The 72089-nt window shown below is 40.1% G+C and overlaps 1 long non-coding RNA gene across 2 annotated transcripts; it reads left to right on the forward strand.

Annotated features, from left to right (window-relative positions):
• The first annotated feature begins 885 nt into the window (after positions 1-885).
• On the forward strand, positions 886-34539 carry LOC137794701 (uncharacterized). 2 transcript variants are annotated; one of them, XR_011078328.1, is made up of 8 exons: positions 886-1041; positions 1136-1286; positions 1404-1501; positions 9759-9840; positions 9988-10164; positions 12967-13065; positions 27980-28093; positions 28181-28393. It is a non-coding gene; the product is annotated as an uncharacterized lncRNA (long non-coding RNA). The 2 variants fall into 2 exon arrangements; XR_011078329.1 differs by lacking the exons at positions 27980-28093; positions 28181-28393 and adding an exon at positions 34409-34539.
• The last annotated feature ends 37550 nt before the right edge of the window (positions 34540-72089 follow it).

Here is a 72089-nt window from a genome sequence, read left to right on the forward strand (position 1 = left end):
TCTCATTACCTTTTTATTTTTTTTTTAAACAGCAAAATGTTCAGCATTCCCACAACTGCAGGAGGTGTGGGACATACAGAGCAACAGCGAGGTTTATATAGGTTTATATCCGACAAATTATTCTGATGTTTACTAATAATATACCTTGTAAACCCATTCTCGCAGAGTTAAATGCCTTTTTGAAAATGCAGAGGGAAAGTAGAAAAAAAAAAACCCTCTCAACATTACACATTCAACACTGCAAGAACAAAGCCCAGCCATAAATACATCCATATGCTCTCTGTTTGTGGCTACGCATATTTCTATTCAAGGAAAAACATGCGGTTTTATGCTGAAAGACTTACTATTCAGAAAATAACCTTTGTAGATGAAAAGATTTGAAGCTCTTTTTTCCTCCCTTCCTCCCTGCTTCTCCCTTGTTCTATGCTTCCTCTGTCTCTCTTTCTCCCAGCATTATTTTACTGCTGTATCACTCCAGATAAAGATCTTCTGCCGTTGCTGCGTTCAAGACTTATCAGCCCCACCATTGTTGTGTTGTTAATATTAAGACGAAGCTCTGCCAACAACATGACAGGCATAATCACAGGGCCTGAGAAAGAGCGACGACGAATACAACCCCGATGACTACAAATACCAGCGTAAACACATGCTAATAAGCACAACACAGGCTGTTTGGAGTTGGTGATCTGGGAAGTGGGAGAGACAGACCTACTTAACCAAAGTCTCTAAAAACACATTTTAGTATTTATTTGTTGGAGTTGCTCATGTCGAGGAAATGTCACCTCCTGCGGCTGCTGTTGTCATGGCGTCCTCACCCCGTTAGAATTCGTACTGGCCGCTCTTTGTGTTGCTAAGCGCATTCTGTGAATGCTGCAAATGGCGCTAAAGCAACCGTACAAGTCTCACCGGGGAACTTTAAGGAATATAACGAGAGGTTACTCGTTGTGGGCAGAATGGACAGGCTTGCACCGCCTGACTTGCTTGATAAACATGCAAATCTTGCCCACAGTGTATTGGCTGCAGCTAGCTATTCCCAACAAGGTAATTACGTGAATGAAGACGTTCACCCTTCTCACTTTTTAGCTTTCCCAACCTGCTTTTTTGCATCACGATTGCAATGTTTTCTTTATCACAGCAAAAGCCAATGTTGTTTAGGGACAAACGGCTCTGCTTGCTGAGGTGAAACGAACACTTCCGACAAGATTTGGGTAAAGTGAGGACATTTTGCTCTGCCCTGCTCTGTTTGGGATTTTGGTACAAGCCCTCAAAAACATTCAGCGAAGATGGTAAGCAGCAAGCAGAGACAGCGTTTTTTCTCCTTTTGCATCCTATCTCTCCCTCCCTCATTTTCCCACTGATTTTTTTGTTCTCTCTTTTTACTTTATGCTCCTGTTGGAAATTAGCTGGAAGACAAAGAAGCCATGTGTTGCGACACGGCATGCTCACTGTACCGGTGGGGTTGGGATTTCCGGTGCATAACCTTCCAGGCATGGCTACACAGGTAATTAAAACTCATTTGGATTCTTTCTACATCTCTGCTGACAGGACTGTTAGGGGCGAGACTTTAGGGGACAAAGGTAGCTTGGCACATTTTTATGGGGTGCATGGCCAATGTGACTCCAACTGAGCATGTGTGGGAAAGAGAGAGAGGAAAGGAAGTGAGACAGAATATGGACGTTCAATGAGGTGTGTGTGTGTGTGTGTGTGTGTGTGTGTGTGTGTGTGTGTGTGTGTCTGTGTGTGTGTGTGTGTGTGTGTGTGTGTGTGTGTGTGTGTGTGTGTGTGTGAATAGAGTAGTCAGGAGAGTTTAGGGGGCAGTGTGTTTAAGCACAGATAGGCAGCAGCCTGTACAGGAGGCTTTGTGACCTACATTGAGGAGGGAAGGGGTGATAAACAGAGAAAAGGAGTAGTAGGAGACGGGGAAACGCAGAGGAGAAAGGGGAAGGCTGGGTTGTGGAATGAGAAACAGAGAAAGGAGTATGTGATAAAGAGGTGAGAGATATAGGTGGAAGAAAGAATGAAAGACAGAGGGAGGGAGGGGGAGAGGAGAAATCCTAAAGAAAGAAAAAGGAAACGGGCAAAAAAGCGTTGGGTTTCAAATCCAGCGCTCCCGACAGTGGCATGCCAGATGACCTTGGGCATGTCACGCTGCCATCTGTTCCCTCTGTCTGGCCTGTCAACATACCTCTAACTCCAGTTAAAACATGACATTCCAGCTTCCTTACACACCAAGGGGCAGCCCGTCACCACCCCGAGAGAGCGAGATAGAGAGACACAGACAGAAAGAGAGAGCGGGAGCGACGGAGGAATCATGAGACGGTGGGAGGAGAGAGCGAGAGATACAGTACGGGCAAGAAAGGGAGTGACCTTTTCTACAACAGCCCATCTTTATGAGCTGATATTGTTATCAATGTATTACTCCCTGGATGGCCACTAGAGCTACAATAACGCCATTGAACCGACAGTCCATCATCATAGGACAAAGAGGGGCGCTAACTCTGACATCCTATGGGGCATTGGGTTGCAACTGATTGCACTCATAAATGAGCATGGCTCTCATAAAATCATGTGGTAACTGCTTAGCGGTGCACAGGGTGATGGCTTTTGTTATCAACAGCTCGAGTGCCACGCAGGCTGCCTGTTTGTTGTAGCGTCCGGGTGGCCGGGTCGTGTTTTCAGATGTGAAGTTAATCATGCATCCATTGAAATGTGTTATTGCAGTACAGATGATGGGTGAAAGAGGGAGGCAGGCACTTAAATAATATTTTTTTCCCCCAATTTTATTTTGCATTTATTTCATTGCTTATTTTGATATGGGAAGTTTCCCCAACATAATTTGTTCCTCTTATTTTATTTGTTTAACTCTTCTGTGGGATTAGCTTTTTTCTTCTTCTTTTGAGTGGGCAGTGCTGTGGGCTTGAATTAAGATTTGTTCTGGCAGTTGGAAAGGACAGATCTCTGATGGGTTTTCGATCTTAGCGGACCACGTTACTATTCCCTTGATACATGTATATCGTTCTTTAAACTTGCTAATAAATAGTCCTTAACAGTTCATAATATGGGCTCGGCGTGTGCAAGGATAGAACCTTACGGTCGCCTCCAGAACATGAAACGCTCTGTAGCAAATTTAGAAAAATATCAAAAATAAATATCAAGGAATATCTAGGGAGACTTCAGGACTCTGATGTTTCTCTTCTGCCCTTGGATAACTTTCCTTGCATAAAAATGAGCAACTCCTATCCCCTATAGCTTGAGAGTGGTTCATATTCCCAAATATTGATGGCGTTGTCATGGGCCAGTGAATGATGCACTGCATTTCTTTTTTGAGATATTAAAAACTGGCACCAAACGTTTTTTTCAGTTCATAATACTTATCACTGGAGGGCCAAAGATTATTAGTCCGTTTTGATGAGCCAATATTGGCCAATTTCCAATGCCCTTAAGCGGACCTTTTGGGGCTGTGCAATGACAGACGGAGTCATATTTACCAAGAGATGGAGGGATTTAGAATTTCATGACGGTTAATCATCGCGGTGATCTACGGATATATGTGCCAAGCAGGAAGCTCCTCTACCCCAAATACATGTTGAATTTGTCAAGAGACAGAGAGGAACTCAGGGATCAAGCTGCTTAATGTATTGATGGTATTAGTCCTGAGTCTGTGAGATTAGACCTCTTACAGCACCGGTGCCTGGTTTGGTGTGAGCAGCACTGGCCCGTTAGCTTCACACAGGTGGTCGTTTTAGGGAGATGGAGGGTCTGTATTCAAAGCGACCTGCTAAATGACCACACTGCTATGAATATGTAGTGTGTTTGGCCTACTACCCTTCTTTGGGGATTCCAAAGCAAACCAGAGAGAGGAAGTGAGCAGAGAAGAGACGGAGAGAAACCTGGTATTTGGGTCAAGGAAAAACCTTTCAAAAAAAAAAAAGAAGCAAAAAGATCAGTGAAATAATCCCTTCTACCGCAAGCTACTTAAATCATTATTGAGCTCTTTTCGGGGCAACATTTTACTTCCACCCTTAATGTATTCACTTTCAGTTCCCTAGCAAAGTATCCCTGTTCACTTATTGCTGCCAAGTGAGGTGAGCTGATGTGCTGACGTTAAAGAACAACCTAGCGGGAAAGCATCGTGGGACAATGCCAATAACCAGAAAGATAATGACACCTGTGAGAAAAATCCCCACCAATTATGAATGGAATATTTGCATTTTAGGTTGCAAACTGAAAACTACAATCTTTGTAGCTTTCACATTTCCCCTCACGTAACCTCACGCCTTACCAAAACTACAGCATACTTTCCTCGCAGTCCTGACACTGTGGGGATTAGGGGAGGTAATTCTACAAAGACCATGTCTTGTGCTCTCCTCCTCATCCTTCAGTGACTGATACGTAAGGGAAGTGGGGCCTTGACCCACTCCTGACTTGGGGAAATTGCCGTGACCTCGCTACGCTTTTGGGAGGAAGCCAGACCTGGCACATCTACACGCCAGGGTGCTGTGGCGGCCTCGTATGACCCCAAGGACCTTTAGCTGGGCTACCCCCTTCGGCCCTTTATTCACAAACAGACACACGCACACGCAGTAGCGCCTGCTGGATGGATTGGGTTACCCCTTACAAACGATGGCTGCCTCTGTTTTGCATCCTCTCACCGTTTTCATCCTGGGAGCTGAAGAATGTCCCAGTCATTAACACCAGCAGTCTGCCTGTACCAGCAGCTAAAAGGTCTGCATTCATGAGCGTCATCCTGGAAACCAGATGTGCTTGTACTGTGAGAATGCGTGTGTATTTGCGTGCATGTGTTTATGCAGTGGCTGGAGTGAAATTCCAAGTGTTCAGCAGCAGCAGATCAGACCATGTGTATGTCTGAGCCCCCAGGGCCCGAGTGGTGCACAGGTCACCTCAGAAAAAGAGGAGGTGGAGTGGGAGGATCACACACACACACACACACACACACTTCTACATACTCTTGGGAAAACAGATATGTGCATTTAACTTTTCATCTGACCAATATGAACCTCCCGAAAAGGGTCGCAGACTGAATGACCTTGCTTTGTATTTTTTTTTCCAACATTTGCTTCAGATTTTTTAAATACAGAGAAAAACAAACAACAAAGATTTTTACGATTTTCCCAAAAGGTATCTCTTGCAGGTATCTTCAATTTTGAGATGCCCCTCATTAAGAAACCAACAATAAAAACACAACTTGTAAGAGCGTAATAACTAGTTAGTGAAAGACTCAGAGAAACACAAATATCCAACGAGGCAAAATCCTGGACGTTTTTGGAATCCCTGCCGGACGCATTTTTAGGTCTCGAAAAGAGGACATGTCCGGGAAAAAGAGGACATCTGGTCACCCAGGTAATTCTCATTACTCACAGAAGTCCAGTGATCCTGTCAGCGCCACATGATCCGTAGCAGCCAAGTCATTTTCCGTTTTGTTCTTTCCAGCTTTATACAGCGCGTGGATTTGTGTCATGATTGTGCGTCTTTGCGGTGCTTTGATGCTCGGGTCCCCCCTTGCCACTCGCAAAACTTTGGTGAACCCCTCATCCTCAACAATATTAATTCAACTGTGCTACTCAGCTTGTCACAGGCGGACTTAGTGAGGGGTCTTTGTTGTTCAGTGAGGCTGGTTTGACGCATTCCTCTTGAATTCCCCTCGCTGACTAACTCATGCTTCGCGTTGAGGTGTCACTTCAGGCTGGTTGTGCCACGGTGAAACGTCAATGTCTACCCGCAGAGTGTACATCTGACATCTACGTCTGACTGCATTGGAGCGGAAATAGTTGAATTTCCACTCTAATAAGCTCATTCTGCGCATGCGTTAAAAAAATGTACGCATTAATCCTGTAATTTAATCATAATGCGTTAACGCGTTATTTTTCACAGCTCTAATTATAACACTTTGGTCAGACTTTTTTTATTGGTCTCCCTGTTGGTTGCAGTTAAAAAAAACACACACTATGATTGCCCTTAATTTAGTCTGCTGAAGTCAACAGGGTAATCTTCACTAAATATTATACCTGGGAAATACAACTTAGCACACGTTATTAAATACACTATAGGACGTCTTGAAATACTGTTAACAGCTCTAATTAAAGAGTTTTAATGATTGTCTTTAATTCACTTTTCCCACACAGATCCAAGACAGAAGATACCAAATGCTGCCAACTAATCTTTGCCACCCACAGAAAAACAAAAACGCTGCCAAATCTAAAACAAAATAAAAATATATTTAATAAATTTCAGTCAATTATTTTCTTCCAGTGAGAGCCTTGCTAACACTGAGCAGAACAGTCCCATTTTGAAGTGGCAATCCATTTTGGCTAAGTGATGTCATGCAGCCTGTCACGTTAGTCCGTGTGAAGCAGTGGGCCTATTCCTCATCTCAGCGGCCGCTCGCTCATGGTTGGGACAAACGACATTTCTTCTCATTTGGAAGGAAATAACGGGGCCAGAAACTGCGCTGGCAGCCAAACAAAAAATGCGCCCAGAGCTACACTCAACCAAGGACACCAGCGAGCACTTGTTTGTTTTTTTTAATACTGAAAGAGCTGTGTGGATGTGTTGTGATATTACTGGGGTTATTTCACTTTTTGAGTTGCTATGAGTAGTTCCAAACTGCCGATGTATTCACAGCAAATGGGCAGCCATTTCTAATCGACGCCAGAAAAACAGTAGCGGTGACTTTGGTTGGGGAATAGCAAACCCCTTAGCCCATTTAGGTCGGCACGGTCACAAATCTATTCCCTCTATTCCAATTTTCCTGACCCGCTCACAGAAATCCTCACGCCAGAGACAGCTTCATTATTAGCCTGCATTGCATGGAGCTAAATGGCAGGATATTGCATAGAGAAGTATCACAGCTGAGCAATTTGAGGTGGGCAGCTGGGCATGCCGGTATTGTAGTTTAAATTCCCTTGTCAAATCCCACGTCCCTGTACAGTAGGCTGTGTTACTTCTCGAGTTTGAGGTAACCCTTCTTTGAAATCACTCTGCGTGCTGAAACTGTGAGGGGGGAGAAGGAGATGCTGCTGATGTGATTTTACATAACATTTTGCTAAAATTATAAACCACTTATGGCATTCCTGATTGCCACTCTGTAAACGTTCATGCATACCTTCTTTAAAAATGGCACATGTATCACACATAGATTGCGAGAAATAAATAAATAACACAACAAACACCAGCAGTGTTTTTCTGCTGTGGCATAGCTCACTTTAAAAATAATTACCTGGCAAGAAAGCCACTGCTGCTCGTTAGAATCTACCAAAATGCATGTTTCACCAATTTCTTTTTTTTTAAATGTTTTATTTTCATCTTGAGAATAATTCTAATACAATGAATACATGATAGCTTTTGCTTCCATCACCACATTTGTAAAATGTAAAATGCCTGTGTTATCCTACATCTAAATGGCCATTAGCTGCACTAACCCAATTAACGGAACAAGATCTAACACAGCCTCCCATTGTCCTTCCATCACAGGAAACAGTCGAGGTTTGCTGCATTCTGATCAAATGTACTGGATGGTGATTAATGACTGCGCTCCCACTATGTTGACAGGCTGTAACCGCTCTAAAATTCAGCCCCACAGCGGCGCTACACATATTTGTCTGTGTAACTGACACTAGAATGGATAAATTGGGCAATAGCTCCATCACCAACCTGACTACCTATACCCAAATTTTTTTCCCCCAAATGAACAATAGGAGTGAGATGCTGTCAGGCCCATGCTCCCTCCTTGACATGCCACATCTGTGCATCGGGAATAATGACCAGGCTAAAAATATTAGAAACCTAGCAGCAAATTGCTTAAAGGTCGATTTAATTATACGGATGGGCTGTCGAGCAGTCACGCTTGACAGAAAATAGAAACAAATGATGTAATGGCTGAATGAAGAAGTATTATTGCCCATAGCATGGCGCACACCACCACAGGAAACTCCTATGCGAGATGATAAAGTATTGAAAATCTATGAGAAATATATTCTCTCAAAAAATTCTGACCTACATCCCATGTGTGAGTTTTTCTCACACTTGCTCTGGGAAGAAAAAAAATAGAAAAGGCCAAAAGTTCTGAGAGAGTCGTTAAAATCTGAGGCAAGTGGGTGAAATGGATTAAATGCACAGCGGGAGAGAATGTCCATGTATGTGGGTCATTTTCTTGGCCTCAAACATGTTTTATTTACAGTTCTCTCTACTCAAAACCTTTGTGCGCCGCAGACGTAATGCGGCACGAGACATTTTTCCCATGAACGAACGAGAAAACGAGCTTATGAACATGACTTAGAAGCTTACATACATGAGCGAAAGAAACACACAAGTCATGGCATGTATTTGTTTTTCAAAGATTAAAATGTGTAGGGGAACAGTAAATCCTAATAAGAAAATGAAACCCAGACTGAAATAAAAGGAGACGAGCCAGGGACCAGAGCAACACAGCAAGACCGAGAGAAACAGATGAACAGAAAGAGCAGGAGGAAGAGAGAAAGAGAGATCTCTGCCCGTGAGGTGTATTTAAATTATCCCCATTTGAAAAAAAAGAAAAGTTTGAAGCACTTATCAAGCCATAAATCTCTGGCACAGGAATTAAAAAAAGTAAAAAAGAAATAACAAACACCAAACGTCATGCTGCTTTGAATGTCTGCCGTCTTTCCCCCACACCGCAGGAGTTCAAAAGAATAATAACTTTGCTCTCACTCATCACCACCCAGAGAAGCGTTAGGGCAGCTCATAATATTGTTTTTTTTTTTCGCCTTCTTCTTCTTCTTTTTTTAATTAGTAACTCTAATCTGATCATTAGGGACCACAGAAATCCGCATAGCTACAGTACAACTGTGAACCAGACTAGTAATTCAAGTGACGGTGGTGTTGTAGTGACACTTTCTGTCACCCCGACTAGATTTCCTGCTGTGACCGGAAAGCAAAAGGGATGTTAATTGAGAAACATTGTGTGGGATGGGAAAACGTGTGACAGAGTGCACAGATTTATTCAGGATATGTAACATCTTAAATAGGTGTTCTAGTTCAGCTAGCAAGAGGAAAAAGCTTGAAAACACAGGCTGATATTCCGGGTGAAAAGGTTATAACCCCTGCCCTCGCTGGATGCAATAAATCTTGCATCATTAGAAGTACTCTGTCGGAAAAGAAAATACCAGAAGTCTAAAAAAAGAGAGCCAGAGTCCACTTACAGCGGGTTGAGAGACAGTGAGAGCCAGAGTCAGAAGGGAAGAGGATGGAGGGTGGATAGTGGTGAAGCGGCGGAGTGGTACTGTACGGCCACTGATGGAGAACAGATGGAAGGCGCAGGGGGTTGTGATTAGTGCTACATGGGGACCGGGCCTCCGCAGTGCTTAGTGTCTAGTGGTGGTCGGCCCTTAGGCGGCGTCCTCACCACTCGTTTCTCTCTCATGGTACCACCGTTACTGGCCAGAGAATCCCAGCATGCCTGCCCGGTCTTCCATCCTCTCAGCGCTGTGCAACACCGAATCCATTTCTCGACATCCTCGTTCTGGCATAAACAAGACGTCCCGTTGGCATTAAAAGTGTCCCTTAAGGAATTACACGGTTGGTCTCATCGTTTTAAATCTCCTCCATGCTGGATGAGTGCAGAATTAACCCAGAGATTGTATTTATTATGATGTTGTGTGTTTGTCATGTTATTACCACTGATATTGCCTTTGTTTTGCATTTTTATGTAGCTATTTATTGTATTATTAATATTAGGATTATTTTTTCCACATCCGATCCAGTGCTGAACCCCCTTGCAGCTTCAATTCAACCATCACTCAGCGCAGAACAATTTCAGCCACAGCCTCAGCTGGCCGAATTAGGGTAACTTGAGCTGCTGCAGATTGTAATCAAAGTGAAAATAATGAGTGCAGGACAAAGACCGGCGCTATTACTCTAGCTGGCTTAACATTTCTCTCCCTTCGGTTTATTTTTTATTTTTCATGCTCTCTCTCTCTTTTCACCCCTTAGAGTGCAGAGAAACACAAACAAACAGCCGAACAGAGGAGATAAAAAGGCAAGGCTGGTGAGGACTAAACAGAGGGAGGTAGCGAGTGGGGCAGCGGGCCTGCACCGGCCTCCACAGCCGGGGACTTGCAAATGAACTAATCACCTGAGGGGATTCTTCTCAGCTTACTTAAACAACCAGTAAGTTAAACACACATGCTTCACAGCCATCTCAGAGTAGGTCTATGTGTTTGTGTGTGCGTGTGTGTGTCCATGTGGGTATGTGAACATTTGTGACCTGCTGCCCAACTGACTGAGGCAAGCAGCAGGCCGTCACAATAAGAAGGCATCTGTTCCAGTAAATCCTGGCATGGGCAGAGACAGTTAGTGAGATGAACTGGGAGGGAAGCCGGAGCCTGGGATGAGATCAGTGTACGGTGGTCTCCATTTGAGGTTTTCTGATTGTTTTTCTTTGCAATAATACAGAGAAACTAAATGATATGTGACTGCAATTTGTTAAGAAAACATGGGGCCTGCTGCAAATTAGGCATGCTGCAGTACTTCCACCTCTTTTGCCATGTGAACATAAGTGGCTTCGGGTTGTGACAAGGAGACCGAAAAGGAAAAACTAAATACAAAATAATTAAACCAGCCAACAGTTGCCACTGGAATCCCATGATATATATAAAAAAAAAATCAAAGGCGCCTATCAATTCTGCCATCTTCCCTGTATTGTATTTTGTAGAAAAGATGGCAAAACCACATCTGAATCGTCCCACTATCCTCTCTCAGAGCTACTGGTTGACAGTACTGTGAGGTGGGCACAGAGCTTGCTGCTCAACCATCATATAAGGAATTCTGTAAATTTCACACACTGCTGCCTGCCAAAAAAAACCCTGGGCCCAGATTCTGTGTTTTTGGCCTCTTGAGTCTCGTTCCAATCTCCCCCCCGCCTGCCACCAACAGAGGTCTTCGTCCCTGCTGCATGCCCGTTTGGACGGGAAAACATCTTGAGGTCACAGACTATGGGGTCACTTCATATACGACAGAACAAGCTCAGATCTGTGGCACTGTGCAATCTGCATTATGCTCAGAGAAACCACGAGGAAAGCAATTAGAAGACATGACTAAAAGACAAACAGCAGTAAAAAAAAATACAGAAAAGGGAACATTTAAAGCAATGTGAAATCTAAAGCCAATGTGAGGAAATATTCCTTTGTTCTTCTATCAGAAATGACATTTGTTACCATATCGTGTACATGTGGAGGGACTGGCTCTTATACAAGACTACTATTGCACAAGGCCTTATCCACTTGCACATATATGTCCCTGATGGGTTGTCATCTGCTGGACTGCCAAGCTACATTTTTCCCCCTTTTTGTTTTTGTCTCTTGTGATGACATCGCTCTAACAGAGAAATCATGAAAATGTTTTGCCAAGAGAAACACAGGACCTCCCCTTTAATTCTATCTGGCCAGCATTTACTTTAGAGATGAGCTGCAGGCTGCTGACACTATCAGGGATTGTTATGCATTTTGATGCTCCAATGCCGAGAGGGGCAGAGGAAATGTATTGATGGGAAATAGAGGTCCTGAGTCAAGCAATTTATAGGTCCTTCTCTTTCCCATATGGGAAAAAAAGTTAAGTGGATCTCAATAAGCAGTGGTGTGCAGAGTTTCCTTACCGCATGCTTCGTTACAAATGCCTACGTTGGATACATAGAATATATATTTACTGCATTAAATGTAATGAAAAATGCATAAAACAGCAACTTAATTGTTTTGGGATTCAATGCAATTGTGTGCAGTTAAATGGGTAAATAAAACAGGTTATAAAATAATTTGCGTGTCAATGAGTATGTGTTGTGTGAGAAAAAACAAGAAAGGAAGATACGAGTGGAAAAAAAAAGATGTCCAGCTTTTACACAATAAGGGTGTGTGCATTTGTGTGTGCAGTATATTTTGCATCCCCGTTTTTGTCTAAATTTAAATAAATAATAAGTCAGATTATTTGCCTTTTTACAGCATAAGCATTTTCCTACTGTACAATTTTCAAGCATAAGGAAACAACTAAACATTGCATCCCACAATTGAATTACTTCTCTATTTCCTAGTCATTGGGGAGTTAATCGCTGGGTACAGGTCACCGTTACATGTTATGTGACATATTTATCGTGCCACTGGCTGCGAAAAAAGACATCAGTGCTTAGAACCTGGAGGGTCGCCAAGCCACCAGTACAACACTGTAAATTGTAATTATTATGATTATTTTTACAAGCTAAAAAAGGGCACATTTTGCTAAATCTGAGCCACTTAAAAATATATTAGTATATTATATTTTACCAATCAAAAATAGATTGGAGATTTTTTTTTTTGTAAAATATGATCTATATACACACAATGTTGCCACACAGAGGGACAAATGATAATTGTTTCGATTTGTTGTTGGTCAATCCACAAACCTTCCTGGTTTCATTTGGATGACGGCAGCGTCTTGTAAGGGCAGCCAGTGGGCTCCAATCAGGAGCTGGATTTGTTTTGTGGCATCCCAGTAATTAACTGATTGATAATTTCTGGGTTGGTTTCCCTTAATTATGGGCCTGATTGTAAATGAACATGGTGATTCAGTGAATTGGAGGCGACCTACACAACGTGGAACACCTCTTCCAGATTTCTGCCATGTCTGGTCCCCGCCTACACTCGGTTGGCTGCCTGAATGACGAGGAAGAAATCTTCCCCTGCGTGGCCCCTTTCACCACACTTATATTATCCTCTTAGAGATACAAGGAAAGCTGGGATTTATTTTGCCGTGGAAACTTTATGTATAATTATACTGTTATAATTTAAATTCTTTTGATTCATATTTAATTTATGTATTTAGTAGCATTATCGACACACTGTAGACAATGTTTTGCAGACAGGCATTTGTATGAAAGCACAGCGAATAAAAAACAAAAGTGGAGAAAAAAAAAGATTATTTTTAACGCTGTAAATCTCTGTGCAGGCACAGCCTGAGATGGAGTGACATTGTTTCAACAGGGGGAGCCACCCTGCTGTCATGGACTGGTGCTTTAACAAGACAACATGACGTTCTGTCTAACAGGTAAACGCACAGACTGTGTGTGTGTGTGTGTGTGTGTGTGAGAGAGAGAGGGGGGGAGGTGGTTCGGTCTGTTTAGAGAGAGATCAGCTGGTTGGCTGTACAGAATCAGGCATAACCTTAAAGCCGCCTCGCCTTCGTGTGATTTAAGGGCAGAACTTTAGCACATTTTTGTCTAAACTATATCAAATGTATTTAGCAAAATAAATATTTCACAAGCCACAAACTATTACAAACTAATGTTGTATAAAATCAGTATAAATTAGTAAATCATCATTGGATGTTGGGTTTCCAGGAGATGAAATAACCAAAGCACTTCATGTGACAGCTCATAAAACTCTTACTCTGTCATGGGAGGAGATCTTTTTTTTTTTCATTAGAAGAGCTTTACATTATAGTTTCATTTGGCGTGTTTAAGGAGTAGTGGGACTGAGAGGGATGTACTGACAAAATGGTCTAAGGGGATGGCAGGTTGAATGTGAGCCCGACAGATGATTGAAGTTCAAGAGTCACGCTGCCATGTGGAGGAGTGTTCTGCAGCAGCTGCAATCAAGGCCTTTATGGCGGCCATTACTCCCAGCTGATGGGGAAAGCGGAACCTCCTCATTATGGCGGCCTGACAGGGATCAAGGCCAGTAAAACCTCTACAACCTCAGAGCTCACAGTGACCCAGTTGCTCACCTTCCAGTGACATCAACACCATGACAAGGGGCAAAGATTAGGGAGGAAAAACAAAAACAAAAATGGCCTCTCTAAATGTTATCTCTTAATTCCTGTAAATGTGAAGCAAATGTAGGGCAACATTGTTTGTAATAGCTGGTAATATCAATATCAATAATAGGACTTGGTATTTCTGAGCTTTGGGGCTTCTTTTTGTCTGAAGACTGCTACTTGGCAACGCACCGGTGAGCTATGCTTCACAGTGTCTTTATTTCAACATCTCCTGGAAAAGTATGTGGAAAATCTTTTGATAAACAGAGTTGATGGGGGCAAGGGGGAGGGGTGAAGAAAACTCAAATTCAGAACAGGATAGTGTACAGTGAAGCATATGTCTGCAATTCAGCTTTAAGTCCGGATGAAGTCACAATGGAGTTTTGTTTACGGTATCATCAACATTGAAGCATGCCTTGGCATCGATTGCACAATTGCAGAACGATCACATAATCTGTTTGCGTGCCAAAGTGGTTTTCTGTATCTGAACAATGGGAAATTTTCCAAATGACTCATTGTTTATTGTCTAAAATAATGATTCAAGAGGTAAGGGAGATTTCAGACAGCCTATATATAGATATAGTGTATCTTTTAAATGCTGAGTTGAATAGTTCAGCTCTCATGTTTGCATGAGAATTTGCCCAAATGCCCCAAATTTAAGACAATTCTGAAGTTGAAAAAACTTTTTCAACAACACAGCAGGTACAAAATCCATTTACCGTAAATCTGTATCTGTGTGAGCGGTTGCCTCAATCTAAAAAGTGAAAAAACAACAACTTCCACTGCCTCTCTATTCTATGAGAGACCAAGGAGGCATCCATCACTATTTTCCGCATTGCCTTACCACACAAACTGCTCTCTAAACATAGAAATGAGTGCAGAGAGTCTGGGCAGAGGTGTTTGGCCTGTACGCAGTATACTAAACATCTATTACTGCATTCAATCTTTAATGAATATCTATTAAATGTATCACGATTTATGTGGGATATATTTTATACTGACATATATAATTAATTTACAATAATCTATGCTAAAATGTATTTTTGTATCATTTCATTTTTACATAAATTACTGGTGACGTGAATTAGCAAACCAAAATGTATATGTCATATAAGGTCCCATTTTTCCACTGTCTTTATTTAAATACTTTATTTATATGACTAAACAGTGATGTGTAGTTCAAAATTATGGGATTCATTAAAAGCATGCCATGTTAAACAATATTTGATTTGAATAGTGAAAGAGCGCAAATAAAACAAAACCAACCCCTACTCCCAAAAAAAAAGAAAAAAAAAAAGTCCCTTAATTTTGTATTCATAACATTAAATCCGAGCAAACAGTCATAGGTTAAGTCTCGGGCAACATGCTCTCCTTTCAGCATTAACAAAATCAACAGTAAATTATACATGAGAAGCAAGCTTCAACCTAACCCATTAAAAAACACCCTAACCTGCAGGTCAGGCAGCACACGGCAATAACAGAATCTACCATCGCACCTTTCCTCTTCATGTCAACTGAGATAATAAGGGGCTCGGCTGGGGGCATGACATGAACACATTCTGATACTGCAGCGGAACAAAAGTGGGGCCACTGAGCGTCCCTGTCAAGTGCCGAAGAATAGAAATACAGTCGTTGAATAGCCATGCAGCCAAATCCAGCACCACTGTGCCCTCAGACAATAGGTGCAGTGCTAATCCCCCTTCATGGGGTCTGCATCCCCTGTCATGCCCAGTGGTGAACCATGCTGAGACGCTGCGTTGGCGACTGACACCTAGACAATGGCGGCGTCCCGGGCCGCCGTTGGGCCTGTGTGCTCTGCACTGCTGTGCATGGAATCTGCATTGGGGGGAATAAAAGAGATGAGCAATGTGTTAAACAATAAGCTGCCTGGGTGCCAAGACCCCCGTCAAGAGGCTCGGTGTGGCCACCCATCAAAAACCCTTGAGCCCGGCATTGGAGGCCGGCAAGCAGTCCAGCCCACGCCCACCTCCTCTGCCGTCCACCCTTATCAGTCTCGTGTCTAGGTTGGGCCTGCTCTTCTGTCCTCGGCTCTGCTCCGCTGGACCTGACAGCTGTTACCGGGGGAAGGTTATTCACTCAGCGCATCTCTTCATACGCACACAATGACCCCGTAGCCCCCGCCTGTCTAGCCAACCAACGCTTACGCTCTGCGACCAACAGACAAGGTGGAGAAAACGAGCTGACGGTGTCACTCGTCCGCCACTTGCATTTCACGCTACATATGCGCCGGGAGACGGCTCTTTTTTCGCCCCCCAAATAACTGAGCGGACTAAAATACACCCTTTGTGTTTTTTTTCTCTCTTTTCCTCTTACAAGTCGAAGGCAAGATGGCAGAAAAATAGGTCAAACACCACGCAGATGTGGTTCAACTGAAAATGGCTGCTGTCGAGGGCGTGTTCATCAGAATGGAGGGCTGCAGTAGCACCGAGCAGAGATGGGGGGCGCTCTTACTGTACTTACAATTCAGCTCATGAACACATAACACAAATTGGTTTGTGAATACGCAGACAATATGCTAACTGTTCCTTTACTCCTAAATGAAAAGCAATTATTAATGATCATTTAATATCTAAAGTCTTGATATAAAAAACCATCGTGGATATGCATTAAAAATAACAAAGAGGAACATGATTTTCAAATATATTTTTATAATTCCCAGGTTTTGCAGCTCAGCATTGGTATTTCTTTAAATCAAATTTCTTTCTTTTTTTTTGGCATCCATGCCATCGTTTGTATCTGAACATGCCTCCTTGTGAGGGGATGTTTGGTTCCATCCTTTAACACAGATCTTTGTTTATAAAATTCATTCCTTTGCTAACTGTGACAAGACAGCCTGTTGCCATTATAAAGATAAAAACATGCAAGCTCAGTTTTCTGTTTCCTTCTTGCTGATATTTATATTTGGTTTTATCAGTCACGCTGCAGGATTAATGCTACTAATTCAGATATTCTACTATTTTGTATTTGTATTCCTATCCTTGGATGGGCTACCATAGCCTTCATTATCTTTAATGCATTTTATCCGAGCTAACTGGAATTGTTTCACGTGCAGTGCACTCACAATGATCTATCCTTTGTGAAGTCTTTTAGTGCCTGGTATTGAGTTTCTTGGTATTTACAGATAAGAGAGGAGATGTGTTTATGGTATAGCGCAGTAGTTGATCTTTCTGTGCTGTGCTGATGTGGTGTACAGTTTGCTAATTGGAAAATAATGAGGGTAATAATGGCTAACCACTCATTAAAATTCATCTGTTGAGCCTGTTTATTTCAGTTTAGTACCAAGCGTTAATGAAATGACATGGAGGAAGAAGATATTAGAATATTATCTAATTATATTGACACACTTAAAAGCTGCTGTTGGTGTGCAACCTAAATATTTTTAGACTTAATGAGCATGTAACAATTTCCACATTGTGGCTTTACCATGATGGCTCAAGATACATTAGTATTCAACTGTTTACAATGCAAACTACATATAAACTAGTAAAAATCTGTTTACGGTTTCACACACACATACTTAATGTCATATATATGTAAATAAATATTGCATACAGGATATAATGGGAGTAATGCCTATTCTACATTTGCACTTTTCTCTCATTTACAGAAAGCACTGCATACATATGTTCACACATTCATGCAGTATGAACGTGCATGAACAGGTATTCAATATTAAATTCATAAAGTAACTCACGTTACAATACTGTAACAATATGCCGCCCATGATACATTGCTAGAAAATCCTTTTTCATCACAATATCTGTGTAACTGAAGGAACATTACCCCTAAAAAGGCGAAAGGCAAGAATTACATTTTTATTCCATTCATTGCATTATAGTAGTTTCATTTTCACAGAACGTACACTGTAACTTGTCCATGTCCGGCATTCCAATGAAAAAAGCCATAAACTGGCAAAAGGCCCAACAGCCAGAAAGCAGAACATTTCTGGGGTTAAAATGCTAAAAGAAAGGAGAGGACTGTGTCTCACTCAGCCAGTGTCGCGGTAGATTGAGTGAAAGCAATTCCCGCGAGCTACCCGCCTGCCGCCTGCTTAAAGCCGAATGATCGGCATTAATAAACACACGACAGGTTAGATTATTATACTAGGAGTAATGTTGAAAAAATAGTTTAAGAGTACTGCAAGTGACTCTCACTATCTGTTTAAAGACCGGAAAGACACTGTGATAAAGCCGGAGAACCGTCACTGTGAAAATACAAACAATAGTAAAATATTGTTTACGGATCTAGAGTCGACTCTCCTCGGCCTACAAGGTTGCTGAAGCAAACCAGTTTCTTTTCAAGCCGTTCTAACACCGTTTAAAGCTCCTGTGTATTTTAATCAAAATATCTCTGTTTGGCACCAGTGTATCATTAGCGCATCGCAAGCAGAAGTAGAACAACATATTCCTGCATCGATAATTTGCCTCGCCCCTAGGGAATATTTGCCACCATCATCACCCAGTGATAATCACTACCATCATCATCACTACCATCATCATCATCATCATCATATTTACTATTAGCCATGGTACGATCAAAACTTCTTTATTTTGGAGAAGCATCATTGCCACATTCAGTTTCTTTGCCTCAGCCAGCTGAACAAGAGCACACACACACACACACACACACAAACACACACACACACACACACACACACACACACACACACACACACACACACACACACACACACACACACAGCCTTCTTTCTCTCTTAAATGGCAGGGCCAGTCACACATTGCTCTCTCTGCCTCCATCCCTGGCGGCAAAGCTGTACTGTCAGTTTACCTTGCCCCAGGACATCGATAGGACAGCCTATCAGCCTTCTCCCCACTGCCAAAGACATGTAGACCTGTTTATCACCTAATTGACTCTCAGAGGAAGGCTAAGATTGACAGTGTCGGTCCCACATCACTTAAGTCCTTTTTAGCCAAGCAACCACTGCATGCCATCACCTGTTAATAATACATCACGGCAGACTTACTTTACTGATAAGTCAAATACAGCCCAGAGGAAAATCGTTAGAAGCCAATCGCGTCTTCTCATTTGAGGAGGTGACTTTCTCGGTCACTTTTTGCCAGTTCTATCTCACATCTATGATCCGAAGACTCAGAGGCGATGGCGTTTCGGAGAGGCTGGAGGGAGCAACATGTTCTGACAAACCAAGACAAGTCTGGGGCTTCACTTGTTTTGTATTCTCTCCAGTCGTGATCAAATGAAGCAGCGCTAATTTTGTCTCGCGTAGAAAGACAATTATAGAGGGCCGCTGCTGCCAACGGTTGACAGAAGTGTTGAGATAACATATATTGTACAGCGTATTTATTATGCGTTGACGGATGGGAAGACAGACTGGAGTTGTTATAACCACTCTAAACAGAAACGACGGGATTGATTGAGACTAATTGACAGCATGAGAGGTGAAAAAAAAACAAAAAAACTGGGTGATGCATTTAATTTCTCCTCCCCTGCCACTTACTTGTCATCACCTGACAGAAAGCAACTTTTCTTTTGGCGATACACGCTGTGCATTTGACATATCTGCAAAAGCCCAACCTGCCTCTCGAGATGGCAGAGGATGGGGTAAAAGGGCATCGGGGGTAGTACGAGCCAAGATGGCCCTTGTCCTCATCTGTCGGAGATTATTTCGTGGGTCGCGACTGCCGCACTGGCGGTTTGTCACGCGCCACTTGCTGTGATGTCACCAGGGCCACCCTGGCAGATCTTTAGCCAGCTGGGTGCCGTCACCGAGCCTCATCACGTCTCAACTAAGCAGTCCATGACTTTTTAAAACCCTGCAGGAGGAAATATATTTATAGAACTGCATAGTTACATGATCAGCGAGGATATTGGAAAATAGTTGCATGAGAGAATCTGCTCTGAAACAGGTAAACAAATTACTCTCGGCTCCCGGATAAAACTCCTGACGGTCAGGATGAGACGAAAAGAGGGCGAGTTGGCATTTAATCAAGGTTTTAATGAATAAGTAAGCTCCACACGCACAAGCGGGAATCATCTCCCCTTCATCACTTGTTTGATATCCCCAACTCTTTGTCTTTGCTCACAAGGGTCTTGGGTTGTTGTCCAACTTTGCAAAAAGCTTGAATCCATTCAGTATCACTTGATCCAAATCAAAGCATCCTTCTCTTCCCTATGATACTTGAGTTTTGTCAGTGCCTAACAAAGGAAAAACAGCGTTTTTAATCTTGAAATTATTGTCGGGGCTGAGAGTCTTTGTAGGTGCTGCTCTCACATGTCTGGAGCCTGGTGGACATGTAACTCAGATCTTCAGCATGCATCCTCATAATAGGAGCGATGTGCCGCAAAAGAGAACAATCAAGACCTGGAGACATGACTGTCAAGGTGCCAAAAGGCTTTATTAATTCTTTTAGCCAGCGTAGTTGAGCTGTACTTTACTTCAAACATGCACAGAGACACAGGACTCACCTGGGGAGAAGAAAGGTTGTCTGCAGCTGAGAGAATCGGATTTCCACCCTCTTGTATCCATCTCCTTAAGCCATCACTTATTGAGGAAATCCTGCTCACTGCCCAAAGTACTTCAGCTCATTATGTGCTAATGATCTGTCTGCTTTTTCAAAGTGTCCACTTTGATTACACAAGTACAGACACAAACTTCTTGCACAGAACACAGTTGAGGTATATACGAATGAGTTTTTACCTGTGGCAAACCACTAGTTTCTCAGTGGGAAGCAGAGCTGGAATATAGCCAAAGAACATTTTAACAAGATCTTCAAAAGAGCCACGACATTAACCCTTTTCCTGTGATGGAAGTAAAGTAAAATATGTAAAGGTAACCCGCTGAGTCATCCGCCGAAACACGCACACACACACACAGACGCACACTCACAGCTGAAAATACGAGCCTGGTCGAGTGTAATTCCTTCCCTTCACTTCTGATGTTGTTTGCTCTACTCCAGTAAGTTGTTACAATGGCACACTGAAAGTTTCCTTGCGGCACTAGAGTTTGTGTGTGTGCGCGCGCGCGCGCGTGTGTGTGTGTGTGTGTGTGTGTGTGTGTGTGTGTGTGTGTTGCAAGTGTGGAGGTGTGAGTGTCCGTTGGAAGGGTAGGGGGTAATCTCATTCTCCTTTTCAATCTAGTAATTAGCTTGACAGCATGACAAATGGACACGATCTGCCGTCTGCCTCCATAAGACACAAATATGCCATATTACACGCTTCTATCTGGGATTCCACTTGGCAAAAAAAATACATTAGAGAATAGCCACTCAAATGGAATTAGGTTGAGTGGAGCTTTGTCTGATATTTAGAGCCGCATGTGTGTTTGAAAGAGCCGGAGAGAACAAGAGACGGTACAAGTGTACGAACCAACACATTCTCACACCGCTGCTAAGCTTCAAACTACGACGCTCCACGTGCCCCTCTAGCGTCGGTTTTACACGGCTCAGTGCCGACATGTAAATATAGGATCGTAAATTTCAAAATATACATCTGTTTTCACAAGTAGTTAGGTTTAGGCCCCAAACAAAACTTTAGTTAGACGCTGGACAGTGGACATACACTCAGGACGATAATCTTGTTCATTTGACAGCAGTCCTCTCTTTTACTTCTACACTTTGGCTCTCCCACAGTCTTCCCCCCTGTTAGGCCTAATGGCACAGAGGAGTCGACTTGTCTAAGTAGAGCATACTGTATATCACTGCTCTGTCTCTCCCTCCCCTCCATCTCCTACCACCATTAATCTAGCCCTCTATCTTGAATACCTGATTTGGCTGAGAGCTTTGCACTTCACTGCACTGCTGCCTGTTCCTGAGTCTTAGTGCATGGTGGTTCGCAGTGGACCAACTTAAAAACACATACGCATTATTGGACACTTATCTAATTACAAACACGCATATACACACAGTATACACTTTAAGAGGCTCTAAAAGCATGGGCTGACCTGTGGTGGCTTTCTGTCTATAAGCCAATAGTTTCCCATTCATATCCCTTTCCGGGGCCCTGTAACACACATGTCCCTATAGTTGCTGTGTCACCTGTTTGGGGTGTCACGATGAATTAAACATGAACACTCAAGGTAACTAATGTAATGAGCAGCTCTACATTAAATAAAACTGTATCTTAGCATCCAGAGACAACATTTCCTGATAATAGAATGCATCAGATGTCATCTGAAAAGGATATTTTTTGAGCGCATTAGAACAAAATAAATACATAAAATAATCCCTTCCTGGCAATGCAACCAGGCGTGCTCCGGTTACTGATATTTACACAGTACAAAATAATAACAATGCTAATGTCAATAGAAACACAATAATGTCCCAATCTGATTACAAAGCCTGTGTGTGTATGGCGAGTAGTAAATTAAATTTGAAATTTGAGAACTTGCCGCTGTCTGTAATGTATTATGGTGGGGGCTGGGTGGTGGAGGTGGTGGGGGTAGAATTTAATAAACCCGCCAAAATTTTTTAAAATGCATATTGGCCTGAGATAAGGTGGAGACTGTCCTTTTTCTAAAGTAATTATGAGATTTTATTCATTTCCGTCATTAGTCAAACTGACAGCCGGTCCCTGCAGGCTGGACTTGTCCCATTCTCCTCTCCTTCTCACCTATCTGGGAAGGAACCTCATACCTCATAATGAATGTTTACAACACACAGGTAACCGAGTAAATATTGGACTCATCAATTATGGAGTGTAAGGGAACTGGCAATCAAATCCCATGATTATTGTTACCGTCGGGTGCAACATGAGCCCTGACAGTGGCTGGTGGTCACACGTGTCGCACAGTGCAAGAACGAACACAAACACAGACATAATGAACACATGCACAGAGACAGATAATACGACCAAAAACACACACGCGCGCGCACACACACACACACACACACACACACACACACACGGTCCTCTCACCTTGTCATTTTGTGGAGCTGTCTCACCCACACCAGATAGGGCATAAAGGGAGCTTGTTAACATTGTTGTGGGAAAACGGAGCAAACAGGAGAGAGAAAACAAAGCAAAGGGAGAGAAAAGACATTTAAATGATTCTGTTATCATCAAGGACAGTTGCTCTCAAAAGGTGAACATTTATATGGTTTACATTTTTCAAAAAAGAGGCATACATATATATATATATTACCTTCACTGTTTCTGGGTGAGCAATGATTACTTAAATAAATGACAAACAAGGGACTTTGGTTCCTTTGTCAGTGATGTAGTGTTGTCCTTTTGCTGGAAGAGTTAATCAACTAGCTGGAGAAAAATAACTTGCTACTAACCCACAGAAGTGTGTGTGTTTTCTTTCGCTTCATAATAGTCTAGAGACTTCATTTGTGTGGCGCTCAAAAGAACTGCATATGTAGGCATGGCGACTTGGACTCCCTCTCTCCAACTTTGTGCTGATGTCTGCGCCTATCGTGTTTTGACAGCACCTCTCTCCCGCTATTCCACATTTTGGACAGCAGGACCCACGGCTCAGAGACGGTAAACTGACACCATTTCCCAATTTCCCCAAAACTCCCTCATTACAGCAAAGGATTGCTGATGGGGCTTTGAAACCAGCCGTTGGTTCAGAAAAGGTGGGGATAGTTGCACGGGCCCTGTCCCCATGGCTTTTTTGCTTGGTCAATTAAAATTTTCCAGCTTGAGCAAGACCTGCAGGTGCTTACAGACACTGAAAGCAACGCCATTTGTATTATTTTGTTTGTGTTTTTTTTTTTGCCCCCCAAACACAATGAACATGTCTTGCAGATTTCATTTTGCAGCCTAAGTGTCCCCTAGCATCTGTTTTGGCCTGTGAAGAAAGCTGAAGGGAGTTGGGAGCGGAGCAGGTGCCGGCAGTATGTAAACCTTATCACTATGTTTCTCCGCTGTTTGAGCCTTGATCAGACGGCTGCTACTCTACTCGACACGCAGCAGATTACAAGAGGGGGGTCATTAACATGTAATTACACACAACCAAGTATTCACACACATACACAAAAAGCTACAGCACTGGCATCACTGCAGCATACACTCAAACTCCCCCTCCCAGAGGGACCAATCTATGTTTTTACGTTGAACACCTGTTACCTACTGTGCATGCACTGCATAGTCGGAGTCGCAGACGCACACCAGGAAGAGGAGTGAAATTACACAATCGCTTCAGGTTAATGTAACCTAAAAAAAACCCATGGACCACAAGATTGTCATCCAAGTTTTTGAAAAAAAGTTGGTCTGTTATGGACAAATTTGTGAATTAACTGGAGGCACACTGTGGATGGCCATAATGACTCCATATTAGAATAGTGTTACAGCTGTGCCTCAGCCATTGAGTTTGCGAAGCTGCCAAGGGCTGGGAACACAAACTCTTGCACACACACGCATGCAAAGCAAGCTAATAAATTGCCCTGACACACCCTTTGGCAGCAGCACAACCCACCACAACCACATCCCCCTCGCCCACAACCAGTCTGACTCCTAATTTAGCAGGGTTTAAAAGTAAGACATAGACTCCCCCACGCAGACTCCATTTCCAAATCAGGAAGCAAGGAGCTGGGAAAAGAAGGACGATTGTCACAAAGTAAGTTGGATCTGGAAGTTGGATTAAACTCTTTGCACTTTTGGAAAGCTCATTTGGCCTGAACTCACTGGGTGAGGCTCAGAAAGCGGCTGCAAGATATCACATTTAAAGACGTGCACACCGACCGGACTGAATGGGATTAAAGCAATACAGCAGAGAGCACATATATCTGCTTTGTACCTCGGTTAACCTGCCATAATGTGAGCCACGTTGACGTTTATACATTTGGCTTTCTTCAGTTTGACAACTCTGCAAAAGGAAAAAAATTAATAGCACTGCACCGCTTATAAAGATTAAGATAAACTGGCAGTCTTCCAGGACTTCCACGTGGAAGAAGCCAGATGGCTGATGTTTATCAAATTCAAAGCAGCAGTGGTGCAAAGCCGTTGCCCCTCCGTTATTGCCAGCACCTTAGCGCCCTTGTGCCAGGCACTCCACGGCCAGCAGATCAATCCGTAGTTGACCCTCAGAGAAGCGCTTGCATTTCTGCTGTCGTTCATGGTATTGCACTTAGTTGTACATACAAAAAAATGACGAATGTAGCTGTGTGAGAAATGAAAATAGGGAGCCTGAGGGAGAAGTCTATTTGTTTTGGGTTTTGGAAGGTAAGTACAATACACACCACACACCGACCCTATGACTGAAAGGGTTTTTTATTGGACAATGCTACAAGCATCGTTTTAAGCATCCTCAGGATTGTATCAGTGTGGAGGAGAGTGTTGCAGAGAATAAATGAGAAAAAAAGGTGTGACTCAGGAAAGCCACCATTCCACAAGCATTACAAGCAGAGGGATCTGTCACTTTCCTGTTAGCAGTGTGTTACTCTCACACTTGTCAGTCCAGCAGGGAGACTGACTGCAAAGTGAAGCCTCACATAGCTAGCTACCCTGTTTGGGGATACAGAGCGTAATCCCCTCCTCCTCCTTGACTTAATGCCAAATTAAGTGTACATGTTAACTCACATCTGTTTGTCATCCACGAGTGCGTTTGAACGGACAGCGATGTTCAGACTACCTCTGCATCAACCATGGCGGGGTACATGAGAATACACAATGGGAAGCTTCACTTGTCATTAATTCAACATAGCTTTTACGTTATCTTTAGTTTTTCCAGTGGGTAAAGTCAAGGCACGAGTGTGAGAATAGGAAGTGGAACTTAAGAGACCCAAAAGTCCCATTATCATCAGTCTACGGTACTGCACAAACCGTGTGTACATCTGTTGTCACAAGCTCTACTTCTGTGACGTCACACAGCATTTTTAGAGTGGAGCAGGCCTGCACAGCTGGGGGTATTAACCCCTTGGGGTGTAAAAGTGAAGTGAAACTGGTGAGGCGTAAGGCTACCCTGAACGAAGTCTGCTTGAATAGAGATTCATATCTTATTTTTCTCAGACTCTCAGTCTCATCTCTCTTTTACTCACCCTGGGCTCTCTCTCTCTCTCTCTCTCTCTCTCTCTCTCTCTCTCTCTCTCTCTCTCTCTCTCTCTCTCTCTCTCTCTCTCTTTCTCACACACACACACACACACACACCTGCTGCATTTCTATGTTTAGTATGGTAAGGTATAGGTGACCGGGCTCATGGGGGCATTTTAACTAAATTGTAAAGTGTCCGGGGTGCAGCTGTTCTCGTCTGAAAAAGTTAGCGAGAAAGGAGGTCATTGGATCACCCCTCATTCTTCAGCACTGACAGTCTCTTTAAGGCAGTATGGAAGACGTCTATCCTTCCGAGACTTCCGTTTTGACAGACTCATTAGAGAGCACACACACACTACTCCTTTATATGTTCCCATTAATGTCCCTCCCCTTCAGTGCTGGCCGTGGTGTCAATAAGAACTTAACAGAGTCATGTCAAATGTCAAGTGACAGGATTAGATTGACGGCGTATTCGAAGGCTCACGTTGTCTCGAAAAGTGGAATTATAAAGCATGAACAGACACACTCATTTTGTACCCTTTCTCAATTTATTTAAAGCGACAGCTGGGTAAGTAACACCACCAGGAGCGTGGACACCACGATGAGATCCAGACCTCATGGGCTCCATCATGTCTAATAAGTTTATCATTAATTACAGCCTTTGGGGACACGTATTCTTGAATTAATTAGTCTTCAACAACTCAGGGCTCAGTAAATGTTAGAAAAAACAACTCACTTAGCAAGGCTCGGTGGCCTGTCTCTCATTGAATGCTGTTGCTTGACTTTACATTTCTCTGCAGACATCCCTGTCTGGTTCACCATCATCAATCTGCCCACTGGCCTGCCTTCAGAAAAAGTCCCCTGTGATCACAGCAGCATGGCCGGCAATGTTATCTGACAATGTAACAAAGTAGTTTTCAATTACATGTGAATTGCTCCATCTTTCGAAAATGTCAGCCCACTGACAGGAGGAAAAGAGTGTAATGTTTGTAATCACTATGGCCCTGTAAGTCAAACATTTAGTTGTTGAGGAAAGTCTTCTTTAATTACTCTAAGACAAAAACAAAAGGAGGAAGCGAGACTAGTACACACTAACATAGAAACACACCCAAAGATTGAGAAGAAACAGAGCCACGAGCACCAGCAAAGACCAGACGCACGGCGGCATCAAATAGCCGTGTGCTACGCAACCTAGCGCTGGATCAAGTCAACAGTCAGAAACAAGTGTTAACGGGGTCAAAACTTTCATTTCCGGTGGGGAAACTCCTTGCCAAAAAAAAAACATTTTAAAATAATTCTGCAAGGTGCTTTTGATTGAAGATAAACACTAAAACATCAGATTATGTTAACAAAAAAAGATATGCAATAGGAATGTCTGCGATTAGTCAACAAGTCAATTGAATGTTGCTCCCTTCACTAGTCGGGACCAGAAATACTCGTTGTTTAAACTTATAATTATTTGAACGTAGAGATTTAAATTAGACTCTGAACTCATCAGCCGCTCCTGACTCCTGTCACGTTCTCCCGGCCTCCGTACCGCCAGCACCTTGTCTTGTGAAACATCCCTTATGCATGATGGTGCGTCCCTATTTAAATGGTTTCTAACTGACCACATGTATGAGAGACACTTGCCAGCAATAACCATTTCCTACGTTGTAGAGTTGTTTAGTGTGTGCAGTTGGATTCTTTTACCTATAACTCTACCGCAGTCCCTTTATTTGCTGGCCTTCAGTCGTCATTTAAGATTAATTTGTTCGGGGCTTTTAGTGTTTTTTTAGCTGGCCTTACACTGTTTTGCTTGTAAAAACAGCATCTGCTGCTGGCCCCCTCTCTGAAAAGTGAGGCTAACCAGAGACCGACTGTAGCGATATAGCTTTTACGGCTTTTGATATTGTTTTTGAAAGGATTTGAGACAATGCTGAATACTTCCAGAAACGAGGTAAAGGTCCTCATGCAGAAACTCAAGAGAATTTATCAAGTCAAGTAAACGCTTGAGTACATTCAAAAGCAAAATGTTTTTGCACCAAGCAAGCATAAAAGCATCAGCTTATGCACCTGTTATAGTCGTTTTTATTACATATCTGTTTATATATACACACACACTCACACACAGCACTAAGATCTAGCATTAAAATCATAATAGTCCAACCAAACTACTGACTAGACGACCACATGGTCAGGAGAGATATTTTCACTTCATATGAACAACCCATGCAACCATTCTTTTCCACAGGGAAGTTTGACATTTGTCCAAAGAGTGTCCATCCTGACAGAGGTGGAGTAGAAAGAGAAAACAGACATGTATCACTGTGTTCAACAAAGAGAAGGAGGCGCCTGGCAGAAACAAGTATGTCAAGGGGAGAATAATAATGATGAAAAAGATGGAAAGTCAAGCAAGTCATATGTGAAAGTTTCTTTTCTCACCTCTGTTCAGCCCAACCACTTGGGGCGATCGCCTGCTGAATTCATGCTCGGTCAACTTTGGATCTGCAGTCGCGCCCGTCCTTTAAAAACCAGCATGCCAAACATGGCTATCAGCTTTCCTTCAGCTGCTGTCTATCAATGTCATGCTGGATCAACAATGCAGAACCTTTTCTGACTCTCTGCTCCCCTGCTGCACAACTGCAACCCTTCCACCTCTCTCTACAAACACACTCGTATTGTGAAGGGCACGTTGTGAACTCAGGTGCAGTGTAAGTTGACTTTTTTTTGTGTGTAACAGGTGCACAGATCAATATGAGTATTCTGCTGCGAAATATCGCCGGAATGTCAAGAGACAGTTTGGGGCTGACGCAGCTTCGGGCTGCTCAGCTAACCGTTCGCTCTCAGTCTGCTGCAGGCACACAGTTGATCATTGTATATCTTCTTAATGCAAAGCACTATTGCAAGACGGCTTATAGGGTCATTGTAGGTAAAAAAAGAAAAAATACAATACAGGAGCTGGGGGACGGGGTAATATTCAAATTACATATTTCTTTTAAGATTAGAGGCATGTATTTATACAAAAAACTGGATATTCCCTGAGATTAATGTGGCTAATCCACTAGAAAAAAAGGTAAGAGGAAAAGAAAAAGCGGAGCTCAAGGAACCACATCTCTCTCTCTCTCTCTCTCTCTCTCTCTCTCTCTCTCTCTCTCTCTCTCTCTCTCTCTCTCTCTCTCTCTCTCTCTCTCTCTCAAAATAACACCACTTAAGGAGCAACTAAAATCAGACGGCTGGCATTACACAAGACAAGAGTAAAGTTTATTTTTCTTATGAATGTATATTGCTTAAAATCTTGCATATTTGTGACATTCTACTTGTAAATATGTCACTTTAATCTAGGAAATTCAAGTTTTCTTTTGTCCTGCATGATTTTGTACTTACAATTTTGCTTACAAGCTGTCATACTATCGAAACCCAAATATATATATATATATATAAATATATATATACTTTTTTTTTTTCACATGCACACAAAACAAAGTTGTTTTTTAGATACATCCAGATAAAACGTACGCAATCATATACCACAGCTCTGCAACGAATATTTCATTCATGAGGGTTATACGTATAGTTTTTCAAGGTCAGGTTTGAGACATTTAGTGATGCTGTTGAATTGTATTAGTTTATTTTCATCTCTAACGCAAGTCAAGTCTAAATGAGATTCAAATCCAACTGCCTTACACTTTTTATCACAAAAAACATTATTCTGTTATATCAATGCAGGTCTTGTCACATAGAAAGTAAAAACGGATCCAGATTGCTCACTTTGAAGGCAGCACTGTCAGCCTAACCGGCGCAGACATCACAAACAGTCATTCAGAATGTGGTTAATATATTATATTATATACACTCCTTCAAGAGAATCTGCATTCTGATGAGTTCTTCTCCTCTTTCCAAACTTTGCCCCCCACCCCTCCCCAAAATCCAGAAACACACAAAACATGTTCTTCCCTGTTTTGATATGAAAATGTAATCAATTTATTCTGACCTTGACCCTTCTGTCTTTCCAGTTTTTGAGCAACAGCGGAATGCAAAAAAACAAAAACTAATTAAAAGATAGCCCAAGTCCCTAATTTCTCTCTACATTGCACACTTTTTAAACAAATGCAGCATGGCAGCAAAAATACAACAGCAGTACTGGAATTAATTTGTCTACTGTAATCACACAGTAATCACAAAAATTTAAAGCATAAAACAGGTATACTCTTTCCATTCGTGGGGGAAAAGAATACAGCAGGGCTGCTCAATTATGGCTAAAATAATAATCACAAATACTTGGGTCAATATTGAGGTCACAATTAGTTCATGCATTTAGAACGAAAATTTTGAAGCCTAAATTTAAAAAAGAAATGCCTGAATCTGGTTTACTTTAAAAGAGAATAAAGAAGCTATCTATCAATATTAAAATATAAGAACATTGTGCTCTAGTAATCAATTTAATTATGCACATTATGGTTGTATGGAATAGTACAAGAACAAGAATAGTAAGCAGGATTGGATCCGATGGACCGATGTGCTGGAAGGATTGTCCTTCCCTGCAGGGAGAGAAGTCGCAGCGAGAACCATGAGAAGAAGGAGTCCTGTAAAACACTCACAGCCGGAGCTGAAAGCCAACTTCACCCGCAGGCTTTTCCAGGTTGACCTAGAGCCGGTCGCACCACACTACTGTAGAGGAAATACGGCCGACGAGGGAAGAGGTCCCATGAGGGGTTAGCTGTTAGCTGCCCTTAACCCGCGGAGCGGGATGAAAGTGCACCGCTGTAAAAAAATAAATAAAAAAAAAGAATTAAAAAAAAGGTCGCACAATAATCCTTTTATGTCAATTACCTTGTTTTCATGATCATTGAAACCCCAAATTATAATTTGACAGCCCGAGCAAGTAAGAACAAAGAAACAAGACACACAGTGTGATCGATTAGCATTGATTACAGTGTAATGTAGTGAAAATATCAAAAGAGCAGTTACAGAACTGAATTTATTGCCATGATTAACATTGGACCTTAAGTTCTTTTGTCACATTCCCAAATAATGAAGCTATACAGCAGTACAAAAGCAATCTGCTTTCAACCACCCGACTCTTACTTGTACCCCATCGCTCACTGTCCACTTTGTATTGAATGTCAGCCACAGTGGTACTTTATAAACTCTTTTATTGACGAGGTGATTTGGATTTGAAACTTGTGGCGTGAGAGAAACACACGTCTCTCGTCTGGATGCTCAAAAGTAATTTTGCTCCCCTTCATACCATGGGAACCCAAACACTCATATCAAAGTTGAAATTGGCAGCTGGGAATAAAGGGGCCATCACTGTGACCCCCACACCCCCACCATCTCCTATTTTGCAGAAACACCTCTCAGTTTCACTTAGAGTGCAACTCTCATAAAATATGGTCTCAATCATCACCGAGGGCGACAGGCCAATATGTTGGACGCAATTCTCACCAGAGAGAAGCACCGGTTCCTCAACGACCCATAACAATACCCTCCAAAAAACAGGGAATTCTAAAGGGACGGCATTTAAGAGGGGACCTGACTCTCTTCAAAGCTCTTATTACACTTTTACATTAAATCTCAGCTTGAGTGTCAGATGAGTTTCCAGCCCTCTCCCGACACATCGAGACACTGTGCCGAAAAGAATAAGAGGGGGAGTGAGCGAGACGGCATAGGTGTCACAACAGAAGGGAAAAAAAGAAAGGGCCGGAAAAAAATGAAACTAGCAACCTTTTTTTCTTCATGCCAGCACACTGGCACACTCCACCATCTCCATTAAATGGGATTGTGCAGAAGACTTATCCCTCCGGCCATTCTCGGGTGAAGGCATTCTGCCCAAGCCCTTTGCCTTGACAGGAAGGGAACAGCATGTTATTTTACACTTAATTGCAACTGTCAGCAGCAGCTAACATCAGTTCTGAAAGAACAGTAATGTGGCATGACTACGAAATAAACTCCTTTCTCCCCATCCTTTGAAGGACATCTGTAAGGCCTATTAACATACTGTATGGTAAGCAGTGGAGTCTAGCAAGCGGCTGGAAGTATAGCACCGGCAGTGCCACCTTTGAAAAAGACAAACAAAATATATTGCCTGCGCTGACGAGGGATGGTAGGTGCACAGAGAAGCATGTGTAGTAGTTAATGGTATGTCACTGACGGGGAGGAGAGGTCAGACCAAACAACTGCACAGGGAAGCACACCTTCTCACAGTGAACACACTCCCCCCCCACAACAAAGCCTGGTGTATGTCATCATTTTAGAGAGTGTGGAATATATTCACTGGTGGCCAGAATGCCCACAGCTGAGCATGGTCAAAAAAATAAATAAAAAAAATAGGGCCTCAATGTATCCATAAATAAAACCTGCTGGCTGGTGTGTTTTTTTTTCTCCTTTCATCAACCACTGTGTTATGCACATCTTGCCTTTGAAAATGAGGAACAACAAAGTAAAAAGATGAATAAAGGAGAGTGTGCACCCAAACGTATTCCCTCTGCTGCTACATCATTTACTAGGAGAACAGGAAACAGGGGATGAACTTTGGTTACTTCCACTGAACACTGCAAACTGAACATATAAAAGGAGCTGAATCAAAGCTTTGCTGTGTGGTAAATGTGTCTGTGTCACAATATGACTTCCATCCCTGCATGAAGAATTATTTGAGGCTAATATTCTCTTGGTTGCAGTCAGTCAGTCACCATCGTACAGTGGGGAAAACGATGGGCGTTGCCAGCCTGTAAAGAACAATGGCCTTATTATATGCCCTGATTTCCCAGGGTTCCGTATTTCCCTCCTCTGATGACTCGAGATGACAGAGCCACCCGTGTCATGTGTTTAGTCAGGGCTAAAGTCTTCATTAACTGCTTAAGCATTTTAACAATGACTGTCCATCTGTGGGATTTCACTCATTAGCACATTTGCTTTCACAGAGACAGGGAGAATGTGTCGAGAGATCCTGAAGTCTATAATAGAGTGAGTGTGACTTTTGTCTTGTCAAGATGGATGAAACAGTATCCCACAAGAAAGCCACCACAAGTTCTCTTTTCTCCCGGAGCGGCGCCAGAATAAGATCAGATAATGCAATCTCTCATTCCCAAACTATTTCTGCTACTTTAACTTAGCTTTGAAAACACTAACAATCATACAACCTCACATATGAGCTCAAGACATTGAGGTCCTTCAACACTTTGCAGCGAGGAAGCTGACACTCAGTCATATATGTATATATTTTTTCAATGTAATTATTTCATCAAAGGTGATCTTGAGCTCTCAGATTTGAGATCAAATAAGTGTTAATTGTGTCGGAGGCCTTGTCATCCACTTTCAAAGGTGTCAATAATTACTCAGCTCTTCCCTGCTGTTTCTTTGCTTTAATTTCCTCTCCTAATTTCCAGGTCGCAATGGGCAACTTAAACTCACACACGAGCAGATGTTGAACATGTGTCTCAACAGTGCTGCAAGACTGATAATCCGGAGTGCTCCTGGTTTATCAGCTACTCCCGTGAGCTAACACTTGCCTCTTGTTTCTGTCTCGTCATGGTGGATGGTTACATTAAACATGCCCCAACTATTTTGCTTCAAATTTTGTTCTGGTTTCAATTCAAGATACGTTTTATGTACTGAAACGAATACTTGTATTATTTATTAAAAGAAAGGACATATATTATTCTGGCTGCTAAAGAATATGCTGCATTCAGTAGCAACTGGAATCAACCCAACAAATGTACAAGTATGTGACAACAGAAAGTGATATATGTAGTGCACATATCAACAAGGAGCCGTTAGAAAACTACGGGACTAACTGGGCCCAGTAAACAAAGCCATTTAAGTACAGAACCCACCCTTAAATGAAGCTAACACTGGCCTACTTGTTGTACCGAGGTATTCAACACCTCTGGCTTAAAAATGCAGGACGACAGTGTATACGACTGTGCGCCATTGTTTAGCTGCCAGTGTCGCCTAGCAACACCAGTCACATTTGTTTCCGTGTGACGTCTTGAGGGTGTTTGTATTATTTACATGGCCTTCTTCTTTCATTTGCATTTGAAGGGAGAACCACTAACATCCTGTTTGTAAAAATCTAGTCCGTCTAAAATGCCAGAGTAAATTACTGTGCTTTTTAAATCTGTGTAACTTAAAGTGTTAACAACACTAGTTTGTGACCCTAAACGTGCATATTAGAAAAAAAGCATTTAATACTTTGAGAGAAACTTTCCCATGAGCCGTAATTTCAAGCTAAAAGCTAAAAAGAAAAACGTGAACGTGGCAAAAAAACTAAAATATATATACATATATATATATATGTGTGTGTGTGTGTGTGTATATATATATATATATATATATATATATATATATATATATATATATATATATATATATATATATATATATATATATATATATTACTGGAGAAGATGAAGATCCCGTCCTAAAAACTGTCCATATCTGCTTTTAAATATCTACAACAGACCGATGAGGAGGAGGTAAACATATATGAATATTATTTGCAATACATTTTTGTTTTACTGACATTCTCTCCCCGCTGAGATCAGTAATGCTGCACAAGTGCATGCCTTGTTGTCTGACAATAAAAGGGACTTAAACATCTCCAGACCAGGTTGTAACTTATCATCTGAAAGTGGGGAGGTAGATCATGATTCCTGTCTTGTTTGCTTGTTTCTCCTCCCAGAGGAAGCCATTGACTTCCACAGCAGCGAAGCCTCCTGCTGCACTCGGTTACTGCAGGCCATATGGCCTCAGTTCAAAGCCTCACAGACAGAGAAGAGACTCTTCCAGAGGGCCAGACCTGCACAATATGCAACCGCTGTGTCTTAATATCATTACACCTCAGCGAGGCGTAATGATATTAAGTGCTTCTTCAGCTCTATGCCAGGGCAAAATAAAGTGGTGAAATACCTGAACAGATACAGTCTCTTCATGTATGTAAAGCAATTCACAAGAAATTAAAGACAGAAAGACTTAATAAATTGTTCGTGAAGAAGCCTATCGTTAACAAGTGTCATGTGTTTAAACAATAAATGCAGAAGAAATCATGACAACACATACACATTACGTAAAGTTGACAATTCTGCCATATTATAGGTCAATATGCTGTGTAACTGATTGTAGGTTTCTCTCAAAGAGAAGGTGGAAGGCGTGCTGATGGTCGACATAAACTGGCTGGCGGCACATTCACAAGCACATATACTTCCTATTGTCTGAGGCAGCCACACGCTGATAAGGTCTTGGATTGCACTCTGGTTCAAGTGAACCGCAAAAGCCTTCCTTCCTCTGCTCTCCAAACTCCCACAGTGAAATGAGGAGACCAGTCAACGGTTGAAATGCAGGAAAGAATGCTGGGAAAGAATAGACAGACACGCAGCAACAAGTCCAGTGAGACTCTGTCTTATCATTCTGTCCCGTCTGCTTGGAGTGCAATATGTGGACTGGACAGTTAATTCTTTTTCAGGATGCTGTTGTAGTGAATCACAGCAATTCATGGTTGTATTTGTTTTGTATTTATTTTGCGGATTCTTTCTTGATTCATTGATTAATCATTTGGTCCATGAAATGCCAGATAACAGTAAAGAAAAAATATCAACCACAATTAACTAACCTTAACATATTAATTGTCACGTATTGTCCATCAAAAAAAAAGAGGATTTAACGTTCACTTCCCGGCCCATAATATTTTTTCCACAGACTTTAACAGCGATGTATTGCCCAGATGTCAGGAACACGACCTTAAATCTAAAGCGCTTTACCTTGGGGTTTACAAGATCTCTTGTTGACACGTGAACCTGTGGTTGGGCGAAATGCATATCCCATTCAGGCCTGTTAAAATACATAATAACCCCAGAGAGGAGTGTGAGACCAATTTCTCGAACGTTCTCCATCCTTCACTCCTCTTATCGTTATTATCAAAAGAAAACACCTCTTTTATGGTAGTGTATGGAAAAGTCTTTTTTTGGCTTCTTCAATTCTGAGAGGTAAGCCATTTCTGCGAGGACTGAGGCAATGAGAGATCAAGACAATTTGAAGCTGTGGAATCAGTCTTATATACAAGACTCTCTAAATAAATGAGAGTTATTGTATTGGAAGAACAGAAAACCAAAGGGGAGAGGGAATCGCATAAGAGAAACTCCATTTAAACCAAAATGTATCATTCTTTTTCATCTCCTTTCAAAAGTCATGATGATAGCGCACACACAAAAAACATATCACTACAATGGCAGCAAAGACAATGACAGAAAGCAACCATGGATGTAAATAACACACAATTGTATATTCTTAAGAAAATTCGCCCTTCAACCATCTCAGTTTTCATTTCAAACTTCATCAGGCGCACCTATGGAGGGATGAGAGACTTGAATGTCTGGCTTTTGTAGAAGTGAACAATACAACCTAAATCAAGAAATATCGGAATCATCATGTAAGAAAAAAACTCAAACATTGTTACTATTTTTTTTAAATTAATTTATCCTTTATTTATGCAGTGGGACCCATGTTTTATGATGATCTTATTTAAGATTATTCGATGACTTTCCTTATCTGTGATGCACTAAATATGTTTCTTTACACAAATTAAGGTTGAGTGATTCTAGCCAGAGTAATTTTAACATCGTCGTGTGCACTTTTGCTCTCAGGATGTTATAATGTCAGAATTGTAGAGGTCAAGACCAGTACCAGTAGATTCTCATTTTCAGTTTGATACCATGTTCATTATTTTTTAAATAAAAGTATAGATCCAGTGCACTTCATGACAATTTTCACACTGAAAACATCTCCTTCCAAAATGTCTTCATTTTTATGCTGCTAACTGGCTACTTATAGCTAACATAAAGTAATTTGTGTCCTGTTGGTTTCAACACAGATTTGTTGTTCCCTATTTTCTTCAATAACTTTCATGGTCTATTTATATTATCCATCACACATGTCCATATTTTCTGTATGTTACATTACATATGTTACATGTATAACTGTATATATTAACAGATATAATGTAATTCAGCTTTCCTTTGAATTTATTCCTTGTGATACTCAATATCGATGTTGTATAAAGAGAATACATCTGAACCTTGATGATAAAGATGCATTAAATGCACATAGAAAAACAAGATGTCGAAGACCTTTTTGAAAATCCATTTACTTTGAACAGAATAAACGCAAGCAGTTATATAGAAGCTAGAGCTAAGGACATTTCTGCGTCTCATATACAGATATAATATATGCTTAAGGTTTTTCTTTTTTTTCCTGGCCCACCTTTCTGACTTACAGCTTGCTTACTGAAAAGAAAAGTCTTTAGGGAAATACTATGGAAATTAATCTTGTATGGCAAGATGAAAACTTATTTGATAAATTACCTTTTCCCCGACGTTTCCGTACAGAAGTTTAACCATTATGTTACAGTAATAAACCTTCAAAAACTCATAGTTTCAGCTTAGTGTCTACCCTTTAGCTTCTACAAATACAACATTCTCCTTGAGAGGTATCATAAGGGAAAATAAGTCAATACAACCTTTGAAAAATAGTGTTTTGAACGCCTTTGCATTCATTTTGTGGATAATAACCAAATCTGAACTCATGAACCAATTTGTTTAGCTTTAATGGGATCTTGCAGGAGTGATTCCAGAGAAGATGATGTTTTTCAAGAAGGAGCATGTGGAACAATCACATGTGGAAAACATAATGCTGCTTACATATACAAAGTCTCTTGTATCTTACTACATTTAAACTTCACCATTAAATCAAATGAGAGGAAATGCATAAAAAAAAGTGCTTTGTGTTGAACTCTTTGGTTCCCACACATGCTCAATTTGTACAAATGGGCCATACACCAAGCTTTTAAAAAGAGGAAGCAGTTGCTCAAACAAACAGAAGAAAAACATTGGAGTGTAGTAGGAACAATCAACAAGAATATGTGCTTTGGTCCATGGACCATGAATGTATTGAAGTAGGGAGTGTGGTATCAAGCTCACCATGGCCGATTACATAGCTTAATGGTCTTGGCTTTACCTCATGTTTTACAAGCCCAAATGGTCCCAGTGGTCTGATAAATCATCGGCATATCGAGTCAGAATGCTCCAATGAACTGTTGCCATTCCCAGGTTCCTGACTAAGGAAGCAGACCGGAAAGCAGGCCAATGTAAATAACCCTTTGTACTGCATTGTATTGTATTTTCTCCTGTATTTATTTTGAAACTTGTGATACATAGTGTTCAGCTTTACAGGTTGTGTCTTTTTGATGGAGTCGGGGTCTCAAAACAGCCGATTAAAAGACATGATGGTTGCGCTCTGAATCTTTAGTAAAGCACAATACATTGCCAAGAAAACATCCACCGCTCCACAGGTGGTCTGCGTGGGGGAATGAAGTCGTGAAAAGGTTACAGCTGACAACTCAACACACTGCTTTTTAATGTGTCTTTCTGTCTGAGTGTTCCTCTCATGCTGGATGCTATCAGATTATGTAAACGGTATGTGCTGCAGGTATTGCAGCTGTTATTATTGGCTACATTTATATCTGTTTCCAATTATGGAATATTTACGAGTCAAACAAAACAATATTATGACACACTGGACCTTTCTTTCCGGTGGACTGTATTAAAAAATATAAAAGGTTTTCTTGAGAGAGGAATATCTCTTTTGCCATGCTTTGTTAAATAAAACCTTTGTTAAAGAAATAACTTGTTCTTCTCTTGTATTTTACCTTAAATTTAAAGATGTATTACACTGTTCTTCATACACCAAACCAATAAGCTGTATGTATGTATGTATGTATGTATGTATGTATGTATGTATGTATGTATGTATATATATATATATATATATATATATATATATATATATATATATATATATATATATATATATATATATATATATATATATATATATGTATATATATACACATACAACTTATCCCTGTCCTCTCATTGTCTCAGAGGACAGGGATTTTAATAAGTTATGAGTCATCGCCAAACTCTGAATCATTACTTTTAGAGGCATGTTGCTCTAATTACTTTCAGGGACTTTAAGAAAACAGTAATTAGTAAAACTATAAAAGGTTTTGAAAATTGAAAATGACACTTTCCACATACATTCTCGTCAGTGAATAGTTTTTGTTTTTGTCTGTGATATGCCATATGCCATTTGTATATGACATATGCAGCGCCTACGCTGCACATTGTATGTTTATGTCAGGAGATTCTTTTTTTTTTAAAGGTAAGAAAAAGGAATGAACCATTTTCTCATAAAGTCATTGTTAGGAGGACAAGTAATGAATTTCCAGCCAAATTATAATACTTCACAATACAGCCCATTGCACACAGCTTGATATTATGGATGTGAACACAGTTAAACTCTAAAAAGCCTTTGTCATGAGCCACAATAGGGCCCTTGGATAGTGGAGGTATTTTACATTTCTGGATATCATTTGATATGGATTAGCAGCCATGCAGCACCTTTGGAGGTCACCAGTCCCTCCACTGCACAATTCAGCCGAAGTGAACGCCGTTCCTGGCAGCTAACTTCAAAGGGTTTTAGAGAGTCAAGTAATGGGATTGAAAGACAACCATGATTCCACTTTAAGCTCCAATAGTTTACATGGAAAGCTCCCCAGCAGAAAGCAGTATGCAATGTAAGCTTCCATTTAAGATGCATTTTGTAGCGATATAGTCAAACTGAGCTTGAGATGCCTCACCCTTATTTGGGAGTTTGGCATTAACCATGTTTTGCTTCCTATTCTTCCCATGCATGCACACTCAATGAGCAAATGTTTGTGTGAGGCACATTTCAAAGAGCTTTGTCAAGAAAGATACAAAATAATTAACACTTTGTGTAAAACACAGGCACAAACAAAGCAATAACTATGAAATCCCAAGTTAAAATGCCAGTGAAAACAATTGTGTTTTAAGGAACGCAAAAACATTAGCGCAATCATTGAGGCCATGAGAAATCATAATGGTGGAGGAAGCGAAGTAACATAAATTTGCCGTATGGCCGAAGGCAAAGAAAGCTGAAAATGTGCAGTCTAATTCTGAGCTTAAATCTTAGAGAATCAAGACCAATTTTAATGATATGTAATTAAGGCCTAAACAAATTTTCCCCAACGGATACGATTAATGGGGAACTTATTACAGCCTATGGCACCCAAGGGGGTAATACATTCATACTAATCTCATGGCTGTCAGCCTAGGGGTTTCATTGCGATTGAAATGCCTTCATATTAGGGCAAGAGTAGACAGGAGGTAGAGAGTCCTGGGAATTAAAATTAGAGGTCCGATAAATTTGCAGCACAGTTACTTATAAAGTCAAAACAAATGACAGTCGGGAGCTACACAACAACATCTAATAGCTGCACTATAATTATATGTGCAAGCAATTCCACGGGGAAAACTAGTGTTCGACCAAGAGAAGAAAAAAAAGGTAAGTATGTTTGTTGAGGGTCATTTTCGCTCAATATTGCTGCACATAAAAGCAACCACAGATGATGACACTGATAACAGTAAGCAAGAAAAAAGCAACACATATTACCGGAAACAGTGCTGCTATCTTGTGTGTTTTTGTGCTTGTGTCTGTGTCTGTGTGTTTGACTTAGAATGTGGAAATGGGAGTACCGGGCAAGGCAATAAGAAACCCAAGGACAGACAGAATCACAACATCAACCGAGGCTGGGCAGTTTAGGAGCGCTACATTCCATATAATGATTATGTATCACTGGTGTATGACAAATCACCACTTTTGGCATTGTGGTTGCATTAATTGCTTGCACACAACCAGCTCCATTACCCTCGCTGGGCGGAGTTAAAAGCGTGCAAATAAAAAGTGCCTCTCAAATCTTTCAGTCTGCAGACAAACTGGAGACAGTGGCATTGACAAAAAAGTTAATGTCAGAAGAGGGCCAGTGATTGATGACTCCTTACCTGAAAGCTTCGAGTGTATCTATAGCACAGAAACATTCCTCACACGGAGAACAGAGCACACAGATGATAATTGGATATTGAGGCTAAATGGTTTGCATGTTTGATGTTGGATTCTGCGGGTAAATCGAGGCAGCTCACACGAGACTGTTCAGGATCTTCATCCATAAATGCAAATCCATTATTACTCCACAATAACAACATCAGATGGTCACTTAAGACACGTTGAAAATGTCTTTATTTCTAGTTTATCAGAACCCCACATTTAATAGAGATGATCATCAAATCCATAGTTCACTGCCTCTGTTAAGTGGATAAAATGGCAGAAAACACTTCAGTTTAATAACCCCTGGGTAAGGGGGATCTCAATTCAAAAGTGCAATAATTGGGATCATTTTTCTTTAAGCTAGCATCAAGTCATTAAAACATTCACTGACACAGGCAGTTGTTGGAAAAAAAAATATGTTGATGATTAACAGATTAACTGAAATTAAAAAAAGGGTGTCCTTGGAAAAACTGAAAGAGGAGACGATGGGGCTAATGACAAATGGCAATCACTGAGGCCATGCCAGTGTCTGGATGCTTATTTAACAGAGTTACCGATTAATTTGATCCTTTTCTTGTTTTAAATCACCCAACAGAGTTTCCAGGCTCTACGAGTGTTATTTTTTTTATTTTAAATGGCACAAGATGATTTCTTCAGAGAGAAAAAAATGTTTAAATGAACACAAGTGCCGTAAGATGTTTCTATGTTCTATGACTTTTGCCAAAAAGTGTCAGAAAGTGAGAAACATCTAATACAAATAAAACAAATAATACGGGATTGTATGACACTCACAAACGTACTCGGTAGACGAGTAATCAAATGTCTGATAAGTACTTGTACATTGTCTGAAAAACGTGGTATCAGTGCATCCCTACTCACGGCTCCTTATCACTAATCCATGGGTACCAAAACTATGCCAGAATAGGTTGTTGGTCCACAAAAGTCTCTGTGCAAAAGTTCAAAGCTCTGAACTCAAATATGGGATCCTTCAAATAATCTCTGTTTGAGTAACTTCATCCACTTCGGCTGTAGTTAATGGTAACGCAAATAAGTACCACACTAATTAGAGAGCTTACAGTGTTGAATGTAACCCAACCAATTAACCTCTCTGTAAATGTTTCCTCCTGCTCAATTAGCATTTAAAAAAATCCCTCCATACATCCTGTTGTTGTTTGCATTATTGTCAGAAATGTTCCCTTTCCAAGACAGAGAAAAACTGTGCGCATTATTAACAAACAAATTGCCTCTAAGTTCTGTATGAAGGCTGGAGAGTAGAGGCATATGGTTTAGTTGGCCTCCTAAACATCAAGCTAATGGGCTAAATTGCTTTCAGATTGAATGACCAGCATTATGTCGAGGAAGAGAAAATAAACTGGATAGATGAGACGATGGGGGGAGAAGTGTATTCAAATATGTCAGAGCTGCCATTACATAATGAATAAAACTATTATATATAGATGAAGTTTACTGCGAACAGAAAATGCCAACATTTAGCATAGCATCACTCTTTTATCTGTGGATATTGTTTCTAGGCTCAACAAGAGGGAATATTGTCCAAGTTCCTAAATAATAGGAAACGCATACGCACGCACACACACACACACACACACACACACACACACACACACACACACTACAAAGAAATGAAAATATCTGCTGAAGGCTTCATGTATACTTCAGTGTGTTTGTGTAATCCGTGGAGAATTGCCTGTAGAGGTGGAACAACAATCGGAGGCACGCTGGGATGATACTGTATATCCTCACTTCTTGACTTGCCTTATTGCCTAAGATATAACCTAGTAATATGAAAGCTGCACACGTTAAGAGTCTTTGGTGGTATCTGATTGCTCGGAGATGTGGAGAAGAGAAAAGGGGGGATAGATTTTGTTTTCTTAGACGTGACTTTTTGTGGTAGGTGAACCTCCTGGAGCTTGACAAGGGGCTCAACACCAAGGCGTCATCTTCCAAAACAAATAATGAATATGATTCTCCAAAAGTCACATTATTATTAAAGTGTGTCCAGCAACATATGCTTTCAGTCTTGTGATTCCATACTCGTACAAGCAAAGGTTGAGAATAACCAAGAGGCATCCTCTGGTGGTTACACCACAATCCTCAAACAGCTTTGTCTTTGGGTGAAGGGACATGCTGGCTTTTCCATCGCTAATGTGTTTTCCACTGCCTTTGTGACAGACCCAGCATCTGTGTCAAATTATGCCCACAAAAGCAAAGCAGTAAGCGGCATTGTATTTAAGATGGAGGTTTACTTGCCAAAGCACTTTGCATATTCCCATGAAGCCTGTAGAGTGAACCCTGCAGCCGACGCAAGCCCAATCAGAAAACACCTAATAACATTCACTGACAGTAATCAGAAGGATATGTTGCAATCACTGCTACACAGCAAGAGTCCTGCTCGCAGGAAACAGCATGAGGTCCAGCTATCGCACAGCAAGAAGCTCACCCTCCACTGTCAAAATCAATGCTTTTTGACTTACTTATTAATAAACATGGCCAATTAAGATGCAGAAACTATTTGCCAACACTTTGTAACAAGTTTTTTTTAAGCAGTGCCCTAACATTGCAGTTGTTGCAACACATTTTATCACAATAATAATAACAATAATATTATTATAATATCATTACACAATATCTAATCGATATTTAATCATATTTATGACAACAATGCCAAAACTAAGAAGTATTTATAAAGTTAAACTCATTCCTTTTTTTTTGCGATGCTGTTTGTCTCAGATTTGGAGTATTATTTAATTTTTCACAATTTGGATTTTGTAAAAAAAAATCCCTGTTTCACTGTCACTTTGTTGCTTCTGTTAATAAAGTGATCAAAATTTTTCAGGGAGGAAAACCAGATAAATGTTAGTTTTTCACAATTCGGATTATCCTATTGTGTCTGACTCTTGGGGATGTTTGTCCTCAAGCTCTAACTTTAAATTCACTTAATATTTCCAAGCGGTCTTCCCAAGGCGAAGAACGGCAATAAACACACAGGTACCGGCAAAAGCAGCAGCGCTTTATAAGCCCTCTGCCTTTCTATTCAGGGAAATAGGCTCATCTGTCTCTCACCAGATCCTATTCGAGTGCCAGCAGAGAGGAATAACAAGCACTTAAGTATTTTCTTCTGCTTGACCCATGACATCTGGCTCCCTGGCTGAAATGAAGGCAAAGAAGAGAAGATCTCAAGGCCAGACTAAAACATTGTTCTGTCAGCACAACGGTTGTCTGAGAAGTCCCTGGCTTGTCAGCATGAAGTTAGAGAGCTGATGATGTTGCCGCTACTTTGAGGGAGATGAAGGATGACTGGTTTTTGTCAGGTGATCTTTTACCCCTGAGCCGTAGACTTTTAAGATGTGCTCGCTGATTTACTGTTTTGGTGTCATTAAAATGTACGCTGGGTAACAGGAAAATAACATTATATTGTGATTCTGCTTTGCAATCATAATCGTCTGTCAATGCAGAATCATTCAAATGGTCTTCTCCTATGCATAAACTTTGCCTTGGAAAAGAGCGAAAATTAAATCCATTGTTTGTTTTAAATGATGCCTTACAAGTCCATAGAGGATGTACGGTGTAGTATAAAAATCAGCTTTAAAAAAGAGCTGTGTTCATAAGTATTGTGTTACATTTACGACAGCATTTCTTTGCATGAGATGCTTTTGATTACACAGCTGTCATTTTCAGTCAGGATTAAAACCTCCAATTAAAGGTAAATGAGGCAAATCAGTGCTGTGTAATGTTTTTCCAATGTGTGAAATATGTTTCCAACAGGGATGGTACGGCAACAAAGATTGTTATGATTCATTCTCAGAGGATAATCACTACAGTATGTCTTACTTTTAATCGTTTACTTTATTTTATATATTTTGAATTGTGGAAGCAATTCAATTATTTTATATAAAAGAAACATGTGCACAGAAAAAAGGCATTTGTAATCATTGAGCTTGATTTTCTGGTTTTCTGGTTTTTGGCTTTATATTATTGCAAGCTGTCTCACAAATAATTTGCACAACAAACAAATGACACCACAGGAATTCATGACAAATGCCTGACTTGTTTCACATGGCAGTGTCAAGAGATGTAGTCAAGAAGAAAGTCCTAAACATAACAGATCATAGTCAGATGGAGGTTTTTTTTAGCGTTAAAATGATAATTTATGGCAGAAATCTTTTTAGTAATACAAAAAGCTTATGGGGAAAACCACCCCAGTACCTGTCGTGCTTGTAGCTGCCACAGGCAGGAATTGTGTGCAGATAGTGATGTCACAGTATGACAATACAACGGGGCAATACACACTGCCTGCGTCACGTATACCGTTGTGTCATTAGATGCCAGTAGCACACACTCGACGCAGCATGCAGACAGAATAATAATCGCTGCATAATAACCAGGATGTGTGCATCTAGGGAGCAAACGTGATAAAATGACTATTATTTTGGAGCATTGATGCATGGTGAGGCTGGGAAACAGGAAGGTGGCGCATCTTGATGCGGTGACATGCATCAACCCGCAATGACACATGTCATGACGCCACGAGAAATCAGACGGCGCGAGTGTTGTGACACTTGTCAGACACTGCCCGGGTGCGTTGCCCTAGAGGTATCCAAACTACTACAGATTTTTTTTTTCAGATTGTTATCCTGCGTAATAAAGCCACAGCCAAAATCAAGTTTGACCGTCACTCAAGATAGGTAGAGCTTCTCTACTTATAGCCTATTAACTGGCCCACTGCTGTCACGGCTAAGTGACAGACCTCAGACCTCTTTGTCTCATTTCAGTGGTTGCACTAAAATTGGCAAATTATACCAAAGACTGAGATTATTATCGTCCCTGTCTTCAACAGTCATTGAAGGCAAAAGGGACGGCCCCATTTCAAATGCTGGACATTTTATCATTAATCTCCAGGGAGAAAGTGAGAGAGGCCAATGAAACTGAAGTTAGGAAAGGAGATGGTGAGGTGGAAATAAGACACTCTCTTTTTTCCATTTCATTCCAGTCCATTTCACAAACATCCACATTTGAAATGTAGGGTGGAGGCAGGAGTTCAGAGTACACCATCCATCCACAGAGCATTAGGAATGCACTGTAGATACAAGAGATCATAAAAAGATGGGCCGAGGCTGGGGAGAAACCATTGTCAGCAACAGGAGAATTTATACTGAAAGCAGTTCCATTGTTCTGTGAAAACAAGAGGTGAGGTGAGGGTGACATTATGTGGATGTGATTTTTAGTACATTGGAGCATGTATGCGAGGGAGAGGTTTTTTAGTACATTTGCGTAATGTGGTACATTTCTGTCAGGCAGCTGGAGAACACGCCATCGCCTGCTGTCATTGCCTCTTTCTGCTGCCATTCTCCTTGTGCACTGGAAAGTTTTGATGCATTTTTAATTCCAGTGGTTACCATGGAAATGCAGGTAGGGGGAGGGTCTATGTACACGCTGCACTGTGAATAGACAGGTGCATGACGGGGACACAAAGTAACAGGAGTTGAAAACTGCCAGGGGCCACAAGGAAGGTCATTGATTTCCATTCTTATTCTGTAGTAGTGAACCTCCATTCCAACAAACAAATGTCTGACCAGCCAATTGCTTAATTATATACAAGCAAAGAATTATTCCCTTTCTCCAGTGAAATTATATACAATTGTCTGGCGCTTTACTTGAAATGAATCAGTGAAAAGCGCATAACTTTTGGTGAATAATGCAGCTTCATGAAACTACAGAAATGTTAAGGACAGGTTCGACTTTCAAAAGTGCATGGAGCTACAAAAACGGACGAACTAATAATTGTTGTGAACATTTGTATCACATGGGCCCTAACATTTGTAGAAAGTGTATAATTGCTGTTCTTTGTTCCATTGATTCGTCAAGTTCACACCCTTGAGCACTGTGCACAATGAATCATCTCAATATATTTTGAGCAGTGAGATAAATGAGCAGGATCAAAGGTCATTGATTGTGAGGCAGGGAGTGTGAGGATAAAACTGCAACGGTAGAGGAGCATAACTCACACTCTGTTTCTCCGTCTTGTCCTTCAGTTACTGTGATCTTGGCTTTAACAGTGCACGTTATAAAGATATGTCTCCAAGAGAAGTGCATGTGTCTGGGAAAAGGAGAAAACATTCCTTTGGGTCCTCCAAGAGCCAAAACTACAACCCTGTTTCTGACACGGAGGCAGACCCGAGTGTCACTGCAAAATTTATGGTTTTCCCATTTCCTTTTTAGGTTGTATTTTCAAATCTGCTCCAGAATTATTGTCACCTGTGTCAGTTGAGTGTTTGTTTTGGTGATGCGCCAACAGCATCCAAACTGTGTCTGAGAAAAATGGGAAAAACATCACCAAGGAGGACAAAGCACAACTCCACTAAGCCTCAAGGGTCCCTCAGGCCATATTTTAAGGAGGCTAGAGGGGGAATATAGTCATGTGTATACTCTGTTTGCATCTCCTATTTCTTCCACTGGTTGGATATGACTGACTAGATGCTAATAAGCTTGCTCTGTCATGCTTAGACTGTCAGACCTGGTGCAACTGCATCTTAAGATAAAGAGCCTACGTTTGGTAATGCCAAATCCCAAAAGGTCCTAGATCTCTCTTGAGTTTTAACATATGAATGAGCATAAGTAATGCAAATATATATTTTTTTTAAACTTTCCCTGTCCGTCTTTCCTTCTCTCAGACTATCGGAGAAACTTCTACCTAAACATAAATCCATCTACGGTCCAAGCTGGTGTTTCTGCCTGGAGATAGCTTTTGTTCATGGCTGGCTGGCCTTTCATTTTGTGGTTGGTGATTGGCAGTGTCCAGCGGGCCAGTTCCTTGAAGACTCCCCCTGTACTGTCTAGAGGTCCTCTGCTATTGATTTCCTGCTTGCACTCGCTGCTTGACCTGCCAATCAATGGTCAGAACAGTGGGATGTCATTGGGAGTAACTTGACGACGTGTGATGCTTGGCAGACATGTAACTGATGACACTGAACCAGCAACACATATTAGGGAGCGAGCGAGGGAACGAGACAGCCAGCAGACAAAGGCGTACCCCCAGCCTCGCCTTTGTCAGAGACAGAGAAAGTAAAGTTAATCTTAAATTAAAAAGCAATGAGGTGCTTATACATCTGGGGGTTGGGAGTTGGGGAGGGGTTGGGGGGTCCTTTGAAATCCAATCACTCTGAGTGAATCACCTCACAGAGGCAATGATTTAGTCGTGGTTATTTTCTTTTTCTGTAAAGTGCAAGCAAGTGTGACTTACTGTACTCATTCGATCCAAGTAACAAGTGATTAGCTGTGAAGAATAAATCTTCACAGAAATTCATTTGAACTGTGAACAGTGGAGTGGAAACTATTGAGAAACATCACACTCCCAGGGTTTTGCTGCGTGATTTTGGAGATGGACTCAAGGGGCGGCCTAGAATAAATAAATAACATTTTCTTCTAAGGACCACAGTGTGTAGGACTACTCTTTCTAATTCAGTGATTTTGAGGCAGTGCGACTCAGAGTGCTGTTTGGGTGACAGCAGACTTCATGAGACAAGTAAATTTCTGTGACAATAATTAAAAAACTTGGACATAAATTCCATCACACAAAACATTTTTTTGTGACTTTACGTTTTATCTATTTTCGATTTTACAGGGTACAAAAAAAAAAAAGGCAAAGTGGCAACCAGGGCTGGACTTACAACTCGACTCGACTTTATTTCCAATGAATTTCAGGTTACTCTTTTATTAGATTAATGTCCTCTCCAACCTTTGAGATTCAACAAAGCAGACTTTGCTAGTGAAGATGGATGCCAGAGTTTCAATGTGACCGACACACGGCAGACCCAGTATATTGATAAAGTACACACACAAACAAAAAGAAATAAGAATCTTATTTTAATGTAGATATCTAATTTGCTACTTTACCTATTGAAAGTGAAAAGTTATATAAAATAATATAATGACATATATTAGGCCCAGATAATATAGGTGAGTATTAAAAATGTGCTTAAAAATGATCTAATTGCAACCAAAATTGCAAGGGTTTTTGTAAACTGATTTTGTTATTTTTGCCCTGAAGTATGATTCACTGAACCAATTAAATGTTCAAAATACCTTCATTCCCACTTGGTTTGAAGCTGTGGTCGATCCGAATCCAAGAAATATTTACGGATACATTTTAAATGTGCAATTAATGTTTCAAGAAAGTATATCCTAAAACAGTTATAACTAATCAATATTACTAAAAATGTTTTAATTGTATTGCAGTGGGCATTCTCAAATGTGATGCCTACAGGGGCGCTCGTGTTTCTATTGCCGACATGATTTTTGAACAATTCAGTATAATTTAAACTGTTACTGCTGTTGTCGCTAATTACCTTCTGACATAGTTAACAGAGTTAAGCAAGAAAACATAATCAATTTTTTATCAGCTTGTTGTTGTAATGGTTGCTTCTCCCCATTAATGTGTCCCGCTCTAATCCTTATGGACCAGTCAGCATGAAATATATATCGCCATAAATACTTTAATGTTGTGTTGATGTCTGCTTCGCTCCCCACAGCTGTAGAAACATCACCCTTTAAATTAGTTGAACAAGGATTTTTAACTTCCACTAAATAAAAACAACGTTTAATAATTGCAAACAGTAACGTCCAGACATTGCCCTGTGTTCATTTTTCTCACTCTTGAGATATTATTTTCAATAAAATAAGCACAGAAAACTTGTGACACTCTGTTCTCAATAAGCAATTTTAAACTCTTTTTTTTCAATAACTTTGCAAGGCTGGCCGAGGCAGACGTTCAGCTGATACAATGCTATTTTGTTGTCAGGGGTACTTGTGTCAGCAAAATCAAAACGTGCCGGCGGTAGACCTAGCATCAAGTTGTCTGCAAAGGAAACACTTTACCCACAGCTTCTCTGACAGTTATGAGAAACCGCCATTAGTGCATTATGCATAATTGTACACGCACTACTATCAAGTGTCAGTGAAAGACAACGGGCAGAGCAGCTCTCTGTCGACTATGGCACATTTGTTATTGTGAACCATCAGCAGTTCTCTATGTAAATGGAGTTGCTACAAAGGGCCATTTTCCAATCTGCTGCCATGAAATCACTCTACCTACCACTGGTAATGACCAACCTTGGAAGTGGATTTCCACTCAATTTATTTTCATGAAAGACAACAGAAGGGGAAATACACACATCTCTGTCCTGGACAAAGTTTTTATATGAAGATTCATATTCTATGTATTTTTTAATATGCAGACTACACTGTATGTGCACTGCCTGTCTTGGTAATGATGGATTGCCTAGAATATAACAGTAAATACATTTTTTGTACAGTGCTCATTACTTAGGAAATGTCTTTTTAAAGTTTTTCCCCCTGGAGTTGCATTTTACTTCAGTCAGCTGTAGAACTACAAGAGAATATTTAACAATTGTTCTGCGTGTGTCTTAAAAGCTGCATAGCTTATTGATTGCATTTGGAGAATATACACTCTCACACACACACACACATAAATAAGCAAAGTGTATGGATGACCCATCTTCAGGGTATCAAGGTCATCTTGAGGGGAAGAATATGATCTTGTGATGAATGTACTCCCGCCCCACATTTCTCAGTCTTTTTGATCAGGATCTTTCTGGTTTCTTTGATCAACTGCTGATCATCAGTGATTGGCTACGATGTGTACTTGACAGTCCAGTGTGTGATTAGACAAGGATAGAGAGGCAGAGCAGAATATGGAGCTGGAGGGCTGCGGGGCACCCTTCCCATCAAGACGTGCTCCGCTGTAATTAGACATTAGCACTCAGCAGGAAGCCTGCTAACATGAGCCGAATCCCGATTAGAATGATTATCAGAGATAATTCACTTTAATAAGTACATAACAGACCATCGGACTCACGCAAGTAGAGATAAAACTGGGTGCTTTTGTAATTACTGCTAAATTGGTGCATGCAGGGCAGCTGATTTTAATACAGGATTCCAAAAGACTGAAACATTCTTTGCATTTAATCCAAATTATTAAAATCTTACATTTAGAAGAAATCGGCTTTGCATTCAATATATTGAGGTTGATTATTTTATTAATAAATGAATTAATTTTTACTTACACTATTGTATGTGTTTTAATTGTTCAAATATCAAGAGTGAAATAAAATATTGCAAATGCAAACAGAAATCCAATACCGCTATTGTAAGTATACTTTTTATAAAGATACATAAAGGGCAGATTGAATGAAATCCATATCCAGAGATATAAAGACTACAAATGTTATATTCTGGTGAAAGTGCATTCAGCTTGACACGGTAAAAATGTTCACAATATTATGGGAAAGAGTGTCTTTGTTGGAAAGAAAAGAAACCTGTCTCCCCAAATGGCCACCTCAGAGATAGTGCTCTTTAATATCAGAGACAGCTAAGCGTAGCTTGAAGCTACTGACATTGACAAGCCAGGCCTGTGGGGACCAGAGGAGATAAGCGTGGCACACAGACAAATACAACACTTGACTTTTCCTGCTCGTCAGCTACTGTTGCACAGGGATTACAAAGTCAATGGCTGTTCTTCTATTTGAATACAATATCTATTTAGGAGTAGGAAAAAGAAAAACATTCCACTCCCACTAGAGTGGGATCAATCATCAACTAATTTTACTGGACTGCTCATGTGAGACGCAGTTGGGAGTCCGGGCTCCCCAGACAGGCCTTAGTGTGCTGGGCTGCTGCTCTGAAACGCTGCATTAGGGTTTGCAGCAGGCATGATTAAACTGTTTGTGTTTTACAACACACACCTCTGTGCACACACACACACACACACACGCACACACACACACACACGCACGCACACACACACATACACGCACACACACACACACGCACACACAGTGTAAAATATGACTGCTGCTGAAATATAACAGAGTACAAATAATAGGTTAGCGGCTATCTCGCAAATAATGTTAAACCATTAAAAGTTTTCAAAAAGTCAAGAATTATTTATAAGGCCGCATTTTCCATTTTCAGAATTTGTTGATACCAAAGACTAAAATAAAGTTCAGAAACAGAAAAGGACATACTGTATCAGAAAAAGACTTTACCTGCAAGTTGCTGGATTTGTCGTGTGTCTGACAGTCCATCTCTCTGCCTGTATGGACGCCTCACAATGGGGTCTCCTCAGGGGGAGCGATAACACCCACTGCCAAATATCTGTCTGTTCCTTCATCCTACATGTTTGGTCACAATGTCACTACCATACTCTCGTATATGTGAGCCACCACGAGCCCGACACTTTCTTACCTCATGGTTTGAGTACATATGTCTTGTACAAAATGTTGTGGCTCTAAATTAAATTTAAAAGCATTTCGAGGAAGTTGAGATAGTGGACATTAACCCTGGCGATTTCCCCACAGATATAAAAATCAATTGGAGTGTGTGTGTGTGTGTGTGTGTGTGTGTGTGTGTATGTGTGTGTGTGGGGAGGGAGGATCGGGTGGGAGGGTGTAATAATGAATTTAATGAGTTGCAGTATGGTTTCTTCCAAAAATTGTACATGCTCACGCAGTCTTCCAAAAGACAAAAAAGTGTGTGTGTGTGTGTGTGTGTGTGTGTGTTGTGTGTGTGTGTGTGTGTGTGTGTGTGTGTGTGTGTGTGTGTTTCATTGGGGACCGATGATAAAATGTCAACTAAACTTGTCCATGCGACATTTGACTCCACAAGGTGTTTGAGTAGCTTGTCTTGCTCCATGTTTCAGTGAAAATGAAATCTTTCCACTCAATTATGCCAGCAGCAGTGAGCGGCTTGGCACTTCGAGGGACTCACAGCGTCTCAGATGCTGACATGTATTCCTTGAGCCCTCAAACGCACACATATCTGAATACATATACAGCTCTTAGAGTGTGCATTTAAAACCATGAAATGTGCAACTCAGGCGTATTGCTTGAAGCGGTATCGTGTGCAGAAACCACACAGGCCCCAGAATCCCGTCATGTTTGTATGGTGCTAATGAGTCAGTGCTGTTGCTTTGTAGTCCCTATTGATGAAAACAGTTCCAAAGCTGTCTTTAATGCTGGATAGGCGCTTGGAACTTTTTGAACATGCGTCTATATTTGCATCCTCCAGTACAATGTAAAACATGAGTATTCTGCTGTCGGTCTATTGCAATTTATTCTCTTTGTATCCAGATTGTATCTTCAAAGATTTTGTTAATCTTATTTTACATCATTCCGTGCATTCCGTCTTGTTAATTTTGATGTGAATTCCTAAGGGTGAAAATTGCTTCGCTTTGAGTGAAGGCAACTGTTGAAAAGTGAATCTTTGGGAATAAGAAAGAACCGGAGAATATACTGCTTGAAAACGATGAGCAAGAATGTATTACTTTTCATTTTGACAGCTTTTGGTGGATTACCTTAACTTGAAAACAGTCTTATGAGTTAGACAAGTCAATAGTACTGGAGTTCCTGTCTAGGGGAAAGGGAAAGGTGAGATGAGCAACAGGACACATTCCTGAACTTTTTAAAGCCTGCATATCCTCATATAAAAAGGTTATCATATTGTTGCTGTTCTAGTCTAGACTCTATTAAACTGATTATATATATATATATATATATATATATATATATATATATATATATATATATATATATATATATATATATGTATATATATATATATACATATATATATATATATGTATATATATATATATATGTATATATATATATACATATATATATATATGTATATACATGTATATATATATATATATATATATATATATATATATATATATATATATATATATATATATATATATATATATATAAATAGATTTTATTAAATAACCCTTGCACTAATGAGAATTACAAAGGCAAACAAAACAATGACGCCAATCAAACATTTATAAAAGTTTCAAGGTACAAAGAAAAATGTCATCTTTTTAACCAATTTATGAAAACGGATACCAAGAATACAAAACAGAGTGGTTGTTGAGAAAATTGTTTTTTCAACATATTCGTTGCAGAACAAATTTGGTGAAATAAAGATTAAGCCGGGAATGTCAATAATAATAATAAGGTTGCAATTTTAGAATTAATTATAGTTATTATTACTACCTGAAACCTGAAACTACTAGCAGTAGCAGTAGCAGTAGTAGTAGTAGTAGTAGTAGTAGTAGTAGTAGTAGTAGTAGTACTGCTATTATTATTGTTTTTATCATTGTTGTTGTTTATAGAGATGCAAATTCTAAATAAGCCGTCGAGGAACAACCTTTAAAACATTTGGAACAACTTACAACGAAGAAGATTTTTTTTTGCAAATTCTCTGTTTGGAAAAATTCAAGTCAACATAAATCTTAACGTTGACTTGAGGGTGTCGAAGATAATACACTTTTCATACTGGTTTTATAGCATCTGTTCCCAGGAAAGTGTTTATGCACATTTGTGGGTGTTGCAAATTTTAAAAATATTTGCTTGTTTTCTTCTATGATATTTTACATTATGTAGAATCTTCACATCACATTTTATGGTTAAATGTCAAGTAGGGGCAAACACTAAAATAGGCAATAAATATATATATTTTTAAAAAGCAGTACTGTAGTTGATCCAGTGTTGAAAGCAGTCTGGCAAGTGATGAACCTGATGTACAGCAGACCGCAGGGGTCTGCCTGGCATGGAGAAACATCCATATCTCATATGTAAAGTATGTGGTCTGCTTTAGCTGAGAGGAGTTATATGTTTCTCTATATTGCAGAGAGGTCGTATTGTTAAGCTCTAACTGATGAATTTAAATGTGTTGCTCTGTGTTGACTGGACACACATGCTTGGGCATTTCATTAACTCTTTCACCCTTACATTATCCTACATTTTGTGATTGTCACGCTTCTTGACACTTGACTTGATATGAGTATGGCTATGGTGTATGGCTACTCTACAAAACGTGTACATATCTGTATGCTGATAATGGAATATAACATGGGATATAACTGCACAAAGCTGTACAAGTGTATTATTTTGTATCTTTCTTTCTACTGTCATCAATTGGTCAACTCCTTAAATTGTGCAATATTCTCCATGGTTAAAAGTTTGATAAATTCCTACAATGTTTTATTTATGCTCTGTATCTCATTCCTGTTAGTAAGTACATTTTTCTCCACAGTGATCAATACGATTCAGCATTGCAATATCAGATTTATCTGATTCAATTCATTATATTTGGCTCTCTGTTGACATTATGCTGTCACGCAGATTCTGCCCTTAATGTTCAACATGTAGTCTGTGCAACAAGTGAGTGAAATAAGACAATTCTACTAATACGCCAGTAAACACAATTATGGGAATGCACCATATTTCTCTTCAGAGGAGGTAAATGCCTTTTTTTTTTCAAAAGTTGTTGAACATAGAAGTCATGCCACAGGTCCGGGAGGGCCGGTCCAAGTCATGTCTTACACAATGTCTCCACAGGCTGCATTGTGAACGCAGCCCATTAGCAGAGCAGCAGCTTCAGTCCTGTGTCTACACAGGATGCATTCAAGCACAGCGCTGTGTGTAGGTCACCCGTGGTAGGCAGCGCTCTGAGCCCAATACACAATCACAATACAGTACTTGTAGTGTAAAACAAGAAGAAAATTGGCTTGAGGCTTGAACATTTAAGTCATCGTTTTACACATTTTGTGCGAGTGAAATGGTGGAAATGCTATAACAGGGACTGTGAAGACAGCTGTACTGATGAAATAGAAGTGCATGTACTCCGTCTGACAGACAATTGAAATTTACGGCTAAAACTACTCCTGTGTGGACAATCTGCTTCTAGAACCCCAATAGCAAGCACGTCTTTGCCCATTCATTGTCAAGACATTTTCTGTTTCTCTCTGAGTGGTATTTTTGACATACATATTATACATATTTTGTACATACCTTTAGGAGAACTGAACAGAAAAAAAGGGTTGGCATGATCACCTGTTGACCAACATTGATAAGCATCGGCAACTACAATGTCCAGCAAAATATAGCAATTACACAAAAAGTCTGTTGGAAGTCTATTCATATGGAGAGTTGGTTAACGGACAGCAGACAGCGCTGACCGTTAATATGCAAAAGACTGTTTCACGAACTGCGCTACCGCCAAACCCCAATTGAGATACATATTCTCAATGCGTTGCATACATGTACACAAAAGAAAGAACCTGAAACTAAATTTTGTCAACATATCTTACATGTCTTCTTTGGAAAAGCCTATATTCGGAATAAGACCTAATTCTGAATATGCAAACGAAATATACATCACTCATACAATTTTTAATATTGTTATTTTTGGCATAATAGGGGAATATTGGTGCTTGAGGCATTATTAGGGTAGTCCATGAATTGTACAAAATGTTACAATGAAAAATGTATCAATAGTATTGTGTAAAAATATGACCAACTTGGAATCTGTCAACACAAAAAACAACAACGGTTTGATCAACAATTACCAATAATTAATACATCATTCGTGATTATGAGTCACACATATAACAAAGGAAATATTCAAACAAAACCTATTTGTTTTATTTTATTTATTGAGTGTCTTATGTAGTACCTAATCTGTGTTACAGGCCTATTGATTACCAATCTAAGCTATAATTAAATACTTGTTTTCAACGACTTTCAAGACAAGCCTGTCTTTGTGAAGTCATGCTTCTAATTTCAGCGAACTGATTCTGACTCGTACATTGTGTAGCTCTTGTAAGACGACAATGGCCAGCAGAGTGTACAAACAAGAACATAACAGCATTTTTTGTCATATTTTAGGGTGTGAAAATCATACTGAAATAGCAAAAAAAATAAAAAGGTGAGTGGCCTCTAAAAAGACGCAGTGTTCACAGACAGCGAGGGAGAGAGAGGATGAAGTCGACAGATAAAATGCCGTCGTCTCACACTCTCACGTGATGTCCTCTCCAGGTGATTGGTTTGATTCCCGTCTTTTATCACTCTTTCACTGTGTTGAAGCCATACATCCCCTGACCCACACCTTTTATTATCCTTTACCTAAAGTGTCAAAGTGTAATGACTTTCATGCGTGACTTTAATTCACAGTGTATTTGCACTCATCTGCCGCCAACTCCCCTCATCATGTCAAAACTTCCTTATAGCCCTTCCCTCGCTTTTTTAACCTTATGTGTGAATGTATGCCAGTATGACAAGAAGCTGAGTGGCACTGGAGAGGCCAAGTGACATCAGTTTAATTAAAGTATCAGGGCTGTTTGTGCCATGAGGCACCTCATATGGCAACTTCACCTGTGTCATAAGGAGCAGATAGTTAGCTCCTTTATCCAGAGGCAGTCAATATGACCCGTTAACAGATGGCTTTCATCCCCCACCTGGTGTTATTGTTCACTGACAGCAGCAGGTGTCTAAAATCATACTTGTGAATTATCCCATATGCATTGAAATTACAAGGCTAAAATATCATGACACCAGGCTCATCCTCATGAAAATTGAACGGACCAGTAGGTTTTCAAATTTTATTGCAGAATGTATTGTAAAACAGGGAGATCAAGATCTGCACTCAAGCACTAACACACAACTCACTTAGGCTTCATTCGGCAAGTCCGTCTGTCAATCACATTCAAATGAAACTGCAGTTTGCTTCCCCATCTACGAATGATTGCATTTCATATTGACTCGCTGTGGAGGATTTTGAGCTCTCACAGATGGAAATGAGACAATCACTACAACGTACATCCCACTAGTTTGCTGTAGTTCCCCCAAAAAACAGCTCGCACATTACATTTGAGCTGTTAGATTCTTAATTGCTTTGGAAAATATGACGATATGGTACTCTGCTGATAGCAAAATTAACCGTTTATACGGAGTTTGTATTTATTGATTGATTTGCTGATTCAATGTGTGAGATGACCATTTTAAGATCATGTGGAAGTGGTTACTATTTTGACATGATTTAGTGTCATTACACAAGGTCATGTGATACATTTGATGTGTTTTACAACTTGCAAATAAAAATGACTTTTTGGATTGAAAATATTCATTGTAATTTCACAATGTGTTTTATCTGTGTAACAGTTCAAACTTCATACTATAACACAAATGTATTCAGTGAGACCACTGTTGTCACAAGTTTATTGCATGAAATAGCAGATAGACAAATTAATTGAGTAACTGGCCCAACATTTTACAAGCCAAATGTAATAAGTAAGAGCTATTTTTCTCAGAAATTGGAATCCAACCAGGAATAAAACCACCAGTGAATAAAAGAAGGATTCCAACGGGATGCCAATGTGGATTTTTGTCTGCTACATTTGGAGGCAAATATTTGCGGACAATAGTTAATAAGCCAATTTACTATCAAGTTACAGTAGGTCTATCAGGTGTTTTGCATTTTCAAATGTTTCCAAATGTACAGATAAAAGCGTGCCAGACTTTTGTTTAAATATTCCCCCCCAAAAAAAAACCTTTTCAACGCTCAGCAGCACGTCTGATATTTTGTGTAACAAGGGAGGCAAAGTGAGAAATGACTCGTATGTTTAACATTTACAGATTTAATTTCTCTACTAAAGTCCAACAAGAATCAAGTGGTTTCAGAGTTTATACAGTGGGCCCTGCTGTCATTTCTGTGTACCATAGCAAGACAGAGCAAATGCAGAACAAATAAAAATCAAAGTCTTCCAATTGATATGCATTAGATGTTTTCCCACTGTTCCGATAGAGATGCCTCTCCAAACAGCCGTTTGGAGATAACGGGCAGGCCTGGCTGTGTTTGCTGGAGTGGTGAAACAGCAGCAGGGGACGGGAGGTCAGCGTATTGATATGAAACTTGACAGGTCTTGTCCTGCTATTGCTTTTACTATTCAAGACAATGTCGATCCACTGAAAGAAAGATAGCTCGAGAAGAAGAGGGAGGAAGAGAAAGAGAGGGAGATGTTGGCAGCATGTGTTAGAAGCTAATGCACTGCTACAGTGTGTGTGTGTGTGTGTGTGTGTGTGTGTGTGTGTGTGTGTGTGTGTGTGTGTGTGTGTGTGTGTGTGTGTGTGTGTGTGTACGTTTGCTCGCATCGCAGAACGATGGGGACTTGGTCCAGGACTGATGAGATGCTTCAGGGATAATGCCAGGCGCGGAGTTGATATGTGATTTGGGAGAAGGCTTTATGCAATTTTTTACTCATTATTCTTAATCACATACTTCAGCGTTTTCTTCACACTCCCCTTCCTCTCACCACCACTATCCTCCTCCCGCCCCACACCGCTCCCATTCTCTCTGCCGCCTTCTCATATCCTCAGTCTGGAGGCTGACAGTGACAAATAGAGGAACACCACAGCAGTATCTCCACACGACTGGAGGAACAAATTATTACAGGTTATTTTCCTCTTCTTTTCAAAAGCCATGCTTATTCATGTGGGACTGCAGAATATACAAAGGCTTTCATTCTGAGATGCTTAATGTCAGTTTATGGATAACACATTGTTAGCCCCCGCTCATTGCTCAGTATTTCCACATGACTGCATCCGGTTAATATCTACTTTGTGAGCAGAGTTCTTAAGATTGGATCGTAACTTAACTAATGGCGAGTTTTACTTCAACACTAAATATCATGTTCAACTGGTTGCTACTTAGTAAGGCAACCGGTTCATGTCCAACATACGAGTTTTATAATATTGAACAGTTGGTTACAAGAGGTCACTTCTTCTTTTTCATTGAAGTGACACTCCAAAACTCACACTTCACGTCTGCAAGCTTTCAAACCACTTGTTCATACAGTACGTCTGCTTCCAAAATGACTGGTATGATTCATTAGTAATATATGCCACTCATCTGCCATTAATTTAACACTCATGCAACAGGAAGAGTTCAAACGATCAAACCCAAAAGGGTTAATTCCATTATATGAATTATGAGTGGGGTGATCATAGTTCTTCAGTTTCAAATTATTCTTTCTGCATGACTGTTTGGCGGCTTGGCTGCTTAAATAGTCGGTTTGGTGAAAAGAATACTTCATAAAAAGATTTATTCAGTTATTCACAATAAACTTCCCTCAGTGGGCCAGTCAGGGGTAAAGGACAAGTCTGTATTCCTAGGTGTAGGCCCCATCAGGGGAATAACTCATAAACATGTCATCTCTTCTTCAGGGGAAGCGGCTTGCAGCCGAAATGCCACGCTAGGCAGAGAACTAGTGGACTGCATAATTTCCTTCGCTACAACTGACACCTTTTCCATATGTAGGCACTAGACTGGGCTTAAGTGTGATGGCTATGCATCATTATGTCTTGGAAATGGAGGGTGCAAAAGTGCACTAGCAGTGACTGGCTTACATCTGACAGTTGGCCTTGTTTTACATTAGTCACATCAATTCAAATCCCTTCTCTCGACAGAGTTAGAGATCAAGTGCCAAAGACTTCAGTAACCAAGGGAAATAATTCATGAGTCAAAGACTGCTTTGATTTTCTTTAAATGCTTTACAGCTGCTTGTGTAAAATATTCCCTTGTCAATAATAATTTCACTTTTTGCAAACATAAACCATGTTTTCATACAAAGTGAATAGAGTTGGTCCGCAGAAATGACAAAAAACTCTTGTTGTATTAAGTCATGCAGATAGTTGGGATTGTAGGTCAATCGATGTGAAATGTAGAAGTAGGAGGAGGCAGAAGAGGAGGAAAAGAAGACAACTTTTTGTATTATGCTCCACTGATCGTCGCTACAATAATATCTAGACTTTATATCATTCCCTTTACTTTTGAAAGATGAACATAAATTGGGGCTGATATTTGATTCTGTGGTTTTACATTCTTTAAATGTTGTGAAACCCACAGAGGAGGAAATGTTGGCTGTATTGTACGTATCCTTTATTTCCCCTTCTTTTGCAGCTGGAAGCATCGCCTCACTAGTTTGACTAAAAAAGGTTTCCTTTGAGAAGTTCCTTGAAACACATTTCAGTTCAATTAAATCTAAATCAATTAATTTTATACAACTTATTTCATTGCACATGAGGAAATGTGTATTTGACTATCACCAAAAGCTGTGATTACAGTCACTTTAAAAGCTGTGAAACTGTTACAAAGAGGTGTTTTTTTTTAATAGTTTTTGCTTGTCTGGGTAATATTTACAATTGCCTTACTTCATAACATCTCCGTATTGCAAATAACAACCCATGTTCAAGCTGTGTTAAGGAGCTCTATATTTATCCTTTAGTTGAAAGTTAAATACAGGAATGTTGTTTTGGAATACAAATGTAAAACTGACTTCATACCATATACAAATAAGTTAGCACAGATGCTCACAGGAAGGTGTTTACGGGACTGTTCATTATTAAGCTACCTGAGATTAGTCTAAGGAGGTCTTTGTCTTCCGGAGCTTGATCACATTAATCTTTATTACCACTCATTCGTTTATATCTCTAATACAAATGCCATTACAGATGGCAGCCATTACAAATAATAGGTGGCTACTAGACCCTTATCAACAAGTAGTTGAGCCAAGCAAAGCCTGTTGACGAATAACAGTTTTCTGGTTAACTCATTTATCTTGCTGTGAGGAATTGTCCCCGGAGATCGATTCTTTATGCAGGCTGGGGATATTCCGCCCTTACTGGGGGAGATATAATAGCCAATTTTTAGACTGCCGCACTGAGCGTGTTTATTTCCCAAGACACAAATCTCAGACTCAACGATTGCACATTTTCCATTAGTGTGACACGGGAGCCCGACAACGGCAATGTTAACCAAAATCTGATATGGGTACTCATTCTACTGCACCTTATGGTAATATGCTGACGTGCTAACTTTTTTAGCACTACTGTTTCAGTACTTCAGTGCAGATTTAGTAGTTAAATAATTAAATATCTGATAACATTGGCCCAAACAATTGATCAAAGGCTGCTTAATTTTGTGCATTAATTACTGCTGAGCTAATGAAATGGCCCATCAGTCTCCTCATAAACCAGTAAACAGTGGTGCAAAAGAAACCATCCTTCAGGCACTGCCGTGATTATGTAAAAGCACTGTTCATCATTGGGCCCATGCACTTTCATTTTATTTTTCCCTCAGTTGCTTAATGTTTAACACTAGGAAGATGTTGTATTTATTAGTTTTGTCAGAAAGTTCTGTTTCACATGAATCTGGTCGCTCATGCATGCAGTATGAGTGTTGAAATTAGCATCTCATTACTTGCCATAATTAGGCCAATGACGGCCAGATGTTGTTGATGTTGGGCGTGTGTAGGCAGATAGCTGGGTCTAGCTTTTCATTATGATCAATTAGTCCTATATACGAAAGCTTTACTGCTGGCTTGAATTAAAGAGACTTGATGAGTGATCCAGCAGACAAACACAAACAAGTTCACCCGCTTTGTCGACTCACTGCAGTGTTGTGTGTTTAGGGTTAAATGAGTTCTGTGCTAATGAAGTCGTATATCGGGTATCTATAATCCGATTTTGTACGTCAGAGAGTGAAAAACTATATCTTTTCCACCCTCCAACATGATGATGTTCATTACAGCGAATTATTATGTCTAGCAATCCTATAGCCATGTGTTGAAGCAGTAGTTTATGTACCACAACATAGAAACTCCAACTGAGAAGCCATTTCTGTCATTAAAAAGCGAGCAGTCAGCAAATTGAGGAACAATTCTAAATTGTTTCCACCTTTGCCTGTTTTACTGTTAGATCAGAGTGTATGTCAGCAGTATTAAAAGTCAGGTTTTCTTCAATATCACAATGAATATATCACAAATGGGAATATTCCGATATTCTTTCGGAAATCTTTGATGGATTTTCACAATCGTCAATCTTCAATACTGAAATATAAAAAATGTTAAGATCAGGGTCAGCAGGATTCAGTTATTGCACACTATAAAGCTATATACGATGATATACAATGAATTTGTCATTATTCACAGATTTTTGAAATATTTACAATCTACAGTACTACTGTATCAGGCCATTGCAGTACATCAAGACCGTAACATGTACTCAACCTACCTTTTTGATAAAATTGTACTGGGCTTTAATGTTTTGGCTCATCCAGACAATTAAAAAATAGAACTCCTGTTGTTGAAGGTCTGGATTATGGTCAACCTTAAACTTCAAGCTACGTGCTCAGGCCTCCTTAAGTCAGCCTAAATTTAACTTGTCACCAATCTGAGGAAGTACCTTGATTTTTCAGGTATTAAACATGTTGGATTTGGCATTTTTTGCATTTACTCTATATGTTAGTTTACCAATTTTATTTCAAGAATATTGTCTATATCTTAATTATACGAGGTGAAAGAGGATTTTGTCATCATAACCCACTCCTAATCGCAATGGCAGATCGTTTTAATAGCATTATTTTAGTTATTTAACTCTGCTGATACAGTGAGCACAAGCTGATTGTCTAACTGTTGTGTTCCACCCACAAAAGACAGGTAACCTGAAGTCAGTCAGACAGCATTCAAACTTCATAAATTGTCACGTCCTTGCCATTAGGCCATGCAAATTTACCATCATCTGACGCGAAACTTGACAGATGAGGATGAAATGATGTGTGTCAAATGCAGTTACAGTGATCTCATTCAAAATTCATTTCCCTGATAGGACTTATTTCAGTAATATATCACATCTTACTCCTTAACTTTTCATTTGTTTGTGCTACATTTAATATCATGCCGTTGACAATGGCAGCAAAACAGTGCAAAATTAATGACTTGGCTGGCATTCATCTCAAATTTGATTAGCAACAACAGATTGCTTCTTTTCTCCAATGATGTGCATTGCCCTGTGAGAGCCATCCCTATTCGGTCTGTACAATACTGACCATGGTGTATCTATTATTAAGCCAATTTGTCTCAGAAGGTCGTTGTCTTTCTCATCTTATTCAACTCAACGTTATTATGGAGGCTTAAAATGAACAACAACTATAGCTTTCAGTCAGTGCTGATGGCTAGTATTGAGCTATACAAACAAACCTTTGATTACAAGGCCCATACGTTTTGAGATGCATCCAAATATAGATCATTACATCTGCACAGAATAACGCATTTCAAGTCCTTAATCTTCCAATTATGTAATATAAATGCAAATTCTTATGGTTAAAGTGACATTGCTCTGTCAGAGTTATGCTATTATCACTGTCAGCTGCAGTGGATGCTTCTAATATCCAGTGTCCTCTGGAGGAATATCGGTCGCATTGCTCTCTGTGTACTTAAGTGTGGCTGAAAGGCACTTCCCAAGTCATTCAAAAAGGAGTGAAATTTAAAGGTCACTTTGCACATATCACCTTTTCAAAAGCTCACATTCAACCTGTGTTATTCTGCTCAATGCTTTGCATTGCAATAGAAAACCTTCCTTTCTCCCTTAAGAAACAAACTTTTTCCTCTCGTGAGGAAACATGAATACTGCATGACATACTGGATATAGAGACCGAAATCCAAGCTTCTTTTTCAGAAAATGGAATGGGTATGGTCAGCTATGTGAGCTCCCATGGACAATAACAGAATGATAAATACCCTCATCTAGAGAAAATGTCAATTATCAGTAGACTCAGCAGCAGTGCCGGTGGTCCTCCTGGCACGATAAAGATCTAACATTAATAAGGTATGCTTATCTCTAAAAAGACAGCCACCGATTGATTTTTGGGAGAAGCCTGGAAGAAAGGGAACAATACATTATTTAAACAGAAACATATTCCACAAAAGAGAAATGTAATGAAGTATACCAAAGAAAAAATAGACATACGACTGCATTATATTAGAGTTCAGTGCCTGCCGGGCATCTAATGTTTCTCATCCATCAGCTCCTGTTCCTGCGCCTCCCCTAGCTCTAAACATAACCCAAGGAACATTAATAGATACTTAGAAACATTAAATGAGACCCCGGGTCACTGCCTCTGTGTGTTGGCAACAACAACACTTTGAACAGATTTTTAAGTTTGACGACTTCTAATTAGTCTCCAGAGCTCCTTCTGTGTTCTTACTCTCATCATATAATATTAGTTTGCTCAACAATAAGGCAAACCAACGGGTTCATGGGAAACTAATGAGCCATTTTAGGGAATGGGAAAGGGAAGGGAAATTGGCTCAAGATATTGATGTATTACATTTTGACACGCAGTAGGAAAAGGAGATCAAATCTTGAGACGCTTTAAAAAGGAAAACAAAAAGAGCAGCCACTCGACCAATTCTTTTGTGTATTTCAGTTCCTGAAATACTATTCAATTTCCAATTTCTCTCTAAGATGTGGGTGTAAACAGTGGATGTAGCTGGTATCACTGTATCGCCATTTCAAGACCAATTGTAAGCTTCTTATAAGGAGAAGCCCGAGGAACTGTGCTTCAAGGCTGGCATAGTAATGATCAAAGTGAAATGTTTGTCGACTGAAATCAATAGCATTGTGGGTTCCTGGAAATTGCTATTAAAGATCCCCATCGATTGGGCAGCAGTAGTTTAGTGACCGAGCGACTGTTTTTTCAGGCCTAGAATAATGGTGAATGTTTCCTTGGTTCATCTTCTGAATGGTTTACCTTGAATTGAAATACAAACCAAGCTAAAACTGTGTTTTTGGTCAGTGGGGCCCTGCGTACGCTGTCATCTATCTGTATCTGAGTCATCATGTCCACTCAAGTAAATTATGTGTTTACAACAATTTAAATTGTTAAGTCCAGGAAAACAACATAAAAACGCACTTCCTTTACTTTGAACAAGGGAAGGAAATCTCTCTGTTTGTAATTATCTTTCATTTTTTTGTGTATCACAGCAGGATAAATATTTACATTTAACAAAAAATATTATTTCCTTTTTCACAGCAGAAAATGCACTACCAAAAAAATAGAAATGTAGGATCAAACTAACAATTATTTTGACGATAAACTGCTCATAATCCTCTACATTAATACATTAAAAGCTGACAGAACTTTAATTATCCCGAGGGAAATTCTTCTGCAGCAGTTCAAGGTAGTACAAGGTAGGAACAAGTCTGAATAATATATATAAATAAACACTAAATAATACATGTTTTGTGTATAAAAACACTATTTCCCAGAGGTGAAAGATGACATTGTCAAATGGTTTGGTTGAATATCATACAGTACATGGGAAAGAAAAGGGTTGGATCCTCACATTTGAGAGGCTGGAAGCAAATGGGAACTCTTACGTTTCTCACGGGAAAAATTACTGAAAAAATGAATCAATCATAAATATACCGATTAATTTTCTGAAAATATAATTGTTGTTTCAGCTCTACTTTTAATGGCCTTTTCATGATTAATGTCTGTGATTAAAAGTATTTGTAGATATGTCCTGATTCTTCCTTTCAGCACCATGTCCCATGACGGTTGTCATGACTCAATTATAAAATTGTCAGTGTGGTTCTGCGTTCATAAGTAAGTAGAATACATTGAAACCAGTACTAGAGAATGGGGTCTGATTCCCAGCGGGACCAGTCAATGAAAGAGAAAAAGTGCATTTATTCTTGGTACTTTTAGCTCTCTAAGGAAAAGTGCCCTCTAAATATGTTGACTATAAACTCAGTGTTTTTCTTGTGGAAAGTTTGTACAACTGAATAAACAGACGACTGCATAAAATACAAGCAAAGCATGTCAAATGGTCTCCCTGCGTATGCTGATAAACTATCATTTTTTTAAATAAATATTTGGCATGCGACATAACAACCTCAACTGTTAAAATCCAAAATTTTGTGATGCCTTGCCTAAACTTTCCTCAAGCAACACCATATCAATCGTTCTACTATTTCTACCACTTGCTGATCTGTGCCTTAATCGGCTCCACTGTGGCGCACATACTTCTTCGACGACATCTGTATGTCATCATTTAATATCCATTATATTTCTAATAGAAAGGCAATGGCAGCTTCTTTCCTGACTCGCGTTGCTTCCGCTGGGCAGAAAATTGGTGAAGTTGGAAGGAACTGTTCTCATCAGTGTGGAAACTTTTTCTCAACAGGGTATTGTATCTCAGTAAATCCCAGAAGTTAATGACCGCTGTGCCACAGAGGGTTGCTCTGTTTTTCACCAGATGCTAGATTTTTGGAATTCCCCAGATTCTAATGTGCACCAGAAAAGCACTTTTCCAGCTCGAGTACCAGGCAGCATGTAGCATCTCATTAGCTCCGGTCACTGATCGAGTGTGACAGACATGAAATCTGACACATGCTGCAGACCTCCACCATACATTTCATCTGGTTTCCTATAATGTTTGAAAAAAGGTTTTCTGCATTTGTAATTGTTTTTCTTCCATGACGTTTGCCTCAAATATGTCCTGTCTTTCCTTGTTGTTTTTTTCAGCTTGCATGCTTTGGCATCTGTCAATAACTCTTTTTTTTATTTTTTAAAGATGTGTTTTGAGATCTTTCACAGATGAGAAAGTTTCAAGTCAAGCAATTTTGCCACTAATGTAACTGAAGACATAAGCCGCACTGAATCCATAAGAATATCTTCACTCTGACTTTATCCTTTGCTCCATGTGCTATTTATTTTTTTACACTAGAAAAAAAAGGTACAACAAAAAAGGTAACATGTCACCTTCACTGATAAAAAGACTTTTACCAAGTTAAACTACTGCAGTACATACTGCAGGATTGCTATGACACTCACATGCACGAACACACACAGAGCAGACTATAGCACTGCAGCCAACTGGCCCTTGAGCGCCACTGCGAGTGGGCCACAGAGTAGGCTCTACTTTCTCTGCTCTTTTCCCTTTGCCTTCGCCCCCTCAGCACTGACAGCTGCTTCCTAACGAAGCCCACTCTCTTCCACGCCGACCCTGTGATAATGAGGCTCTGCCCAGAACTACAGGCAACCAGGGAGCAATGTCAACAGCTCGGAGCTGACCTTCTGAACGGGCTTGCTTCCCCTCGTTCAACGAGAGAGCAAAAGCTGCACCTCATTGTTTGGGTGGAGAGCGGATCCTTGCCTCGGGGAATTGCTCATGTCCAATACTAAAACTGAGCTGAGACCGTGTAGAGGCTTCATGTGCATACATATATGTGCGTATTCATGAATGTGCACACACCAGTGAGAGGGCACATGTCGACAAGCTCACACGCACACACACACACCTACACACACACACACACACACACACGCACACACACACACACACACACACACACACACACACACACACACACACACACACTGTAGAAGATAATTATTACTGATATGTCCATGTCACAGAAAAGAGAATTTTAACAGTGGTAAATGTGGTAAATATCTAGAAATTTAAACATACCAGAGAATCAGCAGACTTCACCTGCATACTATTTTGTATCAACAATGAATAAACCAAACCAGTACTGGCAGAAAGGAGCCAACCAGAGGCAAAAATCTCCATGGAGCAAAAACTTTTGCATTGTTTATACATACATAGTAAAAATGGACGATATGAAATTCATCCTTCATCCAATAAACGTGCATCTCCTATGAAGGCCACTACGTTTAATTCGTGTTAATGTTTCCCAAAATACTACTGGTTCGACCACTTTTTGTAGTTCCTAATAGCTAGAAAAAATAAAAATTGAATTATTAAGTTTCTCTTGGGATGGTGCAGCTGCAGCAAGAAGCATATAATAACAATTGGGACCTCAGTGGCTACATGGACAAAACATTCACATGAAAACAGAAAACACACAGCATGTGACATATTGTAAGTATATCTTTCCAATGCATCCCTCCATGGTGGAGACCCTTTTAAAAGACCAGTCAGTGTTTGCTTTAGTAGTAACACAAACCCAACATTAATCACACTGGATAAGCTCTGCAATCGACAACAGACACCCTCGGTAATGAATAAGTCAACTAATCTGTGCCAGCTTACAAACTAGAATAAGAGCAGCCGAGGGATAACTGCACAGAAAATAGAGTAAATAAGGATTTTCAACTCAGCAGTGTGTCTGGTGAAATGAAAGTCTCACCAAACTCTGTGCTACTTTTATAGAATTAATTGACTCAGTCAGTGTACAAAAAGAAAATAATTCAAGGAAAAGTTAGGAATCTACCAACAACAAAACCATGTCTTGCTAAAGTTTGGTGACAGTTTATTTTATAAAAACACCAAAAGTTTAGTCAATTAAACCAACAAGGACCACGTATACTAAAAACATGTTGCTTGCCTCTTTTTGTCTTTCCTGTAAAAGCGGCTAGCAGCAAACTTTAAAATATATAAACAAAAATGTCAGTGAAACGTTCTGGCAGACACATTAAATAACTAAACAAGCACAGGAATTTATAGGAAGGCTTATAGGCTTTTGAAAAGGAAGGAATAACCACACCGCTGCACGAACAAGGACACAGAGACCAAACCAGAAGCAACAACATGGAATGCACAATGGAATCTAGCATTGACACTTTGGAGAAAGTAAAGTCCCTCATACACCAACGCACTGCCGGCCAATCATATCCAATATTCAACACCACTGACAATCATGACAAGATGTGTGAAAGCAGACAGATACAGATGTGCTTGATGTGTGAATAAATACCAAGCACAACAGAAACACAACATTGCCAGTAGCATTAAAGTGAAACTTACCATTAAAACAGCTGCAGGCGTCGAGTGACTTATGGTTCCAGTCAGCACACTTCCAGAAGTCTCGTGGGCCAGCTATGCGAGCAGGGCCTTCGATGTGGCGTGGTTCATTAAAGTTCAATGTAAAAGTGTTTTCCAATCACTTAATCCACTGTGACGTCACTTTATCGTGCACTCGCAAACAAACAGATCCCATTAGTGAAAGATGGGCGGGTTACTCTGCCGGTGCTGCTCGGTTTAGTTTGTCAAACCAACACTCATCCAGATGGATCTCGCAGCCTCGTGTTAACCTGATACGTCCATAACCGGCGTCTTGGGTAATATCTCTTCGGGTGCTGCAGCACCTGGCCTGAATACTTCTTTAACTCGATGAAGCCAATAGGCGCGCGGTTTTCCTACTTCAACTTCCTGTCACGTCAGTAAACTGAGTAGATTAAATAGTTAATTCTGAAGTTCCGCTTCGTTGTTCTGCCCCATAATTATTACAAATATTGTTTAATGTGATACTTATGCCCAGTGTGTACTGGGCAAGTAGTTACCTATCTTGGTGCAGTGCCCTTTTAAACGCCAGCGCTGTACTTATTATAGAAATGAATAAGTTTTGAAACTTTCCAAAACCATAGAGGACACTCACAGAGCTTCACGTTTTAATAAGTAATACGTCTTTTACTCACAAAATGTTCTCCATTCATGAAAAATAATTTCGGGATGAAGTATTTCATTATGTACACTGCAGGAAAAACAATACATTTGATTTGATAAAGTAGTCATTGTCGGTCAGGCTGCACCCAACAGGCTGAAAGGTTCATCACACAGAAAACTCCTATGTCTCCAAGAACAAACAATGTTGTAATAACAGTCGTACACTTTTCACCAATTTAATCTTATTATTTCTTGAAAACACTCAGCATATACTCCACTTTCTAGGGTTATAAGGTACTGCTGCATACATTATTGCTCTAGTTTTTGAACTTTAATAGTAATTTGGAAAAGTAAAAACAACATTCTTAAATGGGTATAACATGAACAAAAAGGTCACATTTTCCACATACTTATGGACTCTCGGTGTATCCATGTGACGTATCAGTGAGACCAAAAGGCTTCACTTTCCATGGAATAATTCATTATCTCAATCTGCAGGATATCCTTTAGCCATCCTGTCTGATCCTGGCCAACTTAAATGGCCCCCACTTCCCATTAACAATGATCATTGGTCCTGCTGGTCCCTTCCTCTGTGGAACAACATTAAGTCGTCTGTGGTGCAGATGGCAACATGTAAGAAGATTATAGTGGAAAGTACAGCCTTCATGGTTGTAATTCAAACAGTTTAGAAAACCGCTTGAATTAGTGATAAATCCGTCTGGATTGGTCTGTGAGCAGATGTGACAAGTTGAATTATTCCCCCCTTACCAGGAAGCTTTACAGGAATCTTAAAACATATGGTGCCTTACATATCAGACTATACATGTTATTGGAGGACGGTCATTTCTTCTGGTCTTTGAATTTGGGAATACCATGATATTCAGTTTGACTCATTTAGGTCTTCCTATTCATCTCTAATCATCAAAAAAAGTTGTCACCCAACTGCAGCATGACTACTGTCTAATTCAATTATTAAAAGTGGAAACCTGTGTTGGGCTCTCAGGAGACGCAGAGATAGTGGGCTGACTCAACCAGATGCCCGTCTGACTGCAGCAGCGCATCCTCTTGGTGTGACTCCATCATTTATTTTTGTCCATCTAATCAGTTTAAAGTAAATCTTAATATGGCACATAATTAAATCTGTGCCACATGGAAGTGCCCTCAAGCTACGTATACCTGAGAGAGTACAGCAGCTACCGGAGATTTAGGTCATTATGAATATGATGGCATGATGATATTGGTCAGGAGAATTGAAAATGACATCATAGGCATTACCATATATAGCCTAGTATATCCTACAGGGGAGAAACCAGTGAGAAGGCACTAAACCCAGTTTCAGAAACGGTAATGGATAAGGAGGATTTGTTGTGCTGGTCAAGTAATTCTGGCAAATGTGCAGCCACAGAGCTTGATCCCAGAAAGAAGAACAAAAGCGGTGTATTGAGTCAGGTTAGACAATTATTACATAACCACAGGGTTCACAGTTTTCTGTTGAATCCAGGTCTTGAGGGCCTTCTCATAATTTGCTCCCTCTAGTCAGTAAAGATAAAAACATACAGTATCTTACTGCATGCTCATTGTATTCTTACTGGTCGTGTCTAGCAGTTAACATTACAGTGGAGAACTGGCTCTACAACACAGGGATTCTTCACAAAAGTCATGATGTAAATCATACTGCACATCAACCGTAGCAAATTTGCTGACAGGTTACATTGAATATCTTGACAGAATGAGGGAAGGCTGCTCATTTTCAGAGACATCACAGTGTGTAGGACAGAATTGTAAAACTATGCATACCTCGCTCAAACAACTCTCTCTCTTCTCCTCGGTTAGATGCAGAGCTGCTCCACCGAGAAACAATTAGGGCTTATTTACATTCATTGCCGTGCCTTCTGTTTATCTTTTCCTGATTTACTTCATCAAAAGAGCATGCAGCATGCTGTCATAATTAGTTAATATGGTTTTTGTACCTTCATTATTTTACTAGAAAAATAATTATTTAAGCTTTAGTTTGCAAATACTCCAATACAATTAAATAAAATAGTCTAAGCCACTGAATATAATACTAGTTGTATATAATGTATAGGGCACCTGCAATAGTGTACAATCCGTCATGCCAAAAAAGTTTGTCTTTATGTATTTGTTCCTGTGTATTCCAAAATCTCTACAGCTGATAGACGAGATTAAAACATTATAATACAGATTTTCATCCTACAATTAAACAAATAGACAGTAAAAAAAATAATAAATTACAATCACAGTCAACATT

Source organism: Clinocottus analis, unplaced genomic scaffold (assembly GCF_023055335.1).
Source record: "Clinocottus analis isolate CAN_PGR_092001 unplaced genomic scaffold, fCliAna1.0.p SCAF_25, whole genome shotgun sequence".
Lineage (NCBI taxonomy): Eukaryota > Metazoa > Chordata > Actinopteri > Perciformes > Cottidae > Clinocottus > Clinocottus analis.